The sequence below is a fragment of the Nicotiana sylvestris genome, chromosome 5 (assembly GCF_000393655.2).
Source record: "Nicotiana sylvestris chromosome 5, ASM39365v2, whole genome shotgun sequence".
In the NCBI taxonomy this organism is placed as follows: Eukaryota; Viridiplantae; Streptophyta; class Magnoliopsida; order Solanales; family Solanaceae; genus Nicotiana; species Nicotiana sylvestris.
The window spans coordinates 167,372,234-167,444,322 of record NC_091061.1 but is presented as its reverse complement, the minus strand read 5'-3'; the positions used below and the strand labels follow the sequence as shown (position 1 = coordinate 167,444,322).

Sequence of the window (72,089 nt, the reverse complement as noted above, 5' to 3'; positions counted from 1 at the left end):
GTTCTTTTGTACAAAACTCCTGCACTGAGGAAGAAACCATTTGACAAACGCCGAAGGGCTCTTTTTTGGTCTCCAGTGGCCTGTTCCGGATATATCCCCATTCTGAGGTATTCCTTGATATCATGAAACCAGGGCTCGCCATCTGGTTCCTCTTCTACGGCGTTGCAATAAGCGTGCTGATCACGGACCTGGATGTGCAGAGGATCAACATACATTTTGTCAGGGTGGTGCAGCATTGATGCTAAGGTGGCCAAGGCATTTGCAACCTCGTTATGAACTCTCGGGATATGTTTGAACTTCACCGATCGAAAACGCTTGCTCAGATCATGCAAGCATTGTCGATATAGTATGAGTTTCAGATCCCGCGTTTCCCATTCACCCTGAATCTGATGTACCAAGAGGTCCGAGTCTCCCAAGACCAAGACGTCTTGGACATCCATGTTCGTAGCCAAACGCAGACCCAGAATGCAAGCTTCATACTCGGCCATATTGTTGGTGCAATAGAAGCGTAGTTGAGCCGTAACAGGATAATGGCATCCTGTTTCAGAAATGAGTACTGCTCCTATTCCAACCCCTTTCGCGTTTGCAGCTCCATCGAAGAAAAGCTTCCAACCCGGTTCCTCGGGTAACTCCAGCTCATTTGTATGCATTACCTCTTCGTCGGGAAAATACGTTCTTAAGGGTTCGTATTTTTCATCAACGGGATTCTCTGCCAAATGGTCGGCCAACGCCTGGGCTTTCATGGCTGTCCTCGTCACATAGACGATATCAAACTCTGTGAGTAGAATTTGCCATTTTGCCAACCTCCCTGTGGGCATAGGTTTCTGAAAGATATACTTCAATGGGTCCAAACGGGATATGAGATAAGTAGTATACGAGGACAGGTAGTGCTTCAACTTCTGAGCTACCCAAGTTAGGGCGCAGCATGTTTTCTCGAGTTGAGTGTACTTGACCTCGTATACTGTGAATTTCTTGCTAAGATAGTAGATGGCCTGCTCCTTCCTTCCTGTGTCATCATGTTGCCCCAGCACACAACCAAATGAATTTTCCAGGACCGTCAGATAAAGAATTAAGGGCTTCCCTGGTTTAGGCGGGACCAATACGGGTGGATTAGACAGATACCCTTTGATTTGGTCGAAAGCCTCCTGACACTCTGCCGTCCAACCTACCGCAGCATCCTTTCTCAGCAGCCGAAATATGGGCTCACAAGTTGCTGTGAGTTGAGCGATGAACCTGCTGATGTAATTGAGTCTACCCAGCAAACTCATTACCTCTGTTTTGTTCCTTGGCGGTGGCAAATCTCGGATGGATTCAATTTTGGATGGGTCTAACTCAATCCCCCGTCGACTGACGATGAATCCTAGCAGCTTTCCTGATGGAACCCCGAATGCGCATTTGGCCGGGTTAAGCTTGATATCATACCTTCGGAGTCTTTGGAAAAATCTCCTTAGGTCTGCTACATGGTCTTCCTGACGCCAAGACTTTATGATCACATCATCTACGTACACCTCAATTTCTTTGTGTATCATGTCGTGAAACACAGCAGTCATTGCTCGCATGTACGTTGCCCCGACATTCTTCAGTCCGAACGGCATTACCCGATAGCAGTAAGTTCCCCATGGTGTGATAAATGCTGTCTTTTCCGCATCTTCCTCGTCCATTAGGATCTGATGATATCCCGCATAGCAATCCACAAAGGATTCGATCTCGCGCCCAGCGCAATTATCGATCAGGATATGAATGTTGGGCAACGGAAAATTGTCCTTGGGACTTGCTTTGTTGAGATTGCGGTAGTCGACGCACACCCTGATTTTCCCATCCTTCTTTGGAACTGGCACCACATTGGCCAACCACTCGGGATATCGAGTGACCCGAATGACCTTCGCCTGCAACTGCTTAATCACCTCTTCTTTGATCTTTACACTCATTTCTGTTTTAAATTTCCTTAGCTTTTGCTTGACCGGAGGGTATGCCGGGTCAGTGGGCAATTTGTGAACCACTAAATTGGTGCTTAATCCCGGCATATCATCATATGACCATGCAAAAACATCTTTGAATTCCACGAGGGTTTTGATCAATTCTTCCCTGACATTCGGCTCAATATGGATGCTGATTTTGGTTTCTCGGACATTATCAGCGTCTCCTAGATTCACAGCCTCAGTGTCATTTAGGTTAGGTTTGGGTTTTTCTACAAATTGGCACAGTTCTCGATTTATCTCTTCGAAGGCTTTATCTTCGTCATATTCGGATTCATCGTCACAAACGACCTCTTGTATTATTGAGTCGGATTCAGATTGATTTATTAGACTAGGTCGAAGATCCGATGTGCATGCCATGTCATTAGAACTAGTAAAAGGAGAACTGTTCAGAAAGAAAAAGAACAAAACAAAATTAAAATGGGACCAAAGAAGAGAACTTTATTAAACTTGCGGGATAAAAGGGTTCATACTTTTACAAAACAAAAGTAAAACTTGGATTACACCCTGAATAATCCGAACAAAACAAAACAAACAAAACATAAATCAAAGCCTACTACCAAGACTCCCTCGGACAGGAAGAGGAGTAACCGTCCAATTGTTGGTCTTGGCCTCAGGCCCCACAAACTGTATCTCTGCTCTGCTGGAACCTTCCCCAGCTTCTACCATACTGACATCAGCGAATAGCCTCTCGAAACTCTGATTCAGGTCCCCATCCATACCAATCAATGGTCCTAGAATTTTTGGGACCGGTGGCCCTTTGGCGCTTGCTCTGACAAAAGACCTTGAGAGACGTGGCACCGGTTTGGGCAGAAACCAAACCCTCTTCTTCATTTTTCGCGCTTGCTTCCTATCTGTTGCGGTTGGTTTGAACCCCAATCCGAAAGTTTCCAGATTTTTAGGCAGGGAGACAGGTTGGACAATCCCCTGAAGCTCGACTCCCAGGCCCTTTCCCGGCATAAATCCATTACCCAGCATTTCCGACACCATCATGACCGTCGCAACAGCTACCCTAGGGTGCGGGATGCTTTCTCCCTCAGCAACTTTGTTTGCCGACCCTGTATCGAAAATCTTGTAGACCCAAGGACCTTTGTCATCAGCGGTCTCTATGAAAGGTACAATGGCTCCGCCCATGGTGCACGCCGTGTCCTCGCCGTGTAGCACGACCTCTTGTCTTTCCCACTCGAACTTCACCATCTGATGTAGGGTGGAGGGCACTGCTTTGGCTGTATGAATCCATGGTCGTCCTAACAGAAGGTTATAAGATACTGTGGCATCTAACACCTGGAACTCCATGGTGAACAGGACTGGACCGATGGTCAATTCAAGTACAACATCCCCTACAGTGGTTGTTCCATTTCCGTCAAATCCTCGGACACAGATGCTATTCTTGTGGATTTTTCCGCGGTCGATCTTTAACTGGTCCAGAGTGGATAATGGGCAGATATTGGCACTTGAACCATTATCCACCAATACCCGAGTAACTACCGAGTTTTCACATTTGACAGTTAGGTAGAGAGCTTTATTATGCTCTGTACCTTCCATCGGCAGGTCATCATCTGAGAATGTTACCCTGTTCACCTCGAAAATCTTGTTGGCAATGGTTTCCAAGTGGTTTACAGAAATCTCGTTGGGCACATGAGCTTCGTTCAATATCTTCATCAAGGCCCGACGATGTTCCTCAGAATGGATCAGTAATGACAGCAGCGAGATCTGGGCCGGTGTTTTCCTCAGCTGTTCGACCACAGAGTAGTCCTGCACTTTCATCTTTCTCAGGAACTCCTCAGCCTCTTCTTCGGACACAGGTTTCTTGGTTGCAGCCGGGTTGGTTCTTCTTAGCTCCACCGGAGCAAAACATCGACCTGATCGAGTCAGCCCTTGCACTTCACAATTAACTTCCTCCACCTGTTTTCCTTTGTACATCACCACTGCCTTCTCGTATTTCCAAGGCACAGCCTTGCTATCAATCATCGGTAGCTGGACTACGGGCTTTATAGTGACCAGTTCCCTGCACACCCCTTTCAACATAACTGCAGGCGTGGGTGGAGTCCCTGATATTACCAACTTGTTTGGATCGGGTTTGCTTGTTATGGCGGACGGGCTCTTTCCCAACATCACTACTGGCTTGACGCCTTCCCCCTGCGACTGTATCCTCGTTCCCCCACTGGTTGATCCTTCTTTCGGGGCGGCCTGGATCATCATCACTGTCTGTGAGGGTTTTCTCAACTCTCCTCCCTCATACACCAACTCGAGCATATGAGCCTCATGGTGTGCCGGCAGTGGGTTCTGGTTGATGTTAGGAGCCTCCGGTGTTTGGACCTCGATCTTATTGGTGTCAATGAGATCCTGTATGGCATGCCTCAATTTCCAACACTTTTCGGTATCATGCCCCAGCATCCCTGAGCAGTATTCACAACTTATTGATCGATCCACATTCTGGGGCGGGGGATTTGGTTCTCGAGTCTGGACAGGACTAACCAAACCCAATTGCCTCAATTTGTGGAACAAAGCGGTGTATGTTTCTCCCAACTCAGTGAAAGTTCTCTATTTCCGCAGCCTGTCATTCCTAGCAGCTGGATTTCCCCGAAAGCCTGCCCCTGGAGGGTTTCTATATGCTCCTGGTAGAGGATAGGTGTTTTGTGGGGGTGCATATGTGTTCTGGGGAACCGGCGCACGCCATTGCGGGCGAACCGGAGGCTGAGTGTATGTCTGGGCCTGGTGTACGGAACAATGTGGTTCTCGAGGTGGATAGCAATGTTGTGGTGGGTTGTATGGGTAGTCTGGCCTGTGAGGTCTGGGTTGGTTGTAGTGTGGCTTGCTAGCCCTGGACCAACTGTCTGCCTCGATCGTGGCAATTTCTTCTTCTTTCTTTCTTCTCAGCGCACCTCCCGTGCCGTTCTGAATAGCCTGGGTCGTTGCCTTGAGTGCCGAGTAGTTCAGGATTTTGTCAGACCTCAGACCCTCTTCTATCATGACCCCTATCTTGACCACCTCGTTGAAGGATTTTCCAACCGTTGTCACCAAGTGACCAAAGTAGGTTGGATCCAATGTTTGTAAGAAATAGTCCACCATCTCTCCCTCTCTCATGGGAGGATCGACTCTGGCCGCTTGCTCTCTCCAGCGGAAACCGAACTCGCGAAAACTTTCCCCGGGTTTCTTCCCAGTCCTCAATAATGTGAGACGATCAGGGACTATCTCGAGATTGTACTGGAAATGACCTGCGAAAGCCTGTGCCAGATCATCCCAAGTGTACCACCTACTGGAATCCTGCCTGGTATACCATTCTAGTGCAGATCCGCTCAGACTTTGGCCGAAATAAGCTATTAGCAGCTCATCTTTGCCGCCTGCCCCTCTCATTTTACTACAGAATCCCCGCAAATGTGCCATGGGATCGACGTGCCCTTCATATAAATCAAACTTAGGCATCTTGAATCCAGCCGGGAGTTGGACGTCCGGGAAAGGGCATAGATCTTTGTAAGCCACGCTGACTTGGTTGCCCAATCCGTGCAGGTTCCTGAAGGATTGCTCCAGGCTTTTGAACTTTCTCAATACCTCATCCTGTTCAGGGGCTTTAACCGGCTTTTCAATCTCTGCCGGTACCTCCAAGTGCGGATTGTAGGCCTGTGGTTCAGGGGTATGGAATGTGGGCTCAGGGGGATAGTATTGAGTATCGTGAGCCTGAAACAATGGCTCACTGGTCGTTCTTTGCAAGGTGGCTGATGTGGGTCCCACAAAGGTGGGAATATTTGGTGTTGGGAGAGGTTGATGGGGTGGTGGAGCTTGGGAATCATGAGGGCTTCTTTCTTGATGATAGCGGGGATTTGGGAAGCTTGTGGAAGGGCCGGAATGAGGGTATTCCGGCATGCGCCCCAGTGGCTCAGGGCTCTTTTGTGCTTTGGCTAAAGCTAGTTGCATTGCATTCATCTCTAGTCCCATCCTTTCAATCTTTTCCATCGCTTCTTTCAACAACTGGCTCATCGACCTTTCTTCCTCGTTACTATTCTCTAAAGTAGTCATGCTTACTGCTACCGGTCCTTTAGATCTGGTTTGGTAAGGGTGTGTTACCAGAATTCTTTAACAACTAACTGTCTGGATCAGACAACAACAAACTTTATTAGCGTTAGAGTTTAACAGATTTGATCTCAACACATAGATGATGCAATGCTCCTAGGAAGTTAACCGTTTCTACATGCTTCGCTTCAAACAACATGCGTAATCCCGGTTTGCTCATTTGTCCCCTTTTTCTGTTATTTTATTTTTTGTATTTTCTTTTCTTTCTTTATTAAAAGCGGTCGAATCTTATGGGGATTGCCTACGTATCACGTCCCCGCGCGAATCAGACCAGGCGTAGTTCTGCCACAAAGTAAAGACACAAAAATTCTTCTGGAGTCACTTCATTTCATTATCAAAATTTGCTATTACACATTATTTCAAACAAAAGTAGCAACAGTACAGACCCCACAGTTTTTAACTTGATTTGACTAAAAGAAAAGAAAACAACATATGGGAAAACAAAGCCAAATAAACAGGACTTGAGCAAGGATTAATTTTCCAACTTAAGGGCCCGCGAGGCATCATTCGGCCTTTTCGCGGCTCTAGGTGTGAGGTCTCTCTGTAAGCCTTTCAATTCATTCATGATCCGGTGGACGCAGCCCACGATGGAATCAAGGAGGGTTTTCCGAGGCATTTGCTCGCATGCTAAGCATCTCATGTAGATGTAATGTCCAATCTCGTCGATCCTTCCTCGAATGTTGTCCCTTTCAGCGAATAATTGCTCTATTTGCCGGTTCTTTAATCCCAGTGCTTGAGCATTGTTGGCAAGTCGATCCTGGAACAACTCCATTTGTTTTTCCATGCAGGCCATTGCATCGTAACAATGTCTTCTGTCGGCCTGGGCATCTCGTGCTTGTTTGATGATCCGATCATGTAGAGTGGAGTTCGTTTTCCTTAATATCCCAATGCTCATTTCATAATCCCTTATGACCTGTTGCAGACGCTGCCTCCGGGCCATTGTGCATTTTGCCCATTTGTCCTTCATCCTGGCTACGCGAGCTTCTGATTGCTCTAATTCTTCTTGGCTTTGGACGACCTGATTTTTCAAATCTGCTATCAACCTTTCGTCGGAGCGACGTCTCTGTCGGTCAATGTTACTTTTGCTGGCTTGGCGTAGGCGGGCCTTTAGTGTCTGGTTCTCTTGGGCTAGCTTGTTTCTTTCAGCCTGCTCCGAGGCGACTTGCACGTTGTTCTCAAATACAAGCCTTTCAACTTGTTGCTTTAGCTTCCCGATTTCAACCCGGTAACCTTCTTCCCTTCTTAACCATCCCCATTTCTCCTGTGAATCATCCGTGAATTGTTGGATGTGAGCTCTTTTAGCAGGTCTCTACCGGATCTGGAATCTTCTTTCGAACCAAGCATCGTACTTGGGGTCTACCTCACCTTTAGCTAGTTCTCGCACCATGGTCTTGGGTTCCAAGAATCTACATTCGTGCCACAGCTTCCTAATCTTTCCCTTGGGAAATACGACTCCCGGGCTCAGCTCAATGGCGTGCTTGCTCAGGTCTTCATCAGTAGGGATTACTTGGAACCTGCCCAGCTGGCGCAATACCCGATGAGGAGAATATGGTTGGATGCTGCAAAGTCCCATTAAGAGAACATGACATTCTTCAGCCGACATGTAGATCACCTCAGTATCAGTCAACCAACCGAATGCCCATTCAATTTGGTCAGCTGTTGTTGACCTTAACCGTGTAAACCATGCTTCGACACCTTCAGGAAATCTGGCGCCTGTCATGCGCTTCTCGAAGCCGCTGATACAATTCCTCTCGGTCAACCCGTGGTTCATGTATCCTACTCGGTGATGGAGGTGTTCTTGCATCCATAGCTGAAGTAACAGATTGCAACCTTGGAAGAACTTGCCTCCTTCTCGGCATATAGTCAAAGCTCGGTAGATTTCGGACAAAATCAAAGGAACCACAGTACTGTCGGTTCTTTTGATTGCAACGTCGGCCATCCCTACAAGGCCTATCTCTATCTTTTTATCCTCCCGTGGACAGACCATGACTCCCAGAAATGCTGTGATGAAAGCCAAAGTGCGTCTTGCTTCCCACTTGTTTCTGTTCCCGCCATGAGTTAGTCCAAGGTTTGGTTCCTCGAAGCCTTGCGGAGTTTCGTATCGCTGATACAAGAAATGGAGATCACAACATCCTCTCGATAAATCATCATGTTGTATCTTCCGATTGATGTTCAGTAGATCCAGAAACGCATGCGGAGATACCGGCCTTGGCAAAAGTAGGTATTGCCCTCTTAACCTTCCATTCAATCCCGCATATCCGGCGACTTCCTCTAGTGTCGGTGAAAGTTCAAAGTCAACAAAACGGAATACATTGCGGGTTGGGTCCCAAAATGGTATTAAAGCTTCAAGAATATCTGTCTTTGGCTTAATACTCAGCAAATTGACAAAACCTCCCAATACTCTGCCCACTATCTCTTTGATGTCGGCTTCCAAATCATTCCACCACATGTGGAGTTGTAAAGGGACCTCGCTGAGGACCGAGAATGGTTCATTTTGCTCTGTGCTCATCCTGCACATTTATTAAGGTGATTTTCTAGGCGAAAACAAAAACCTTTATTTCGACTCCAAACAAAAATCTTTGAGAGAAAAAAAAACAATATATGTATTTATATACATGTGTATATATATATATACATATATACTTTATGGTATATCATTATTGGTAAAATGAAAAAAGGGGTTGGACCTGATGAGGGTTGCCTACGTATCCCACATCCGGTGAGAATCAAACCGACGTAGTTCGGGTAATAAACTAACTAGTTTATTTTATTTTTTATTTTTTTTTCGAAAATAAAGCAAATTAAAATAGAAACTCATTCCTCATTCTTAGCTTGCTATTTTTCTCTTCTTTTTTTCTCTTTTCCTTTGTTTTTAGTAAACAAACTATAAAAATAAATATACCCATTTTCTCTTCTATTTGAACTTTGTCATCATTTTTTTTTGTTTTTTTTTCTGTAAAAATTTCCCAACATTCAAAACCGGTCATCATGGATGTTCGAAGCAAATAAATGCACAAGCAGTGAGCAGGATGCATCAGGATGGCCTCTTCTATTTCAGGTTGCTATTCCTAGACGGACCCAACCCCTGTGTTGAGTCCCCTAAGTCAAAAATGCACATGATGCAAATAAGCGTTCCTACTAGGGATCCGGCATGAAGTTGAGTTATTCTAGGTTCAGAACCTGGGTGTTTGTTCTAGACCTGGCTTACCCGAGCGGACAGCTCGAGCCGAGGGGGGGCAGCGTACCGGGAATACAGAAGCTTCACCGGCTTAGCAACTTGTCCGAACCTCGTTCTAAATTGGGATTTGACACTATACAGAAAAGAAGTCGTACGAAGTACACCCTTCTTCATGATTTAGAAGACTCAGAAAGGATATGGGTTTCGGCACAGTTTATATACAGTTCACATAATATCAAAGCGGTAAAAGCAACATTTAGCACATTAGGCTCAAAACATGTAACAAAATCAGATAAAGCTGAATATAACAATTTATTTAAGCTCGAATTGCTAACCCTGAACCAGTGGTTCTGGGTCACGTTTATCCCCAGTGGAGTCGCCAGAGCTATCACACCTCCTTTTTCCGTACCCGATAGGGCACAAGGGAGTTTTTTCCAATTAAAGGACAATCGAAACGGGATTGGTTTATTTATTTTAGAGTTGCCACTTGGGAGATTTAGGGTGTCCCAAGTCACCAATTTTAATCCCGAATCGAGGAAAAGAATGACTCCATATTACAGTCTGCGTACCAGAAATCCGGATAAGGAATTCTGTTAACCCGGGAGAAGGTGTTAGGCATTCCCGAGTTCCGTGGTTCTAGCACGGTCGCTCAACTGTTATATTCGGCTTGATTATCTGATTTTATACAAATATGAACTTATGTGCAAATTTTATCTTTTAACCGCTTTATTATTATTGTTTTTAAAAGAAATATGAACATCGCTTAAAACACGTCTTTGGACTGCGTTACATGAAATGCACCCACAATCCGGAACACGTTTTATTTGATGTTTTGGGATTTGGATTCGGGTCGCATGAAATGCACACCCAGGCTTAAGAAAGTAAAATATTAAACACGCGCCTAAAGAGACTATCGCGTTATTATTTTGGGGAAGACCGTGAAATTCGCTAAACGGTCCTTCCGAATTCTAATTAAACCATACATTTTGTGAGGGCCCCGCAATCTATACGTTTTATTTGGCGAGGCTCGTCTCATTTTTATTTTTAAAGGATAAACCTACAATGACTATATTTTCTATTAAGTTCGTCTCTAAAATAAAAGAAAATCTCTTAATTATTTACATGCTGAAAAACGTAACTTATTAGTTATTAGTTTACGGCTAATGCGAATGGAAAATTGCGATCGAGTTTGTACAAAGAAAAACTGCTTTCATTTTATATTCTGTTATTCAATAATACTAGAACATGAGATTGACCATAATATCAAAACAGATTAATTATTCTCCGATTAATTTAAACTAACATTATTAGATGAAGAAAGTATACATATGCAACCTCATTATTCATTAATCATTCAACTACATCTTTATACGAAGAAAGAAAAATTATATTCAACCACAAATCTAAACAGGAGGAATTCAACAGGAACAAAGCCTGATTAATATTTCATTTTTTGCTTCAAGCCGAGATTGTACAAATGTGTACCTGGAAACAGCAGTACAAGAACAAAAGAAGGAGAAGTCAGCAGCAGTGTATTCATACTCAACTTCAAGTTACATTAACAGTATTAGTCGTGTACCTGGATATTTGAACAATAAGCAGGAGAAGAAGAAAGGTGTCAGCAACAGGCAACCAAACAGCAACAACACAGCAACAACAACCAGCAGCAATAACCAGCCACAATTATGAGGCCCTCAAGTGATAGAGCACCAAGCAGAAAATCCCAGAAACAGAGTAGAAAAACAACAGCAGGAAGCCCAGGATATTGAATGTAACAGCGCCAACAGTTTAACAATTACACACAGTTCAGCAAATAACCAACAGCAATTGGCCAAGACAGCTTGGCCAGCTTAAATTCTTATGTTGTTTTCAGACAGTCTTTGTTACAATGTTCTGAGATTTCTTTTTGTTTCTTTCTTTCAACTTTTTAAGAAAACCTTCTCTCCAAGCTCCAAAATTCTCTTTCTTTCTAACGGAAGGTCCGCCTTTTTATAGCCTACCCTCAGCGCTTTACAGTCTGCTGGACAACTCAGAATTTCCCCCTCCCTGCTGTTTTTCCACTCAGCTATTTTAAATAACCAGACCTCCCATGAGATCCCTGACAGCCCCTCTCTATTTTGTTGTTAAAGTGTCCTAATCTCTTATTTATTTAGCCAAAGCATGGGCAGCATGAATATAATCTGACATCACATGTTGTCCAATTATTTTAATTCCTTAACAGCTGACCATACACATGCTGCCCACAATCTAAACCAAGAGAACATGTTATCCATTTAAAAACCACAGCCTGAACTGCAACTATAACACACCCTCAAATGTTTTTTTGATTCAATTTGAACAAATCTCAGGCAACACACTCAGTTCCTAATGGAATTCAAATACGATCACAGCAGAAACAAACAACATGAATCAAGTTGTTACCATTTAATGGCTGAAACTAATTGACGACATACATCGACTCGACTATATTAATCGTAACAGGTAATAATCAGTCGTTCATATAAACAATACGTACAGGGTCCTAAATGGCTTCAAACAATTTTTGTTCAATTACTGGGAACCTATATGAATTAACTATTGGACGACTAATCTAATTGGCGAGCATGTATATCACCAGATGTATTCACATACACAGAAGAACAAACGACCAAATAAAAGGTCTTTGACAGAGATGGAAAGAATTAAGAAAAATACCAGAAAATACCGAACAAACACAACGACACATGCTGGCAATCCTCAAACAGTATTCAAATAAAACAAAAAAGAAATAGAAAAACTTACTGAAAATTTTAACAGAAGTCAAACCAGGTCCGAATCAGATTTGGCCTTTTGAAGCCGAACAGACTTTAATCGGGGTGTTCTCAACCGAGAACACCCTGATTGAAGTCTATTAGACCCCAAACCCTCTATGAAACAGGTCAGATTCCCCAGGTTCTGGTGTTCTAGGGTTTGGATCTTCAGATTTGAGATTCTAGGAGTTGTGGGTAGATTCGGACCAAACCAAGCTTGGTTTGGTCACGAGGGAGGTCAGGGGAGTGTCTGGTACGAATATGGTGTGGTTTGGTGTAGGTCAGAGTTCGACTCGAATCTTCAAATGAAGATTCGAGAAACTAGGGACTGATTCGAGGCACAAGGATAGCAGATCCATGTTCAGGGCAGTGAGGTGGTCCTAGGGTGTTAAGGAGGTGGTCACCGGCGTCCATGCCGCCGGGTTCAAGTGAAAGGGAAAAGGGGGCGGCGTTAGGGTTTCATAGGGTTCAGGGTTTGGTGAAGAAGACGAGTGAAGGGGGGTTTGGATAGGGGGCGTGGGGTATGATAGAGGGCTTATATACGGAAGGGGAAGATAAATCGGAGCCGTTAGATCAAGTGATCTGAACGGCTTGGATCTATTGGTGATGGACGAGACGGGGTCGTTTGGGTTTAAGTGAGGGGTTGGGTTGAACCGGCTAAACAGGTCGGGTTACGGGTGCGGATGTGGACCATTGGATGAGTGTGATTGAACGGCTCAGATCATACGCCTTATGCGGCGTCGTTTCGGGATGTGCCTGGGCAGGCCTGGCTTGGACTGGGTCTTGCATTGGCTTTGGGCCTCATTTTGGGGCCCAATCCGATTTCTTCATTTTTTTTTTGTGATTTTAAAATACAATTAAATTAAAATGAATTTAAAACACCCATTAATCAACACCTAAACAATTATCACACACCTACTAAAATTTTAAAAATGGTTAAATCACAGCCTAGAATAAAAGCTGCATATTTTTGTGAATTTTCTTTTAAAGACCGAATTACGGCCCGATTACACACGGCATACTTATTTTGCATTTTTGTTTAATAAGATTCAATGAAAAATGGATAGAAACACAAAGGGCTAACAACACATGTTATGTAAAGTCGAAGATTTGTACAGCGCGGTCTTTTGTCACTATTTTTTTTTTATTTTTTTGGAGTGATTGTTCGTGAAGCAAAAATCACGTGCTTACACAAGTAACAAGATATTTCTAATGATTAAATTTATTTCTTTATGTACATTTTTCTCTCTATTGGTTGATATTTGCTAGTTTTGGATAAACTTTTATCAACAAACGTTCTCAGTTTTATTTGTTTGAGTACTTTAATTAAGAATATTAGAGTTTATGGCTCTATGCACTAGTTATTATTCAAACCAAATAAATTGAAGTCACCGAACTAAATTATAAACCAAAATCGAAAGGAGAAAAATCAAACCATATGAATTTAATTAGGTACAATATTAGTATAACATTTTAAGAAATCAAATACGGAAAATACCGAACCGAAATGTCGAAATACCATACCGACCGACGAACACCCCTAGAAACATATTTAATAATAATTTATATAGACGATTGTAACTTCTTTTTGGGATTGTTGCTCATACCAACGGATAGAGCTTGTGGATTGTCGAACGAGTTCAATAGATCCCCTCAAAGATAGGCGTAATCGTTGATACCCCACGAAAGTCCTAATCAATTCTTGATAATAAAATATAGCTCATCATTCTGATTGTAACTATAACCTATGACAAGAACGGCATGACGCCATGGTACTCCATTTGGATAACGAAGTACATCTTCATCCTGCCGAGGGGAATAAACACCTTGAAACAAAAGTAGATTAAATTGAACAGGTTCTTTGAGAAAATATACTAGACTTGAATCAAGCCTTCATTTCAAAAATAAATATCCTAAATACATGTTTTTTAATACATACAAAATTTCTGAACATTACTGACTGGTTAAGCATAGAAAAGTGTACAATGATTTTTCATTTATAATCAATTTTCAGATGATATGAAAGTCATGAACCCTAAAAAATATATGGCATCGCATTAGGGCGAGACAACATACTTTGATCATTTCAAGTCTTCTAAAGAAAAATAATTCTTCCAAGAGTAAAATTTCCATTCCACATGAACAAGAATCATATATAATATTTTGTAAACATAAACTGATTAATACAACAACTATGTTATTGGATTATTAAGTCAACCTATGAATTTGATAACTAAAGTGCGAAGGGAAAATAAATCAAGTACTCACATCACAATCACAATGAATAAAGTACAAGAAAAGTTTACTTTTAATTCCACTAAAAATTTATAGGGAGTACAATATTTGATGAAGCTATGATACACATATATTCCCGTTGTAAGAGGTTGGCGACATAAATGATTTAGGACATCAAACCGCTCGATAAAAGTACTCCTCTCACAAGAGAGCTTGGTCCACCACAAAGCACGTGAATTATAACATACATAAATACATTTTTAAATTATTATTTTGAAAAGAAAATCTGTAACGAACATACTCGTAAATTGAGGCATCGACACAAAAGATTGCAGTCATTTAGATATGGATATTCTTCCTCTGTGTGTGCAGGCCCCTCCCAATAACGTATCCATAACCAAGGGCGAATTTACCTTGTTGGAAGCGGTGTCGCTGGAAATTTTCTTAAAATATATAATGCAAAATAAAACAATGAATAAAGTAAATAAAATGACACAGCTTTTTGCAAATTCCATCTTGGCTCGCTGGTTAGGCTCTTGATATCTGTAACAGAGTTCGACGGTTCGAACCTTTGCATCGTTTTCTCTGAAAGTAATAAACAGTATAAAATCGGTATTCGATTATTACAAACCATAATTTTGACAATTTTATTCATTGCATTTTACTGAAAGACTTGGCTTGTTGCTTAGTTTTATTCGTAAGTTGTTCTGGTCTTTCGAGTTGGATTTTTTTTTAAAACATGCGTTATTATTTTTATGAAATTTGATGGAATTATTTAGAGGTCACCTGATTGATGTTAATTTGTATTTTAGATTAATTTCATAATGAACAGATTTCCTCTAGAGCACTGAATTTTGTTATCCAAGTTATCTTAAATTCATCTAACATGAGGAAAGGGCCAATGATTCGTAATAACGTCCATAAACATGTCGAGAAGAGTTGTAGCATACTCGTAATTTTTTTGATATAATATGACGTCGCTAATGTGTTTACTCTTTGTTTCTTTTTTATACATATCAACACCGCTTACAAAAAATTCTGCGTACGCCCCTGTCCATAACCAAATGAAGAGCAGAGCCCACCAGGATGGATTGGGAAACAATGAACCATTTCTGACTTTGATTGATCAGGTGCAATCGCATTAGGATCCTCCACTACGACGAGAGCACCAACTATGGCGCTAAGAGTGAAGGCAATGGAAGAGTCAGTTACAATAAAAAAAAACACAAGATAAGAATTTGGGAGTTACTTTCAATGATGTGCATGAGATACATTATATTCTTTTTATGAAAATTGATAAAAGAAGACCTCAGAAGAATGTAGTTCAGTAGTTCCAGTACTACCAAGGGATTTACGGAGGTATAACATATGATATGCAACATTAATTAAGTACGAGAATGGAAAGCCAAAGAGTATGAAAAAGTTATTAAAATCAGAAGACTAGATACTTACCTAGGTCTAACCGATGGCCGACAGGGGTCATGATCGTACTATCGGTGAAGTGTAATCTAGCCTACAAGATCAAGTGAACAAAAAATATAAAATTAAACATTTAAACTTAACTTTGCAATTTCAAAAAGTCTTACCCCATTAGAGGTAAGCGCTCCATAGTCCTCTACTCCCAATTTATCATTTGTGTCCGTATGTATATCATCTATCTCCATATAATCCATTTTGTCTTGATTCTGCTGCAAATAATAATAATAATAATAATAATAATAATAATAATAATAATAATAATAATAATAAATATTAAAACTGGAATAAGATGCTCGTTTCATCAGCAACCATCATTCAATCAGAAAGAGACATAACAAATCAAGACTTTCATGCACAAATGATATGATATACATCCATTATTAGATCAAACACACAATCTAGTTTAGTTAAAAGATTGAATCCTATGTTAAATTAGCAGGGTGTTGCTCGTGCAATGCACGGTCCAAAATGAGTAAGAATGAAATTAGGTAATTCACTACACACTAGCCATGCACAATTTCATAATGCGGGAGCTTTATTGTCATATATTTTAGATGATTTGATGAGCTACCAACGTTTTTCATCTGGAATGGCCGAGTTTTTTCTCTAAAAGGAAAACTTTTGAAGTTTTTTTTGGAGCGCGAAGGAGCATGTGTTTTCAATTCACTAATCTTTGTGATTACATTTTATTACAACAATTATGTTTTTGATATATAATTTTTACTTATAGTTCAAAAGTTCAATAATTGTATCAAATATAAAATATTCATTTATATCTTTAAATAGTTCAATTACCTTAAATAATGATTTGTTCTTCAAGTTAATATTTTCTCTAATATTTTAATAATATAATATTTAATTACTTCTTATTTGAATTGTATGTTTATTATGTTTAAATATAGATAAATTATACACGTTCAGACGCTGAAAAATAAAAACTCTTAATCATTCAGTATTCAGATCTAGATACCTCATCTTAATATTTAGATACACATTTAAATATAGACATCTTAATCTAAAATAAACATACGAGGCCTAAGCCTCAAGCCTAAGCCTCACTGTTTCCCCCTTTAAGCATTTCATAATCACGACTTAACTGAACTTGTGCCCCATAAACATCATTGACTCCTCCCAAATTTGAGCGACATCTTTGAAACTCGGAGATACGGGATAAATAATATAATAGCTTAAACATTTCATAAAGTGCATTAATGAAAGCATTAAGTATTTAAATGCAAACATAAGAAGACTCAGTCATGAGGCTCAAAGATAGTAAGCGTAACACTATTTAATACTTACTGAGTTTAATCCGTAATGATATTGTCGCTCTATCGGCATATTGTTATTGGTCGAACATATAGCGAATTCCTCCCGGATGGATTGAAAAACAGTTAGTCATCTCCCGCTTGGAGAGATCAAGTACAATCCTCTAAGGATCCTTCACTATCCCCAAAGCACTAAGTGATGCGCTAAGGGCGAACACAACACACAATTTTATTACATTTACAAAAAATTCACAAGAAATTTGGGATTCACTTTCAAGGAATTGATTAAAAAAACATGGGAATAAGGTAGAGTGCAATAGTTTCAGCAATACAACTACTAAACCCACGAAATTTAATCATTTTTTAAAAGCTTAATTAACTTCATATGATATTATTGTTTATATTGGTAACGGTTAACTAAAGTAATAAAATATTAGCCATGTGTTTGTAATATATTACCTTAGATGTTATTGTAAAATACTTTATTTACTACTATGAAGATTTGAGTAATTTCATTCAAAGTTCTAAAATATTTTTAATGTTAAAATAGGCAATGTTTCTTTCTTTCCCGTTTATTTTTTTTTTTGTACTTTTTTTCCAAATTCAATATTATCTAAGAAAAAATAAAATCATAAAATCCACTGCTAAGACTAAGCAAAGAATTTACTGGCGTTCCTCTCGAGCTGCTCCTGTTTAGTTATGCAATTTAATAAAATATTATATATTCCGTTATGAACTTCTCAAACAACACAATTGTAAATAGGAATGGTGAACTAATCGTTCATTAATGGAAACTAAGTACATGGATGTCACGTCCCAAATTACCCCTAGACGTGACTGACACCCAGCTAACACTACCTGCCGGGCGAACCATACTTTCTTACCTTAGCCATTAATTTGCAGCATTTGATTAATTAAATGGGTACCCAAATAATCTGATAACTATTATGAACAATTAATATCTCAAAATATTAGATTAAAACTCTAGCCCAAATCCCACACTAGACCATGGAGCATCTAAGAGAATTACAAAAGACCTCATATGAATAAATAATAAAAGACTCTTTGGGCAGCCTCCACGAACAATGCGGCGGCTCACCTCAATAACTGAATCAACTCTAGCGAACTCGTCGGCTACTAGCTTCGTCTTCACCAATAGTATCTGCATGGACATGCATGTAAGGAGTGAGTTATACGTAAATATAACCCAGTAAGATCATCGACCTGCCACTCTGAATACCCCTGGAACAAGTGTTAGAAAATACAAACACACAATGAGCACACAAATAATATGCACAAAAATTCTTTTATCATATAATTACTCTATAAGGTCCAAATAATTATTCAACAACAATACTACATATATCTCAACACAATCTACACTATGGACTTGTCATTAACGGCAGTGTAGGAAATTAACCAAGCACCCCAACGAGTCCACGATAGCATACACAATGCCCCAAATCTATCTCGACGGCATACACAATGCCCCAAATATATAGCGGTGGCACACACAATGCCCCAAATATATATATAGCGGCGGCACACACAATGCCCCAAATATATATATAGCGGCATACACAATGCCCCAAATCTATCACGGCGGCATACACAATGCCCCAAATATATAGCCGCGACATACACAATGCTCCAAATATATTACGGCAACGAAGAAATAATTTCTAACGCTCCAACGCCATAGCACAAGGCTACGCCACATCACACCTACACTACAAATCACTTATTAAATTATTTTAGCTTTTTACAAAATAATATATTTTTGCGGCTGGTCAAAGACCACTGATTCTACCAATCACACGCTCGTTCCAACACATGGACCAGACAGGAAAAAAAAACATAATTCCAAAACGAATTTTAGAAAAGCAAGCATCAAAGCTTAAAGTCTCACTTACCTCACTAATGGGAAGTTCCCCAATCTTGCAATGCCTAGAACACCAACCAAACGGCCTCCAATGACTTCAATCTATTCAAAATATTGAATAACACGTCCTAATTAGTCTAGGTGAATAATTTTCATAATCTTAGAACAAGTCAAAATCAAAGTCTAACCCCGATCCAATTACTAAAAATCTGTACAAATTAGCAAACGCAGAACATGAATGTCGTAGCAATGCAACTGTAGAATGCATTACAATGCCTTGATTTACCCAATCTCATTATAAACCATTCTAATCATTGAATCATCATTACTTTATCTATAAATTATGGGCTAATCATTAATTAATCGCTGAAAGTCCAATTTGGTGCCGTAAAAATCTAGACTTTGTAGTAGTAGAAGTCAGTAATTCTTTTCCCCAAAAACTATACAACAAAACATATCCTTAATCCCTTAATTATTACTTAACAAAATTCTATTCAAAATCCTTACCAAAATCACTACACATACCTGAAGCCTACAAGTTTATTCCCTTCCTTGGCTTCGTCAGTAGTGACACCACAATAGCGCTACGCAACAACAATAACAACAACAATAACCCAGTATAATCCCACTTAGTGGGGTCTGGGGAGGGTAGTGTGTACGCAAACCTTACCCCTACCCTGGGGTAGAGAGGCTGTTTCCAAATAGACCTCCGGCATCCTTCCCTCCAAGAACTTCCCACCTTGCTCTTGGGGAGACTCGAACTCACAACCTCTTGGTTGGAAGTGGAGGTTGCTTACCATCAGACCACAATAGCGCTACGCCCACCAGAAAATTTACTTGCACACTATTGTATACAATTATAGGAGTAGTAAATTTCCTCAACTAGCTTAATATTTCACTCAATAACTATAAATAAAAATTAATTCTCTAGTTTCACAATTAATAAATATTTTAAAAAAAATATTTTGGATTATTACAATGGAATTAGAAAATAAGAAGATAGACATTATCATAACAAGGATAGTAAGAAATAAATGAGGGATAGAGAGTTCAAATTGCAGTTGTTGATTGGATTTTTATTAGGTGAATTCGGCAGATTGGACTAATCAATTTTGTAAATAGTCAGCATGTCATAAGTTGAATGGAATGGATAAACATAAAAAGTAGTACTATCTATGTTTGACCATGTGTTTTATTATTCAATCCCTTATATAATTATAGAAATTACACTGCTGTACAAACCACAAAGATTTGTATTTGAACAATTTAGGACTCGTTTGGTCATAAATTTTGTCAAAATAAATTTGAGTTTTATTTGGCAAATACATGTTTGGCTATAAATTTTGCCTGTATTTTGGTAAAATCCCAAAATATTACTATTACATTTTTCAAAAATTGCCTCATACTTTTGTATTTTATAAAAGAGCTCATCATTTATTATTTTGTAATAATGTTGCTTCATTTTCTCAGTAATCTGATAGTGTATCATGTAGTTCATTATAAAAATGATAATTTTGTACCAAATTTATTTATGTTCGGGACTATAGTTTGCGATAATTTAATGAATGTTATTGATAATGGTACTGTTAGGTATTTGTGATCGTTTTTAGAATTTTTGGATATATGTTTTGAAAACTGATGTCCAAACACATTTTCATGTTCAAACCAAACTCCATATAAATCAGATTTTTTAAAATAAATTTGAAAATTTATGATCAAACGCTAGCTTACACTAAAAATTATATAGTATCAGCTCCTTGTACTTGTAGTGGTAACAACTTTAAAAATAGTTTATTTATTTTTACAGAAAAACACTTATTTTTACCGGATACAACAATAACTTATTTTCCGAATACGTAGCTGCTAAAATCACTTCCGACACTTAAAAAGTGTTTTCACATTTTGGTACTTCTTAAAAGGGGAGAAATTCAAAAATAGTTAGATTTACAAGTAGTCATTCAAAAATAGTTATAATTTTAAAAGTAATTAAAATTTAGCCACTTTTCAGGTAAAGATAAATATGAACGAAAATACTATTCAAAATCCGGAAAATACTCCAGCATAATATACTATAGTTTCAGCATAAGTATACTGAACTACATCATATTATAATGGAGTTCCAGCATAACTATATTGGAACTCCAGCATAATACAGAGTTCCAGTATAATATACCAGTCCAGTATAATATGCTGGAAATTCATACACAAGTGCTCCAATCTCCAGTATATTATGCTGAAACTTTCTGCGTGTTGAAGTTCCAGCATAATATGCCGGAAGTTCATGCACAGGTGCACCGATCTCCAGTATATTATGTTGGACTGGTCCCTATTGCAGCAAAATAGTAATTATTTTTCAATAAATTTATAAATGCGGGTTATTTTTAAATGATAAGTCCGAAATCTGGCTAACGGTGCTATTTTAACACTTAAAAGCTACCAAACGGGCTCTATTCGCTTTTCTGCTAAACGGATCGTCGAAAAAGTTCGGTAATTTTTCTTACTTTTCTCTGCTATTTTTTTTTTTGGGTCACTTTTTAGTTGTTTATTTATGTATTTTCAATTTCTCAACATACTCAGTTCAGTAATGGTCAATTTATCAGATTAAATACGTGAAATTCGTTTTATGTGTGATATTTTATATCATGGGTAATTTTGTGTAATTTTTCTTTTTGTGAAGGTGGGGGGAATTCATTAGGGGAAGTTGAATGGTCAAAATACTGGTGAAATGTTAGCTTATAAAATCATCAAGAAAACATTAAGATGGAACTATATTTTGTTAGCAAGTCGATCCTTTTCTGTTGTGACGAGTGAAGCAGACAACATTTTGTCCCTAATTAATATGAGGTAACTTTTATTAATTAAAGCCTCTTCAATTATTATGTGTTTTTTGGGATATTGGAGAAAATTTTCTGATGTTAAGCTTTCCTCTATGTGTTTTAGTAATTTTGTTGCTGTGGTGTTTGATGAATTACTCATAGCCTAAGGTATTAAAGATTTATTTTGTTCCCGCTAATAGCGGAGCCAGGAATTTTATTAAGGGGTGTCAAAATTTAAAAAAACGAATACATAAATAAGTTAAGGGGATTCAAAATATAGTATATATACGAAGAATTTTTTTTTTACCTATCTAAACAGTGTAATTTTCCGGATTGACACCCCTTGGAGCTATGTGGCTCCGCCGCTGGTTCCTGCACCATTTAATTTGTTTCCTCACCATAAATCTAGATAGTCATGGGTTTGGAGTTTATAGTGACAACCAAGAATAAATCGACGGAACATTTAAATGTAATGCATATACTTGGAGTTTCTCTGTGTTGGAATCATAATGACTGTGAAAAAAATCAAAGAAGCAGTCATGTTAAAATCATGACAACTAACTGTAGAACACTGTGGGAGAGAAATTGTTGATGTTTCCTGATAAAATTAGAAAAAGAGCTGATCTACCAGTGAAGCAAATTAATTGATACTGCGGTTCTTCATTTAGCAGTTATTAGCTCACCCTGCTTTTACTAAACTTTTTTCATGGCTAGATTGAAGTCATTTTCCAAAATAAATCTAAGTATTATGTCCAGAAAAAGGTAGCTGTTTAATGTGTCATTGCATTTTGATCAGAAGATGGGAACCCAGAAACTTTTTTTTACAAATCTTGGGAAGTTTCATGCTATTCTTTCAAATTGAGTCACTTCGGTGCAATGGTTTTTCTGCAGTTACTTTAAGTCAAGTGTTTTGGAAAAATTCTGTGTTCTTTAAAGCTACTGTGCATGGTTTTCACTTTTAGCTTTTCTTTTGATTAGTTTACTGGCATCAAGTGAATTTTGACAAGCAACTTTTCTTTTTTCACCTTTTCTTGATAGTAAAGTAACTACTGCCTTGCAGCAATGACATTGAAGGGGGAGCATTCCAATTGCGAAGACAAATGAGAAGGGATTCATTATGTAATTCTTTGTTTAATCAAGATCATAGGGTGATTAGAACGAGTATCGGATCTTTTTCTTTGTCAAATTGTTATTACAGCAGCCATGGATATTTAAAAGACGTCAAAGACAAGGTATTCTATTTTTTGTCTCTGTGGATCTTTGATGTCATTTCATGTAGTGTGCTTTCCTGTTTTGATCTTTAATATTGGTGACCCTAACTTGTGCAAGGGTTAGACATATGCTAACTTCGTGGATCATCAGCTCTAAGTTCTTTGATTTCTCTCTCTATGATGTTGGAGCCATCTAATATATTGTTTAGTCCTTAGGATCTGTCCCTGAAGTTGTCAAGATAGTAGAAGTTGGCCCAAGAGATGGTCTACAAAATGAGAAGACGATAGTACCTACAGAAGTGAAGGTGGAGCTTATTAAATTACTTGTTTCTAGTGGACTGCCAGTTGTTGAGGCTACTAGTTTTGTGTCTCCAAAGTGGGTACCACAGGTATACAAAATTTTGCTTGTCCTAGGGGATCTTATCTTTATGTATCTTGCATTTGTCATCCTTATATATACTTGACTTACATAATGTGCTTTTTGTTGCTAATTTGTCCTCACCAACTGTGTGAAACGACAAGAACTTTCCTCAGTTCAGTCATTTGACTGTTAATTTTTCATCTTAAAGCATGAGAACAGGGGTTTTCTTATGGTCGTTAGTTACTCACTAGCTAGGACCATTACTAAGGCCCTTAAAGGTTGTTTCTTTTGTACTTTGTTTATTTTGCAAAGATCCACATGACCATGACAGGCATTGTTTAATGCTCTTTGAGTGCTTTTGTAATTCATTTTGGATTTTTGAGGAGAAATCATGTGGTTCCTCAAAGATCTGGTTCCCTAAGGTAGAGATATTAGGAAAGGTTTCCCGTTTCAAGGTTCAAGTGCTCGATTAACTTTTTGCTTTCCAATAACAATGTTACAAAATGTCAAATGGTCAAATGAGTAGTGTATGTGTGGAAATGGTTTGGAACAAGGTTGAATGCTTACGCTGATAAATTGTTTGTATGTTGCATTTTAATCAAGTTCATACTTCTATATCATGAACGGTGTTCATTCTGCTTGATATCTGCAAGTCATGTCAATTTCACTAAAAGTTCAAACTCAAAATTGTACTCTCTCTCTCTACTCACATCTTCTCCCGTTTATGATGTCCCCCTTCTCTTGCGTAATGTGTTCTTTTCTATGTGTATAAATTCTTTGAGGTTCATCAACCAAATTTCTGATTTTGGCATGCACTTTACATTGTTTTAGTCATGATTTAGTTTTAGTCGTGTTAGTAGGTTTGTTATGTCTAATGTTCATTAGGAGTCTTTTGCCTTGTCAGAGCCTTATGTTAGCACCCAGAGAGTGCAATGAAAAAGTAGTACGACCCCAACAATATGCATCTCAGTACACTAGCAATATGTGAAAAGAACTAATGAAATTAACCATTCTATCTACTTCTTGTACATTTTCATTTTTACCCCAATAGGTTAAGAGAGCTAAACATCATGCTTTAAGTTACAACCTTTTTCCTTTTTGCCTATGAAGTATCTTTTGTTTCTCTCCTTCCACTTAGTCTACCATATAGCCATTGGTATATTATTCGACAATTTTTTGTCACCTTTTTAGTTCCTCCTCTATTCCAACAAAGTAACACATCTTTATAATTTTCTGGCTTGCACCATTTAACTTCAAGCAAATTCAAAAACTTGTAATCTGATTTGTGATTCTACAGTGGATGAATAAGTGCTTCGCGTCTTCATAATCTTCTTCATTCTTTACGAGCCTACAATCTTCAGCTTCCATCTCCATTTTAGCTATAAGAGTTATAAGCCTTTGTGTTAATTTGTTGAGATTAATGGAAACACTTCCTGATGACTTAATCTTGTGATAGGCTTGTTAATGATTCTTTTAATTTATGTGCATGAATGTGCTTTTGTGTAGCCGTTCATGAACTGTATTTTTGCAGCTTATCCCTCAATCACTATCTGTAGAATCAAGGTTTAAGCTACCAAAATGACGTAGTTATTATTTAGAGAGTTGATGATATTGATTCTTTGAAATATTTACCAAAACCAAATTGCAGCTAGCTGATGCAAAGGATGTAATTGAAGCAGTTAAGAGTCTTACAGGGGTCCGCTTACCTGTTTTGACACCGAATCTTAAAGTAAGCTGATAGAAATGCAAAGAGTGAGACTCTCCTTTATATGTCTTGTTGAATATGTATTCATTTTCATGCTCGCACTGGAACCTGGATAATGGGGATCGCTCATAATTGTCATCGGTCCTATTTCAGGGTTTTGAAGCAGCTGTTGCAGCTGGAGCCAAGGAAGTGGCAATCTTTGCCGCAGCATCCGAGTCCTTTTCTAGGTCTAACATAAATTGCAGCATTGAAGACAGTCTTGCTCGTTATCGTGATGTTGCTCTTGCAGCCAAAAACCATTCCATCCCCATTCGTGGGTATGAGTTCTAGCATATCTACATATTCTAGGAATTAGGTCTAACGTTTCCAATTTTACCGAATCAACATTTGTGGCAAATTTGTGATTTTGTCTTTTCCTGATTATTAAACTCTACCTACATCTATGAGCTCAAATTATTCCTTTCTCAGTGGTTAGATTTCAACGTTCCAAAAAAATTGGTTTCTGGTATTGGATATATCTTCAAATCAAGGTAACTCTTGTATTTCAAGTTCCAAATGAGCACTAGTCATAAATTTGTTAGAATAACTGGTAGTAATGGGTAGGAATATGTTCGTTGGTTGTATGAGAGTTTATCTGGAGAACTAAAGTTGTATCTATTTAACTGAAAAAGTGGCTATCATTATTTTCTATCAGGTATATATCATGTGTTGTTGGCTGTCCCGTAGAAGGAGCAGTGTCTCCATCAAAAGTTGCATATGTGGCTAAAGAACTGGTAGATATGGGTTGCTTTGAAATTTCTCTTGGTGATACAATTGGAGTTGGTACTCCAGGTAATTCTAAATCTTCGCTGCTTTCACATTTTGCCATTTTGTACCTTTGATCTGCCAGAAGAATCTGTATCTTGTGCCTGTGGTAAAATTCTAGTACGTGCCAGCAAATTACATTGCTTGTTAGTAATTCTGATTCTTATTTGAAGAAGAATTTTATTTGCATTTCACTTCTTTGTTTGAGAAGATAGTGCTGGATTACTTTCAGCTACACGCTACTGAGCCAACATAGACAGCTAAAAGATATATTTGCTTTATTTAGAGAGTGCAGTGTTACTATGTTATTAGTTAATTAGTAACACATTTTAGCAGAATTAGATTGCTCTGTAGAATTGCTGGATTTTAGATTCAATTTCCAGTGATAGATAGTGATGACATCTTACGCTTTATGCTGGAATGTATTAAGTTATGTTTCAATGTGGTCTTCTCTGGCTTTAAGAGAATAAAAATATTTTTTTTAAAAAACTTTCAGGATAGTGCCAAGTAGTTTTTAATGCAATGTTACCTTGCTGGAGCCAAAAGCCTGGGATTTAAGTGGAGTGGAGAAAGGTAGAGGGGTGGGCCATTATTCACCGAGTTTCGAACCGTGTGCCACGGGCCCTCAGGGATTTCTTGGTTATGAAAAAAGGTTTTTAACGCGGTGCTTTCTAGGAAACAGAAAGAAGTTAGTGTATAATCCTTAAAATAATTGATATGATATCATCTATCAAGTGTTAACTGTTAAATGCTTGTACTGGTCATGATAACCTTGATAAAGGCATGATAGGAAAGACAATGGTGTTCACCTTCTGTGAAGTCTACGCACGATAGGCACGATGCGATATCTCGATTGCTTAATAAGGAGATGAAATGGCTGTGAAGTCAATGCAGAATCCATATGAAAGTATTGGCTCTATGAATCTGTTTTTCAACTAAATTGTCTATGCCGGAACTACTAACATAAGTGCAATGAATGTTCATCAAATGGTTTTCCTTAAAATTAAAAGAAGACATTTACTATTTGTCAATCTTTTCTTGGGTTTTATGTGAAATTGATTTGATTGTCAAAAACGTCATTCCTTGCTTCAGCAAACCATCTTTTATTTGTTACATCTTCCCATATTTTCTGTCTCCAACTCTCCATTTTTTAGGTACTGTTATTCCAATGCTTGACGCTGTAACCCAAGTTGTCCCAGTAGAGAGGCTTGCTGTTCATTTTCATGACACTTATGGACAAGCTCTTTCCAACATTATTGTGTCGTTGCAAGTAAGATCTCCTTTCTCTATTTCTTGTAGTGAGATAAGTTTTTCAGATGTTTTTTCTGGCCGTTTCAATCACATTGTGAGAACATTTGTTTGCTGTATCGTCAATGGCGGAGCCAGGATTTTTATTAAGGGGAGTCAAAATATAAAGAAACAAACTCACCAAGAAGTCAAGGGATGTCATTATATAGTATATATACATATTTTTTTAAAAGTTACCGAGCTAAACAGTGTAATTTTCCGACGAACCTTGGGTCCATGTGGCTCCGCCACTGTGTATCGTTGGTACTGTATCGATCCAAGTTAAAAGGTCTAGGATGTCTTATTTTTTTTTCTTATGCAAGCTGGCTTGTGAAAACAAATTGCAAAAAGATGAATGTAAAATGAAAAATAGTGAAGGTATCTAGTAATCACAGGAACAACTCGGCTAATTGATCTGGCAAGAATGGCCCAAAGAACTTTCTTCACCTTTTTTGATTTCCCCTCTTTTGGAAGGGAAGCTGTGGGGAATTAATTAATTAATTACAGAATCTTCAAGCGTTTTGTTTCATTCGGGAAATAATTTTCTGTACCACTTCAAACATGAGTTAACATTGTATTTTCTTCTGTCATCCTTTTTGGAACGTAATTTTTGTTAAAGAGGTGTTAGGAATAAAAATCCTGATAATAAAGTATCGCATGAAAAGGATGTTAACAACTGCGCGGTCATTCAGTGTGTGGTTCTGAGAGGATAAGGGCAGATAAAAAAGATTATTATGTTAAGTTTGGTAGAAAATGAGTCTCCTGGCTGGATTATATTTAGGATTTGTTAGCTATAGAAAATCCTGTTAATATATTTCTCCCGGAGGACTAGGGATTACAATCTATAGATGAGCTTGTGTAGTGTCATTGTGGCCCGTCTAATATAAATAGGGGAAAGGGAGTCTTTTCCACCATTTTCCTTGGTTCTTCCTTCTGCATCTCCCCGATTCCAAACCCACCTCTTTCCCCCTCTCCAACTTCTCATGAGCAACTTTCCGGACCCCAGATGCTCTGATGTTCCTTCATTCCCTTTCTCTAATCCTCTCTGATCCCAGCTCCAAGTGATAAGGACTTCCAACTCGCTACGAGCGTGGTCATCCTTCAATTAGTTTAGTCGCAAATCTAACCGTACTTGGGATTTTGTATACTTGGTCCTTTTGAAGTCATCCTTAGAACCTGTTAACACGACTCTTAACGCTTTCACGACTGGCTCTCCGGCTTCCTCTGCATCAGCCTCCTTCCCGACCTCGGTTTCGATGTACAACAGGTGGCAGACACCTTTTACGCTACATCTCAAGTAGCTGTGCCACCGAAATGGCGTCTCGCGCTCGACAATTGTGTGTTCATCATTGGGAAGGACATGAATAGGAATTAAATTCCTACTTTAGACTCTTTACACATGATCTAAAATCAAAGAGAACTTTGTAAATGTCATCGTAGCCTTACAGTTTTGTGTGTTGTGCGACACACCCATAAGTAGGACTCTACTAGATGCAACACTATGATTTCTATGACACACCTAAATATTGTGCTCTGGTTCCAAGTTGCACGACCCCAACCATAGGGCAGTGACCGGCACCCCATGAGCCAGATGTCAGTCGAGCTTGGTTCTTAACCTTGTCGTAAATCCGAGCGACCCTACATCGCCATGCATCAGTAATACTAAACATAATCATCCCATAGAAAGGCTCGAGTGATGACATATCTGACTTAAGCCTCGACGAAGCATAGTCTAAATACGATCCCATGCTCACACATCTACCCGTAGTGGGTCCTGAAGCTTCTAAGCAATTTGTTGTACGAACTGTCAATTGAGTATAGCTTGAGTAAAATGAGAAAAATAAACCAACCCGCCACTGTAGTGGGGCTCACAAACAAAGCTCTGTATATTGGTACTCAAAACTCGTTACCGGAGTATTGACTAAACCCGTACACACGAAGGCAAGGGAGTTAGCATAAAATTGCAGAGTTTTAGGACATAAAGTTGATTTGATTAGGGTCTTTGCATGTGCATCTTGTTACCATATCTGGGTCATTCCGCAAATTACCTAATTGTTGGAAGTGGCATAAACTTATTATGTATTCTTAGACACTTTGAACCTTAATGCATAAATATTGCTTTATTACCGAAGTGTTTTTATCTTGATAGATGGGGATCAGCACAGTGGATTCATCTGTATCAGGCCTTGGGGGTTGTCCATATGCTAAAGGTGCCTCGGGTAATGTGGCTACGGAGGATGTCGTTTACATGCTCAATGGACTAGGAGTGAAGACAAATGTGGATATGAGAAAGCTTCTATCGGCTGGAGATTTCATCTGCAAACATTTGGGTCGCCCTTCTGGTTCTAAGGCTGCTATTGCATTGAGTAGAACATCTACTGCTTCAAAGCTGTAAGGGGGACCTCCGATGCCTTTGAATTTGTACACTGCTCCCGCTCTGAGGTGAAAGTCACTTCACACCAACTCATACTGTACCATAATTTTCTTAAACATATCCATGACGATGTGCGTCCTCGTCAGTGGCTGATGTAGTCGCCGGGTTTATCTAAACCCAGTACTTTTGCCGCGGAGCACAAATTTATATGTAAAAATTCATTAAAATTGCTACAAATGGTAGGTCTGAACACATAATTTTAAAAATACTATAGGTTCAATACTAAAAACCTTAAAAGCTGAACCACAGAATCTAAATCCAGCATCCCTTCTGGTCCTAGTGACTGACTGGATTGCTCTTTTGAGAACTGCACGGAGGGTGGTAGACCTGTATAATGCAAACTCATTACTAGTAACAAGTTCATTTACACTGATACCGAGCCTAATAATCCTTGTATTCATGGAATAATCAATTTCTTATCGCCGAGTCTGGATCTCTGTATGACGAGCATTATATACTATAGGGTTAGAGACATTCCAAACTACTTATACTTAATTTAGAGTAAGACTGCGTACAATAGATTCTTATGGTCCGGCCTTTTTTATGAATTATTTTACAAACTTAAGTTTTCTTAGGAAAAAAAAAACTTATTTAAGCATGTTGAAATTGCAATCTCCTAAATAGTTTTAAAAAATATTTTTCAATTTTAAGATTTTCTTTTGTAATATAACATAGGTGATTATATCCATTCTTAAGTTTGTGAAGCACAACTTAAACCGAATGAACTTCATGGTATGGGAATCAAAAGAACTTCATTATTTATAAGGGAAATTAGCAGCTATGTTCATTTATAAGTAGCTCATTACAAAAATTGGTCAATTGATAAAATATTACTAATATTAGCCAAATTAGCTATTTGGCTATTTGTAGCAAAAAAATATCAAATTGCTTTGTTTTGAGTGAGTGTTATTAGAATAGATTGGGCACAACTTAAGGAGCTTGAATATCAGTTTTGGGATGATTTGGTGAAGTTTTGAGGTGGTTTGAATTGAAAATTTGAAGTAAAAGCTGAACATGAAAAAAATGATGTGTATCACATATGTATCATATTTGTATCAATAGTGTATCACATGTATACCTATGTGTGAGATACATGCGTGATACATGTGTCGCATAAGACTTTTTTGAACTCGATTTGATTACGAATTTTGATACAAAACCAGTCCAAATCACCTCCAATCTTCCTCAAATTTTGTATATTGATTTATCTATATATTTTCAATGACCCATTGAAAAAGTTCCTTTTTTGTTTAGATTTTTGGAATATTGTATAGATTTTTGTATTTCATTACCTTATTTGCTACCCCGTCCATGAAATTTCCTTTCCGTCTTGTATGTAATGTTGCTAATCACGCTTAAAAATATGGAAGGGGATTTTTGCATGTGATTCTTTGATAGAAAGAACCCTATTATTTGGTTTTTTAATTTTTATTGGCTAATTTGGTAAGTCTATGACTAATGGCTAGAGGTTGGTAAGTTGAGATTTATTTGTGTAAGTTTTCCTATTTATAACACCAACTATTAGTAACCGAGACGATCTTATTATTTCATCTTTTTGAAATATTTATTTATTTTTCTATACAGAATTTGTTCCGGAAAGACATTAATACATGAAATGGATGAACATTACAGACATTCCAAATCTACTTCACGACTTTCAAATTATTTGACAAATTTATTGTTTCTTAAAATAGTTTGTTTAAGCATAGTCATATCGCAATCTCAAAAATATTTTATAAAATTGTATCTCGCTTTTAAGATTGCCTTCGTTTAACATATGCAATTATATTCATTCTTAAGCGGTTTTGTGAAACGCACTTAGGCGATTTAACAAGCTCTATTGTTAATTACACAAATATTAAACAATCGAGTAGGTGATTCAGAAATAATTAGGCGATTTCAGATTAATAGTAGGACAATTTCAAATGTATCATAGGCGATTATATTTATTTCTAAAGGCGATCAAATTATTTTATTTTACTAATTTGAATTAAATTTACTTATTTCATATATATAACTTAGTTAAGAAAATTTAAAACAACAAAAAGTTGTTCATAAACATTATATCCTGGGAGACTTCATTACATGAAGTTGATGAACTTCATAAACGTTTCAAAAAAAATTCCATCTATTTTCTATTTTTTTCTTCCTCATAAGTCCTTAACATCGGGTAGAAAAATACCTGAAAAATATAAAATCTCCTCAACGAAAAAAAAAGCATTTCGTAAACCTTGATGCTCAAACTTGATGGCTTAAATTGAATTGCTTGGATTGACCTATGCCTTTTCATTTTTATCATCAACTTTTTATCGTGGATGAACAAAAATTAAAAATTATTATAAGAACGGGAAAAGGGTTAAAATTATTTTAAAATTGTAAAATTCCTCTTTATACTAATTTCCTCTCCATACGTATAAAGTGCACATTTTGGTAATTATTTTTCTAAAATAAAACTCTATCTTCTCCCCCCTCATTCCCTCATCATCTTCAAAAACCTTATCAAATAAAGCCACCGGCGATGGCGACGATTGCAGCCGCCGTAGCGGCGGCTTCCTCCGCCTTCACCTCTCTCCACCTCACTCGCGCAACTCCCTACACGCGCCGCCACATTCACACTCTCATCACATCCTCACTCTCCTCTTCCTCCTCAACTGAATTCAACATATCCTTCGCTCCTCCAAAACCAAAACCCAATAAACCAGAACCCTCACTTCCCATAAACCCTAATTCCAGCTCGGACATAGCCGAACTCGGTGATCAATTCTATATCCCCTGGATTGTTCGTGATGAAAAAGGTAACCTCACTCTCCAATCGACTCCTCCGGCGCGTCTACTCCACGACATGGCTAATGCTAGCACAAGTAAGAAGAATAATAAGAAGAGCAAACAGATTGCTGCTAAAGCCGCGACGGTGGGTCCTACATCCGAGCCTAAGTATTCAAAAGCAGCTCGCCGGTTTTATAATGAAAACTTTAGAGACCCTCCCCAACGCCTCAGTAAAGTCCTTGCTGCTTCCGGAGGTAACTTTAGCATCTCTAGTTGTACCCTTTTCAACATTGTGCAAAATTAGAAACAATGTTGTAAAGTAAGGGAAGAATATTGATATTTATTTATGAGCAGATATCCGTGGAGCTAGCTTGAGTGCTACTTTCATAACATCCCATGCATGAAGATATTTGTCTAATCTTTTGAAATATTGCTAACAACATTGACAACAACTATGCCTCCATTAGGAATCTACTTGGGTTGTGTAGATAAATCCTTTATATTGATTCAGCTATGTTGGGACCCGTTTCATTACAATACTCATCAAACAAACCGTGAAAAAAAAAATACTCCCGCCGTATCATTTTATGTGATATACTTCCACTTTAGTCTATCCCAAAAAGAATACCACATTTCTACACTTAGAAACTTTACTTTGAAGTTTCATTTTAGCCTTAATGAGATGATTTATAACCTGAGATCATTTATAACCACGCAAATGTGTATGATTAGTTTTTGACCTCAAGTTTCAAAAGTTTTTCTTTCTTAAATTTCGTGGCCAATCAACCACTGCCACATAAAATGGGGCACAGGGAGTATATATATTGAGAGACTAACGACATAGATGAGGGAATCCTTCAATATGTTCTGCTCCATTATACTCATTAGATGAGAGGAGACTAAAAGAAATGAGAGAAGAGACGAAAAAGATTTGCGCTTTCTAATTGCTGATGACATAGATTGTGTTATGCGATATCTTAATATCTTAAAGAGAATTGAAGTGACATCATCAATTTCTTAAGTTGTAAGTAATAGATAGTTTCTGCTGCCATAGACTGTGTTAAGAGGGGGGGGGGGCGTTGCGTACTGAGATCACTGACTCGGTTATCAAGAAAAAAAAGTATTTGTTGTGGTGGCAATGATATTTAGAACTCAGTTGGAAGTTAGTGGTGCTAGAAAACAGAATATATTTTGTTTATGGGCTTGCTCTGTTGTTTATGTATGAACTAATAATGAGATGTAAAATGGTGAGTGTCAGCGTATCAAGAGCAATGACAGCAGCTGATAGATTATCTAAAATTGAGGTTTTGTTTTATAGTGGCATCCAGACGGAGCAGTGAAGAGCTGATTTTTCAAGGTCGGGTTACTGTGAATGGTTCTGTTTGCAAAACTCCACAGGTCAAGTTCAGAAATGCTCCCATGTTGCTAAATTTTTTAGGGTTCGACTCCGGTGCATGTTTTTTTTGGGGGGGTTATATTGTTGACATCTATTCTGCTTGTTGGCAGACTAAAGTAGATCCAGCTAGAGATGTAATTTATGTCAACGGAAATCGTCTTCCGAAGAAATTGCCTTCAAAGGTCTATCTTGCACTAAACAAGCCAAAAGGGTGTGTCTATCCTTTTCTTTTTATCATTAACACTGGAGGAGTTTGGGATTTTGATTGTTATGTCTGTGAGTCGAGTTGACTCAAGTTTAACAAAATACAGGTACATATGCTCATCCGGGGAGAAAGAAACTAAGTCAGTCATTTCCCTTTTTGATGATTTTATAAAGAGTTGGGTATGTTTTCTTCTGCTTGTATGGGTCTTTTGGAAATGTTTGTTCTTTTAATAAAACTGTGTCCTGGGATGAGCTATTTTGTATTGCTAATTTATACTAGGATTTATGTTATACACAGTGTCAGTTCTAGAAGTTGTACCCAATAAGAAAAGCTGTTACTTCTGGAGCATTGCCTGTACTAACTCATGACTTTTTATATCTGCTGTATCTTCTTATTAAAGGATAAAAGGCATCCTGGACAACCAAAACCTCGGCTCTTTACAGTAGGTCGACTTGATGTTGCCACGACTGGCTTGATTATTGTGACTAATGATGGTATAGATGACATTTTCTTTTATAATTCCTCAGCGCATGTTATTTGTGACCTCACCAAGTCTTATAAAAAAAGATAAACCTCATAAGGTTCATTTCAAATCCGCCTGCACAGTAATCTGGTTTATGCTGCTCTTGCAGGGGAGTTCGCGCACCAGATTTCACATCCTTCGTCTAATTTGTCAAAGGAGTATGTTTTTTTTTATGTTTTCCCTATTTATATGCCTTGATTTTTTTTGGGTTGGTTGTGGGGGGGGGGGATACACAATTATCCGTACACATGAAATTTTTGCGACTTTTGCTGAACTTATTTTCTGCTATTAGCTGATCTCTTTTCTTCTTCTTTAAAACTCGTGTATTGTTGAATATTTAAGCAATCCAGTTTATCTTTCTGTTGTGATCATCACTTACCAGATGATCTTGTTCTAGATACATTGCAACTATTGATGGTGAAATACATAAGCGACACTTGATAGCCATTAGTGAGGGAACAGTCATCGATGGTGTCCATTGCACCCCAGATGCTGTGGAACTACTACCAAGACAACCTGATGTACCAAGACCTCGTCTGCGTATTGTGGTACTGTTCACTGCTCAGTCACTTATCTTTGTTTGTCTATTAGAAGAGACAGCTAGCTCCATATTGTTTTCTTAAAATCCTAAACTAGTTGGTATAGGCTATTTTGTCAAAAAAATTCTGTACTTCTTTTGCTACACATTTTTTTGTTAAGTAGGATCATAGAGCAAATGAGCAGAAAATAAGAATTGATTTTGTGAAAGGATAGCAAAAGGAATAGCACATTCAATTTCTTCTCGCTATAGTCTACGAATTGATTTTGTCAGCTCTGATTTTAGTTGCTTTTTAAGTGGTTTCTGATGAACTGTTAGATGAACTGACATTCACTTCCTTTCGTAATAAACAATGGTCTACAAGAAAGTAAGTTCCACAAGATAGGCCTGTCTAGCCTGAGCAGATGCAAAGCTAGGCAACCAAGGGCTGAGGTCAGACCAGCCCAGGTTTCTCTTTTGATAATTTTTTTTCCAGATAAGGAGGTTCTCTTACACGGATACACCTGTTAGATAGACCTTGTAAATCCTAGTTCCCCCAATCTTCTGTATACTATTAGCAATGCTGTTTCGATCCACACGAGAAATAGTACTCTGTGGACCTAAATTTCTTCTTTTCCTTACGATGTAGGTTCATGAAGGACGGAATCATGAAGTTCGTGAACTTGTGAAAAATGCTGGACTTCAGGTATTTGGTTATTTCGAGTTTATTCTGTCCAACTTACCGTATAACAGATCAGATCTTAGTGAGAGCTAAAGAAAGTGATGGGTTTATGCGAAATAACACTACATCTGAAATGGCATGAGGCTTTTTCTCTCTCTACTTTCTTGAGCTCTCAGGCACACTCACCGAGGAGTCTGAGAACAAGGAATCTTGAGAATCCATAAACACCATTAGCATGTTTATTCAATTCCGACCACCCCTCTGAAAACAGTTCCGACAAACAACCTCTCACGCGCCGCCACGCGCGGCTCTTTCCGGCGAGCCAAATGCCACGCGCCGGCGCGTGAGCTCAATCCCAGCCACTTTTCAAAATTTTCTTTTTGGACAGCACGCTCGCTGGGAAATTCCGAGCACATCCTTACAATTTTTTCTGAATTCCGACAACTTTTATTTTTTCCAGTGGCGGGGAATCCTTCTCTGTCCAGAATTCTGGTTTCTGTTCTTTTATTCAAGCTTTCTAGCTCACTGTGATAACTTCCAAACAACCCCTAAAATTTCATAACCTGAGCAGCTGGTTTGTACAATATGGGAGACAACAGGATATATTTCAACGCAGGATTCAAATCTTTTGACATCACCAGTTGGAATTCCAACAAAGACACATGGTTTAAATGGGTGGAGAGAAGCCGCAACATGATGAGAAGATCATCCACGGGTAGAAAGGCAATGGAATGGATATACTTTGCACTTAAAGAAGCGTCGACAGATCAAAACAATCTAGTGAAGAGATGGAAATACAAGGAGCAAATGACAAAACATTTCTGTACTAGGAAATTTAACGCCCATGGAAGATATATGAGTATTCTTTCACTGAAGAGAGAAGGGAGGTCAGTGATTATAATCCCAGAGTTAACTTTGAATTCTGGCTGGAAAGACATAGTAGCTAAGATAGAGAGATTCATATATCAGACCACCAAGTTGAATCCCATAGTACCACCCAGAAACACTGTGGACAATTTCCCTTATGCCCAAGCAGTTAAGGAGAGTAAATGGCAATCCAATACTCTTCGAGAGGCAAGGGTCAGCACGAACAATGGCGATATTTTTGTTTTGGAACCTACTGGAGGTGAGGACACAGGTCTACTAAAAAGATGCATTATCGGGTTTTTTGGGAAAGAAATCAATGAGAGACCCACTTTAGCAGACATAAGGTGATGGGCTAGTGCTTCATGGAACAAAGCATATGCAGTAAACATGTATGAAATGACAGGCAACATGTTTCTTTTTGAATTTCCAAACAGATTCATGGCGGAGCAGATTTTGTAAGGAGAATGGAGATGGAAAAAGTTCAAGCTTCATCTGGAATGGTGGAATCATACTGCTGGATGCATTCCAAACTCACAAATTGAGGAAATATGCTGGATTAGAGCCATGGGGATTCCTTTACACCTATGGTCACAAAAGATCTTCAAAGAAATAGGAGATCTCTGTGGGGGATGGTTAGCCACTGAAGAAGAAACTGATCTCAAAAATCATCTTAAGTGGGCAAGAATCAAAATTGTTGGTGATGGCAGAAAGACTCCCAATGAGGTTGGGATTGAAAGAGACGGTATCAAATTTTTCATCCCAATCTGGGCTGAAAGTCAGACAAGATATGAGTTGAAGACGCAAGAAAACAAACAATGTTTTGAAATAGAGAGATATTTGAACAATCAACTGGGGTGCACCTTATGGCAAATCACTGATAAAGGAAAGGCAAGTGGGCAACTTGCACAAGGCTCGAGTTCGATGAATCAGAGCAGTAAAGTGACAAACAACGAGCTGAAATCCTATGACTCCGATTTAGCTGCACAAGTCATTTTTAATGATCTCTCGTGTGAGTTTTCTGATGATATTAGGCTGAAGCCTTATATTGAGGAAATGGGAGGACCTTCTTACTTGGGGGCAAAAGAGTCCTCTCCAGGGGATCCAATCCCCAATGAAAATCTTGAAAGTATGCCAAAGGCAACACTTATCAGTTGCAGTCAGCCAGAAAGTGGAGTACAGATAGCAAGACTAGAACAGAAGGCAGGGGAGCAAAGCATAAACACAAATTTGGGGAATGATCATGTTGGAAGTGCTTTGGAACATCTAAAGCAATTTAGCTCTATCCAAGATTGGGAAATCGAGGAGGTGAATCCTATAGCAGTTCAGCAACACAATCCAGTAATGGATAAAAACATGGATGCAACACTATGGGTCCATCAAAATATGATCAAATTGGGGAAAATGTTTGGAGTAGATTTTCAAGGCCATGAAGAAGAAGCACTGGAGTTGTTAATGCAAATTGACAGCTGCAGACAGGTAAGAAGGGTGGAGACAGAGTTGGAGGTGAAGAAACAAAGATTCAAAGGATCACTGGAATTAAAAGGGTTAACTTCTTTTGATGTCAAATTCAAGAGTGACGGGAAAAGGAGTAGGGGAAGAGATCTATCAATCATTTCAATATGAAGATCAAAGTAATTTCCTGGAATGTAAGGGGATTAAACGATAAGAAGAAAAGGGAGATTATAAAAAGTCAAGTGCAGAATTGGAGGGCAGACATTATATGCATGCAAGAGACAAAAGTGGAGGGGGATATCGAGGAAATAGTCAGGCAAATATGGGGTGGTAGATGGGTGAGGTATGCAAGTGTAGAAGCTAGCGGCACGAGAGGGGGGATTTTGTTATTATGGGATTGCAGAGTATGGAAAAGGGAGGTGTTACAGACTGGTGCATACACTTTGACTTGCAAGTTCGACGCTCTTTTACAGAATTTTCAATGTCACATAACAGGAGTGTACGCCCCAAATTGTAGAATAGAAAGGAAAAAAGTATGGAGAGAAATTGGTGCAGTGAGGGGACTGATGGAAGGCCCTTGGGCGGTTTGTGGCGATTTCAACGTTACAAGGTACCCTTCTGAAAAACGGGAATGTTCAAGGAGGTCCAGAGCGATGGTGGAGTTCTCGGATTTTATAGAAGATATGGAGTTGATAGATCTTCGACTTGAAGGAGGCAACTATACTTGGTTCAAAGGGGACAATCATACATCGGCTTCAAGAATTGATAGATTTCTCATTTCAGAAGAATGGGATGTAAGTTTCAGAAACATCAAGCAAACTATCCAACAAAGGTTGATTTCGGACCATTCACCTGTGGCTCTATACTGTGGTGCGTGGGAACAAGCTAAATCATACTTTAAGTTTGAAAATTGGTGGCTGAATGTGGAAGGTTTTGATGACAGAATTAGAGACTGGTGGATATCTTTCGAATTCTCAGGAAGACCTGATTACATTTTAGCTTGCAAGTTAAAAGCTCTCAAGGGCAAGCTAAAAGAATGGAGCAGAAGTTACGAAGGTAATTTGGGACTGCAAAAATCAAAATTGCTAAGTCAACTAGCAGATTTTGAGACAACACAACAACTAAGAGCGCTGACAGAGGAGGAATCAGTGAGGAAAGCAGCTACTCTAATGGAAATTGAGGAACAACTCAAGAATGAAGAAATTGCATGGAGACAAAAATCAAGAGCTCTGTGGCTCAAAGAAGAGGACAGGAATACAAAATTTTTCCATCGCACTGCAAATGCACACAAGAGAAACAACAACATTGATCAAATAATGATTCGACATGAAGTAGTCGAGGATCCAGAAAGAATAGAGAATGAGATCACTGAATTCTACAAGGAGTTATACACAGAACCTGAACAGTGGAGACCAACGGTCAATTTCGAAAATAGTTCAAGCATTTCTGAATCAGAAAGGGAGTCTTTACAGAGTAACTTTGGGGAACAAGAAGTGCTGAGAAGTCTGAAGATGTGTGCAAGTGACAAGGCTCCATGTCCAGATGGATACACAGTGGGTTTTTTCAGAAAGTGTTGGGACATTCTGAAGGAAGATATCATGGCGGTCTTTAACAACTTCCATTCACAGGAGATGTTTGAGAAAAGTTTCAATGCAACATATATAGCTTTGATTCCAAAGAAGACAGGTGCGAAAGAATTGAGAGATTTCAGACCGATCAGTCTGATAGGGAGCTTCTACAAATTGCTCTCAAAAGTTTTAACTGAAAGACTTAAGAGGGTGGTTGGGAAAATTGTCGATGCTCAACAAATGGCGTTCATCAAAGGAAGACAAATAATTGATGCAGTGTTGATTGCAAACGAAGCTGTAAACTCAAGAATTAAAAAAAAGAACCTGGAATCTTATGCAAATTAGATATCGAGAAGGCCTACGATCATGTGAACTGGAGCTTCCTACTAAGAATGTTAGAACTAATGGGTTTTGGGCAAAAATGGATTAAATGGATGAAATTTTGCATATCTACTGTAAAATTCTCCATTCTCATAAATGGATGTCCTAAAGGTTATTTTCATTCACACAGAGGTCTAAGACAAGGTGATCCTTTATCTCCATTTCTATTCATTATAGCCATGGAAGGATTGAACAACATGATCAAAACGGCTAAAGTCAGTGGATGGGTTAAAGGTTTTGAGGCAAACAGGAGTGGAGCTAACAATCTAGAGATCACACATCTCCAATATGCTGATGATACTCTAGTCTTCTGTGATGCTGAAAAAGATCAACTTAGATTCTTAAGGATCATTTTAGTTTTATTTGAGGGAGTCTCAGGATTACACATTAACTGGAGAAAGAGCAATATTTTTCCCATTAATGAAGTTAACAACATGGCGCAACTGACACAGATACTGGGAGGAGAAGTTGGGTCACTACCAACTGTTTACCTTGGGATGCCTCTTGGTGCAAGATCCAAATCAAAAGAAATCTGGAATTCAGTCATAGAAAAGTGTGAGAAGAAGTTGTCAAGATGGAAATCACAATACCTATCATTGGGGGGTAGGCTAGTTCTAATCAACTCAGTATTAGACTCACTACCCACTTACATGATGTCTTTGTTCCCAATTCCAGCAGGCATTTTACAGAGACTGGACAAACTCCGAAGATCATTCCTTTGACAAGGTAACAAGGAGAAAAAGGTCTTCCATTTAGTTAAATGGAAGACACTCACAATGGATAAAAAACAAGGTGGATTGGGGATAAGGAATTTGAAGAATCAAAGCAAGGCTCTTAGAATTAAATGGTTATGGAAGTACTCTCAAGAACCTCAATCTTTATGGGGCAAAGTGATCAAAGCAAAGTATGGTGAGGAAAATAACTGGGTGTCAAAAAAAGTCAGAACATCATATGGAGTAAGTGTGTGAAAATCCATCAGAGAACTTTGGCCTATAATGAAGAATCACTCCTCCATAAGAGTGAACAACGGAAGGAACACATCATTTTGGAATGATAACTGGTTAGGAATTGGAAGCTTAAAGGAAAGATACCCAGATATGTTTGGTTTAGCACAAAACCAGCATAAGACAGTAGCTGATATGTGGAGTCATCAAGGATGGGAAATCGCTCTAAGAAGACAGTTGAATGACTGGGAGATAACAAGATTAGCTGACCTTTACAAGGAGCTGGAAGCATTTACAGGATTACAGGAAGGTTTGGATTCAATATGGTGGAAGAGGCACAACAGAGGGGTTTACCGAGTGAAGGATGCATATAAGATTTTGAATCATAATAACCAACAGGTAGACACATGGCCTTGGAAACATATATGGAAAACAAAAATTCCATACAAGGTAGCTTGCTTCACTTGGCTACTAGCAAAGGAGGCGGTATTAACCCAGGATAATCTTATAAAAATAGGAATTTCTCTGTGTTCAAGATGTTTCCTGTGTGGGGAAAATGCAGAAACTGTCACCCATTTGTTCTACATTGCAAGATTACAGACCAACTATGGAGAATCTTTATTAGTCTTAGGGGTATTTCATGGTCAATGACATACAGGCTTAAAGATGTCCTTTATAGCTGGGAAGAAGCTGGAGCTGAAGCAACTAGTAGAGACAGATGGAGGACTGTACCGGCTTGTATTTGGTGGACAGTTTGGAGGGAAAGGAACACTAGATGTTTTGAAGATAGAAGCAATCCAGTGCAGAAGATCAAACTCAATTGTATTCTTCTTTTTTGTTTTTGGTGCAAACAGATGTACACAGAAGATACATTGACAATCATAGACATACTAGGATCTTGCTAGGTCTCAAATTAGAACATCTCCAAATCCTTTCCATGTAAATTTGGTTTTCAGTGCAACCTATGTACTGATATTTATAATATATACAATAGTTACCAATTCAAAAAAAAACACTACATCTGAAAACATAGAGTTCATATCAACATAATGCGGTGTAGCTATTAGACATGCTCAACCTTTTATTGTTGGAAGCTTACATGCTCACTTGTTTTACTTTCACTTTCGGAAAGATCCCTGGATGTATTATTAAGGATCAGCTTCATTCGTCATTCTGTCCAGCCTTGTTGCTTTCAATGTTGTGCTAGATCCATTGTTGCTACTTTGCCATGTTATTCATTAATAACTTTTCAGCTTTCCTTTTAATATAAGTTCAATTTTTTGTTCTCAATTTTCTGAAGTTACTTGTATTAACCTCAACTCTGCTGCATTTTTGTATTTCAGTTGCGTGCACTGAAACGTATACGTATAGGTGGTTTCAGGCTTCCATCAGATCTTGCGTAAGTTTGCAGTATTTCTTTCTGAATTTTTTTTGGTGACGCAGTACTATGATTAGGAAGGTCATGTTATAATGTATACTACATCTTCAACCTGTATGAAAGCTGATTTGTGCAGTTCTAGTCAGATAACACATTTAAAGCTCTCAAATTGTCAAATATTCCACGCCCAAAACACGGAGACGGGGTGTAGGTGTGCTCCCCGAAGGATAGGTTTCACTTGTCCTTCAGTTATTAACTTATTCAATATCTTTCATTAGTAAGTATGGGGAAGTCTCACATAGGTAAAAAGTGAATCAGATCTCAATATGTGACTGGGGTCCGACTGAATATTTTGTGTGTTTGGGCTCATCTGGAGCTAAGGCTGGTTGCTACGTTTGAAGCCTGAAATTACCATTTCCTATATGCTTTTCCTTTGAGCTGGTGTTTTCTCTTTATCTATATCTTATATTCACGGAGGCAGTGTCTCAGATGCTTGCAGCAAAGCAGTAAGCTAAAGCGAGACAGGGGGTTGTGGGGTTGTGCTCTCTAAAAGTTGATTGTCTTTTTGTTCTCTGCTGCAAAGAACGCTTTTGCTTCTTGTAATCAGCGTCAGTAGAACACCATTTCATTTCCTCTTTTATGTAGATATTGTTGTTAAATGATTTAGACATTTTTTGCACTATTATAGGCACACACACCCCTCCCCCTCCCCCCCCCCCCCAAAAAAAATATTAAAAAAAAAATCTGTTTTTTTCACCTTGCGATCATTATTTTCTATGTTCTGTGCTAACTGGCATCTTGCACCTTGCCTGTATTAACAGTATTTCCATTTTTCTATCCATGGCAACCTTCTAACTGCATAAAATAAAACTGGAGAAAAAGGAATATATTAAGTAGGCGTTTGGACATGATTCCAAAATTTTTTTTTCAAATTTGGAATTTCACTAAAATTTGAATTGAAGATGAAGTTGTGTTTGGTTATAATTTTTGCAACATATTTGGATGTCTTTTTTTTCAAAACCATGAAACATGATTAATACCCCACAACTTGTAAAAAATATCAAAACCACCCCAATTTGATTATCCTACTTGAAATAAACAATCAAAATGCTATTTTTTTTTTGTTTTTGATGAAGTAAGTGAATATTATTAGCCAAAGGCATCAAGAAGATGCAGATGTTACAAAGAAAAAGAAGTAGCAGCCCAAAAAAATCAACAAAAGATATATCATAAACAATCAAAATGCTATTGTTTAAAAATATGGGGTAAATTTGTAAAACTAAAAACTAGGAAATTCCCATTTTCAATTGAAAAAGTAGTGAGAACCACTTTTTCAAATTTGAAAATAGATTTTCAAGTGAAAAAGGAAAAAATGATAAGAATTGTATGTCCAAACATTGTTTTCAAAAAAAATTTTGAAAAAAAGCAAAAAAATTGTATGTCCAAATGGGCTCCAAGAAGACAGAGGTCCACTACTTCGTATGTGCACAAATAGGATTTAAAAATATTTCAAGTATGTTTCTTGAGTTGAAGGCACCTAGGTTTTAAGCTTACACTTTTCTATAGAAATGTCTTAAATGATTGTACTTGGCCGTCTCGCTATGTAACGATTTGAAAGGGAAGATTAACCATTTCACTAAAAATGGGAAGAAAGTGCAGAAAAAGGAATTAATTCAGGTATGATCAAATGAAAGAAAATTGCATTTGCACTTCTTTTGTTGACAAGTATATATCCGACGCATAAATATGATGAGGCTTTCTAACGTTCAGAGGCTTTTGTGCTTTATTCAATTTACTTGTAGGGAAGTACTTCAGATGCGTTTCCTAGTCTTGATATGTGATGTTACTTTTTTTGAATCTAATATTTGTGATTTTAGAAGCTTGTGAAATTGGAGTACGTTTTGAATGTTTTATTCCGTAGTAATGGTATAAATATGTAAATTTTCAAATTTGTTGCCATTGATCCACGAGGCCTTCAATATTTTGAACATGTGCCTTCGTGTCTCCTATATTTATGCTATTAAGACTAAAAAGCTACCAATTGCTGCATTTTTGACATGGACCTGGTTGTTACAATGGCTACATGTATTACATATAATATAGGTTTAGTGATTGGAAATTTTTGCCGCACACTTGTTTATATTGGTTTTCTGCACCCCTGGGTCGCATTTTTGCTGCCCCTTTCTTGAAATAACAACCAAGTTGCTAATTCTCAACTTTGCAGGCTTGGCAAGCATGTTGAATTAACTCAAGCTAATCTGAGGGCGTTGGGTTGGAAGAGTCAAAAGTTAGATGAGGTCAAAACCTAGTCTCCTAACTAAATGCATCAAATGGGCATAACTATCAAGGATTATGTAGAAAAATTGTCGAGGCGCGCACAAGCTGAACCAGATAAAAGGAAAAGTATTTGGTTGCGACTGGTCGGTAGCATTCACTTCTGCATGTCCCAAACCTTCCAAATCTTGAAGATCTAATGGTGTTTTAGTCATTGCAAGATGAGTTCACCATGTGTCAGCTATCATCAGAAAGTATTCCTGAAATTGGAAGCTTAGTACCTCCAATTGATACATCTCTGCCAATTAACAAGCAACAGGCCTGTAAAATTGTACATAGCACAATTATGTGGTTGATGAATGTACAATGTTTTCGATAGAGACTTGTACTAAATTTTATTTTATGTAATATTGGACTGAGTTGAGTATTTAAAAGCATAAATGACACGATATGGGCAGTGGAAAGTGGAAACTCATAGCTAATCCCAACTTGCTCGGGTTTGAGGCCTAGTTGTTATTTAATGTACATTGATGATAGGAAGTGATCCAGGTGATAGTTCTTGCCACTAGTAATTTATGCTTCTTGTTCTGTGGTTCAATTCTGATTTGGTTTATTTGCTACACAGATAATTCGCTCTTGTTGCAAAAAACTGCTGTTGGCTAAAACATGGCAGATGGAATTTCCCAATCAAGAAAACCACGTGATCTTCTGATGGGCATTCTTTAAGATTGCCGACAAATGTAGAACATAAAGAAGACCCTGTTCTTTATAAAATTTATATAAAATTAAATTTAAAATCAATAAAGCATAACTAGAACCATCTTGGATCTGACTCAATATTCTGTTGTCTTTCTCAGTAAAGTTTTAACATTGAATTCATTATATTTTTAAAGTTATGGGTTCATATTGTTGTATATTACAATATTAATAAATAATTACATATAAATTTATGCTCTGCGCCAAAAGTATTGGGTTCAGTTGAACCCGGTACCGATACCATTCGCCTCTGAAATAGTTAATCACCATTCAGTAACAAGTGTGGACAATCTTTAAAAAAAATCGGTATATCAAGATAATAATATATATTATACGAATCAAACTGCATTAACTAGCCCATAATCACATAAAAGTTTTGTTTTTATTTTAATGAGATTTTTCTTCAATAACTACATCCCCCCACAAAACTTCTCCCAATGTAAATGGCAACAATAGATTTTTTATTTTTATTTTTATTTGGAATTGACAGAGTTGAATATGACAAAAAAAGAAAAGGAGGAGAATAATGAGAATGACGAATATTTCAGAAACTATAAAGGACGTGGTCAATATCAAATATAGTAAGAGGGTTTAAGATAGTGACACACTGATATATTTGTAGAAGTAGGACAAGCTGTCTTAGGCCGGCAACCCATGTTAAAGTTCACATGTTCTCCCCCATTAATTATTATAGTTGTTTAAAAGTCCAAAATATTGGTGAATTATGTAGCTCTTTTAATTTGTTTGAAAGATTACTTCTACTATTACTAAAGTTGGAATAAATTTCTGGTTTCATGCTTCAATCTAAAGTGATTCTTTACTTGATAATTAATGCATGGTAGTTAAAAAGTGGCCATGCAAAGTTTGTAATAATTGTTTTACTTTCAGAAGGCTGTTTAAGTTCACATCAATATATAGTCAATCTTTGGAAAAAGATAATAGTGATTTCACCATTAAAGGCTTTCTTTTTCCTTTTCCAACCATAAAGATAAAAAGGGGATTCTTCTTTTCCCACTAGTAGGTATTCTTTTTTTTTTTTTTTTTTTGGAATTCTATTTGCACTTATTTGTTATCCTTGAGGGCAAAGATGTTCGTTGAACGGTTTTTCCCTAAAAAGAAATCAAACCAAGTAAGTTGATTTTTCAAATATTAGAACTAAATCAAATCAATTAAATCAGTTTTTTTCTCGATTCGGTTTATGTCGGGTTTTGTCGGGTTTTCGATTTGTTTCAGTTGTTTGGCGGTTTTTTCTTGGATATAAGACATACACTAGGCGACTACATTTTCAACGTAACACTATCAAATCAATTGCCCTTTGAGAAATCTATCGTTTACCAAGATATATTGATGATAATTGAATCAAATAGTGACAAATAATTTATGGGCTCAATTAAAAATAGATTATTTTTAACATGAAATGGATTCTTACACTTAACAAAAGAAAACACTAATCAAACTAGAATGCAAAGGTAAAGAACTGTACTAAAAGTACAAACGATTAACATCTACCATAAAATTTTAGAAACTTTGTACAAATATATATATATATATATATATATATATATATATAGGTGTAATAATAAATTTAAAATAGCTACTTTTATTGTCGGTTTGATTCGATTTTTTCCGATTATTTCTTGATTAAAACCAAAACCAAACTAAATTTAATCGGTTTTTAAATTTCAAACCCAAAACCAAATCAAACCAAACCAAAAAATATGAAATTTTTGGGTCGGTTTGATTTGGTTCGATTTTCGAGTTTTATGAACACCCCTACTTGAGGGAAGGTCATGTATTACACGGTGGACCTACGTTACAGATAGAAGGGTTATTGGCACCCAAAAAAAATCGATAACAATTCTACGTATACATTTATATGTCTTTAGAAAATAGTATATTCTAGTGGTACCACATATAACAAAAAATTAGTTGAATGCAAAATTACATCAGATAGCATTCATGAGTCACTAGTTCAATTATCCCTCAAAAACAGGATTGAGAATTACCATGCATGGTTGCTCCCGTCATTTTTTTCTATTCCACTACCTTCAAATTGTGGGTTTGCCTCTAATTACACCCCTATACCTTCTAGGACATAAAAGGAGCTTCACTCACTTGAAAAGTTGAGGGGAAAAAAATATCAAAATTTAAACTAAAGAATTAGGGGTCGTTTGGTTTGAATACGACTTATGTCGGGATAAGTTATACTGGTATAAGTTATGCCGGAATTAGTTATACTAGGATTGTTTTTTATCCATTGTTTGGTATGTTGTATTAAATATGACAATTGCATGATTTGTAAGAAGATTGTATAAGTTATACCGGTGCTAATTACCTCACCCTTATAAGATATAAGTTACGAGTTTGCTAATCAAACGAAGTATTAAGTAGGGGTGTTCAAAATCGAACCGAACCGAAACTGAAGCTTAATGGTTTATTGGTATCGGGTTAACGATTTAACGAACGGGGAACGGATTGAATTTTTTTTATTAACGGCTTATCGGTTTGGTGGCGGATTATTCAATTCTCTTAACGAATAATCCGTTAAACCGTTAAGACTATATATATAATTTATTTTTATCCATATATATATTAAATATCAAAAACCCTTCCACTTCCAGTACTCCATCTCTAACGCCTAATTCCTAAATACTCAAAAACCCTAACGCCTAAATTTCAACCAGTAGGTATGTGTACCCTACTGTATGATCTCTCTCTGCAATTTGAATGTTTTAGTTGAATGGATATTCAATAGCATATGATCTTAAATCAATAAGGAAACAATAGTTTTTCCTCCATTGAAATATTACTAGGCTACTTGTATAATGTTGCTATATGTAATGAATAAGGAAATGTTGTTTTCTCAGTTTGATGATTATGATCGCTCTTCAATGCCTATAAATAATGACTGGTACAGTGATTCCCATTCATATTCTTGCTTTTCTATGTGATGGTTGGCAACCATTGCTTCATCTTTTCACTCTACAACACATGACACACTACATCATTCTTACGTAGGCGTTAATTATTAATCAACACACTATAGATTGAAATAGGCTGATAACCGTCCGATAAGAGCTAAACCGATACTAATCTGCTTGATATCTTATCGAGTGGCTAACGGATTAATACATTTAAAAGCCGATAACCATTAAGCCAAATCGTTAAGAGTAATTAACCGCCCAATCCGCCCGATAAGCAACCCTAATATTAAGGTGATATTAAATTTTTATATCAACATTATATCTTCGTATACCTCATACCAAACGACCCCTTAAGGTACCGTGTACACTAGTCACTTTTTAACTTTTTCCTTTTTGCAGATTCATCTAAAATATCTTTCACTTTATTCTCTTCGAAAGTTGGTAAAGTATGTTTTGATGTTATAAATATCTACAAGTAATATATTTCTACGGGTTCCAAACAAACACTATATATTACTCTTGTTTATCGTGTATATAGGTATTTTTAGGATTTTGAATATTATGAGTTCAAGTTCGAATTTAACATTTTATCACAACTCATTTCATTTATTGCATTCGAAATATATCATTTATGCTTACTTGGTAAATTTTTTAACACTTATATATGCTATGAGCCAAAATTATTAAGCACGGATGAATTTATAACTAGTGTACTACATCTGCATCTGATCGTGAATAATTTCTTTTATCATATCTCCACCTAATTGTCTATTTAAGTATAATTTTAAATTATCATTATAGTGTACCTATCATTCAATGAATGAAAATCATGAAAGGCAAATTTTAATTTCTAGTAAAAGACAAAATATTAGAATATCTTCCTATCTGATAGTCAAGGTATATGGGTAGCTAAATACCTTCTTTTTTTTTTTTTTTTTCAAATTTCAAAATAAAGATATCAACTTTAAAGATTTTCACCTAACTAAATATTAGACTATTACATTAGATCAAAATAGAAAAAATCTTTTGGCAAGATTAAGTCCACTTAATTAATTAAGGTACCCACAAAACCATTTGAAAAAGGCAAAGAGAGACCACCAAAGTATATGATGCACTGGATGAGACTGCTTTTTTCTTAACCAGATGTCTTGGATTCGAATTATTGTTATGAAAAAATCTTTGGTAGAGAACGTGTCCCCCCAAATGATGTTCTAAGCGAGAATCCGGATATAGTCGGGCTCCAATGCAAGTATTGGATGAAAGCCAAAAAAGAGGACAGAGAAACAAGGCGGGAATTCAAGAAAAGGAAAAAAACAAAAGACTCAATTTTTTTATCTAAAGCTTTCAAATCCGACTTCTCAATCAAATATTGTACGTGCCGTCCTCTTCTAATAAAATTATCTATAATTTTCCCTAACGTGAATCCCTCTCTCTATATTCTATATTTCTCTTCATCTCTTCTTATGAACTATTTCTCCTTACTCTGAATTCCTTTTCTCCATTTTTTGGTTTCTGGGTTTTGTTTTTTATTTGAAAAAATGGCGAGTTCTAATGCTACAGGTAGACCATCATCTTCACATAAGTCTGAAAGATTACCTCCTCATAATGCTTCTGGAAGAAATAATGGGGCTGTTAATGGTAACGTTAATAATGCCACTGGACAGCAACAACAGCAGCAGCAACAACAGCGTTCGAAAATAAATTCAAGACGTTCTGTTACACCCACTTCACGAATTCGAGCTCCTCCTCAAGACAATGACCCAGGTACCTTTTTTGTTAGAAAAAGTTTAATGGGTATATTGTGTTAGTGAATTTAGAATTTTCTTGTTATAATTGGTTTTTGTTGGTGGTTATGGAAAAAATGAACATTCTTGTATTTGGGTACTTACTGGTTTGTGTTTTTCCTTTCGAGGGTCTTGTGTTTGTATTTGTGAAAAAAGTCGGGGGTCTTTCAAAAACAGCCTCTCTACCTGCCGGGTAGGGTTAAGGTCTGCATACACACTATCTCCCCAAACTCAACTTATGGAATATTACTGGGTTTGTGGTTGTACTGGTTTATGTTTTGTTTTTTATTTATTGAGGATTGAGTTGTACTCCCTCCGTTCCATTCTAAGTGAGGATGTCTGAATGTACATAGAGTTTAAGAAAGAAAAAATGTGTCCTTTTCTGGGACAGACTAGAAGAAAAGTGTGACACACAAGGGACAAGGAAGTAATACTCTTGAAAAATGTTCAGACATGAAGTTGTTGATGTGGCAGTTACATAACATTTGAGTTGTATAAAAAGGGTCTTTTCCACACATGAAAAAGGAAAATAGAAAAGGAAGAGCTAAGTTGAATTTTGGTACGGAAAGCTGTATATTTTTTGTTTTTATCTGGAAGTGAGATTAAAAGTGTTTGAGGTGAGAGTAGGGTGCATGATGTGTAACTTTGGTTAACAAATGTTGGAAAATTTTTTAATGTGGAGATCCTTTAAATTAGTTGTGATGCGCTAGTCATTTTACCCCCTATCATTCAGCTCATGTTATTGGTGCAAGTAAAGGTGCTGACAAAGTTAGCGATCAATCAATCAACTGCACCTCAATCTCAAACTCTGTATTTATTCCTTTATATCGACGTCCATTAATACTATTGCCCATTTAACATTAGAACCGGATGCTAAAGAAAATTGCAATTCCAGGGAAAAAGTATTTTTTTTTTCCGGTTAAACCCCGATTAGGATATGGCCTCATCTCCCAAATCCACATGAGCATTGAGTGACGGTTGACCAACAGAGCCTTCATGTTTGAGCCAAAAAAAGAAGAGAATAATGTGTAAGACTATTTAACATAGAATTTTGCAAGTGGAAAGTGGATAGGAGAAAGTCTGGTTTTTGGTAAAGTTCTAGGCTTCTATGAGATTATCAAAAGGATTCATTTTTGTTGAGAATATTAGGGCCGCACTTTGCTTCTAAGGTTCCCCCATGCCCCAATTGACGTGTAACAGTCCAGTCCGCTAGTGATACTGTCAGCTATGGGCCTAGGCCCTCATGGGTTTAAAACGCGTCAGGGCCTAGGCCCAGAGTGGACAGTATCACTAGCGGGCTGGGCTGCTACAGATGGTATCAAAGCATCTGTAACAACCCAACCCGCTAGTGGTACTGTCCGCTCTGGGCATAGGCCTCACGGGTTTAAAACGCATCACTAGGGTTTAAGGCTTGTTAACTTATATACCCAGCATCTCTCTTGTGTTTTGCCGACGTGGGACTTTGTCTAAAGTCTGGGGTGTTACATGACGTGACAACAATAAAGGAATTTTCATGAATTGATTGGTGGGGAAACAATGGAATGATCTACAGGCTCAAGTAATGTGCATAAGAAAAATCACCTTTTGCATGAAACAATCAATGAGTAGTGAACACCCACATTACCTAGGATTATCTACTATACAAGCCGCTTTTATACCATACGCCATTTCAGTTAGAGTTGTTATATGCAATGATAATCACATCTTAAGTCCTTGTTAGGGATTGTGGTAAGTATGCAATTGTCAGATATTATGTGCTGTGGACCTGTTTGTACATGTTGTATATTATCTTATGTCATCATTAAATTTGGTCATTTGTCAAAATCATGCAACATACTGAGCAAATACAATGAAATTTCCTAGAACCTGGAAGAGTTAGAGTAGCAGTCAGAGTTCGACCAAGAAATGCCGAGGATCTTCTTTCAGATGCTGATTTTGCGGATTGCGTTGAAGTGCAGCCTGAGGTGATTAATCTCTACTGCGAATTTGCATGTCTATTTGTCTTTTTCCCTGTCTTTGAATTCGTTATAACTTACGAAATTGATCTAACTACTTCCTTAATCATGCAGCTCAAGAAGTTAAAGCTGAGAAAGAACAATTGGAATTCTGAGTTTTACAAGTTTGATGAAGTTTTTGCTGAAAGTGCTTCGCAAAAGCGCGTTTATGAGACAGTTGCAAAGCCTGTAGTTGAGGTAAGTGGTGTGGTGGCAGCTACAGTGGGTTGAACAAGATATAGAAGTGTAGTCTATACTCTGTAGTGTGCTATCATAGAAATTAGCAAGTTTTCATGTATTTGTTTACATTAAATGTCCATGAAACTTCTTGGGAGTAATTCAGTTATGAAAAGCTAGTAGCTTTTGGTTATGGTTTATGATAGGTTTTTATTGGAATGTTTATTTTATTTAGTTTGTTGATGATTACTAGTAAGCAGTGATAGGTTATGAAATGTAGTTATGTATATAATTCATTTGACTCGGGAAGATATAGTTAGCTCTTGTATTCAATGATCAGGGCATTGAGTTTCACCGCAGTTGGATATTATCTGTTGTAATAAATTCCAACTTTTAATCAGAGCTGTGAATTTCCTCTACCAACTGCCCAATTAGCTAAATAGGCGTAGGAGAACTTGAGTTATTGTTGGAACCTGCCAGTCGCAATCCTGTCAGACCTTTTTGTGATTCCTTCTCCCTTCTAACTATGAAAAAGAGTGAGAGGGGTCCAAAAGCCCCCAAAGAGCAGAAAAGAATTTCCAGGAAGCGGTTAGCTTAAGACAAACCGCTTGCTTTCTCAGCCTTTCCATGAAACACCATCCCTTCCCAAAGACCAACATTAGCACACGTTCCTATTCTGTGAGAAATGCTATTGCTACTTTTTTTAATATATATTTAATCACTAGTAATTACTTACTAAGACTGTATTTCAAGTTACTTGAGGTTGATTGATGTGCATTCTTGTTGGCTGTTAAAGTTTATGTCATACTAAATACAAGCTAGACTGATCAATTAAAGGTGTATCTAAGACTAATGTTGTCTTCTAGAGTTGGTGAAAGATATGGATATTTTGTGATCCCAATGTTCAGTGAAACTATTTTGTCCTAACAAACATGAAAGATACTAGTAGGGTTTACGTGGCTCTCTATTTGAGTAAAACCTACAGAACCTTTATTATGCTATACAACTATGGATTTCTTCCTTTTTTTTCTTGATTTATGTTGTAGGAAACAAAACCATGGTTTGATTTTGTGTGTGACTATTTTATTTCTTGTTTAATCTGCGTAAACGTAATTTGATTGATTTTTGCAGAGCGTGTTGAATGGATATAATGGGACAGTTATGGCTTATGGTCAAACAGGTACTGGCAAGACTTATACACTTGGTAGATTGGGTAAAGATGATGTCTCGGAACGTGGCATCATGGTTAGAGCTTTGGAGGATATTATTGTCAATACAACCCCCGCATCTGACAGTGTGGAGATGTCCTATGTGCAGGTATTCATATTGGTTAACATGATGAAATCTGTTTGCATAGGTATCCGAGTTTGTATCTTATGTAGTAGAGCACTGCATTTTAACTTATGAAGCTACAGATATGCAAATTAATGAATCCATGTACACTGATAGCAAAGACTAAGCAAAATCCAAGAATTTGGATTTTAATGCTGTTTGTTGGTTTGTCGCGCAGTTTGCTTTTGCATTTAGAAAATTTAAAACTCGGACAGGAAAATGGTTGTTCATTAGGTATAAAGTTTGTTGAATAGCTTGAAGTTTTAACTATTAATCTCATACATTCAACATTAGGGATAGCCAGCATCAGATGTTTCTATTGGCATCTTGACATCCTCTATTTCCTTGTTAGCAGTAAAATTTTCTTACTACTGCCCAACTCTAGAGAAAGGTGGTTATACTGTAATTAATGTAGTCATTGCATCTGATCCAAAAACTGGAAATATGTAAGAGAAGTGGACAATAGGTGAATGCCCTTTACAACTTAATGCTTGTAGAAAGTGTTCTTATTCTCTTGAATCGGTTAAATTTTAAATGTGATAGCATTACCTTGAAAGTATTCTTCAACGAGAAAAATACTTTTTGAGATATATTAATGAGGCAGTTCAATGCTAAGCTCTTTTGGGAATTAAAGATATAAGACATCATTCTGGTTGTTGGACATGTCGATGCTTCTCAACTGGGTAGCTTGATGAGTGATGACCAATGCTAGATTTTGAGGTTCAACATTTGATTGAATGGTCACTATAACTTCTATGTTCTTGTCGAGATTAAGAACCTTTTGAGACGGTAATTACTGTCACATGGTCAGACTTTTCAATTAGAAAAAGAAGCACATCAAAGCAACTTTTTACTATTGCTGTACCTTATTGCCGCCTAGTATATTTCCATCTACTTATTCTTTTAATTCTTTAACACATCATTAAATTTATCAGGAAAAAGTTTATACCAGTAGTGGTGTAAATTTGTCCATATATTTTCTTCCGAATGGTCTAACATTTATTTGTTAGTTGTTATGGAGTCCGTTGTATCTATGAGTTTCACGGCTAGTAACTGACATTGTAATTGATGCATCAGTTGTACATGGAGTCTATCCAAGATTTGCTTGCTCCTGAAAAGATAAACATCCCAATTGTCGAAGATGCTAAGACTGGAGAAGTATCTGTCCCTGGTGCTACAGTGGTCAAGATTCAGGATCTTGACCACTTCTTGCAACTACTGCAAATTGGAGAAGCCAACCGTCTTGCAGCAAATACTAAGTTAAATACCGAATCATCACGTAGCCATTCAATTCTTATGGTATGTATTAACTCTCCTCGGCTATTCTTTTATTGCAAAAAGTTGAGGAACGAAGATACACAACTTTATTTTGACCATTTCTCCTGTTCCGGCTCATGCATTTAAGATCTTTAAAATTAAGCATACTTCGTATAGAAGGTTTCGCGGAAAGAATTTGTAGGATAATTTCAGTACATCTTTCACCAAGGAGATGCCACCAAATTCCGATAGTGGCATTAGCTATAGATAGGAAAAATTGTTCCATCAATTTCTGAAGCCTGTCTATCCTGGCTTCTTATCAGATATCTAAATTATAATGTTGTCCACGAAGTATTTTCACCTTATTTTCATGACTTATTCTTATCATAACATTTTTGATCGATTTACTTTTCTTTGCAAACTATTGCCACTAGGTCTCATGGTGCTATATATTTCTCTACAATGTGTGTTAGAGTGTCCCACATTAATGAGGGAATAGACTGTTGTCTCCTTATATGGGCCTAGCCAATTCTCACCTCATGAGCTCGCTTTTGGGGTTGAGCTAGCTCAATGTCCATTTTCTGTACATTGGAATCAGAGCGAGATCCATTCCTGTACTTTGTTTATGCAATGTTCGAATCCCATGTTATTTTATTCACACTCCAGACGTCTAGTCCTAGGTCTGTCGGAGAGTGTGAGAGTGTCCTACATTGGTGAATGAAAGCAATTGTTGTCTCCTTATATGTTTTTGGACAATTTTTACCTCATGAGCTAGCTTTTGATTTGAGTTAGGCTCATTGTCATTTTCTTTACACAGTATTATACTCAGACCCATTGTTATTCTTGATTGCATAATGTTGGACTCCCATATTATTTTTTCCACGCTCCGCTCCAGTCCTGGGCTGTGCAGAAAGGTGTTAGATTGTCCCACATTGGTGAGGGAATAAGCTATTGCTTTCTTATATATCGTGTGCAATCCTCTCCTTATGAGCTAGCTTTTGAGGTTGAGTTATGCCAAGGTCCACTTTCTCTACAGTGTTTAACATAGTTTTCTGAACCGTAACATGCTTTTAAAAAAAAAATCTTATTACAAGACAGGTAACATTTCTATTAATTTGTCCTGACTTATCCTTCTTCAGGTTAACATCCGTAAATCTGTAAAAATTGATGAAGAAACCGACTCTTCTTTTGGAGAGAAAGACAGCAAAACTGATAGACATGGCAATCAGATACCTATTGTTCGTAAAAGCAAGCTGCTAATAGTTGATCTTGCAGGATCAGAGCGAATAGACAAATCTGGTTTGTTATTCTTATATTCAAACTTACAAGTTCATTTTGATTTCTTATTTGAAATCTTCACACATAGGCTGTTTCTGGGAGGTGGGGACATTGTGGTAGTGTGGTGATCGAAACTTGAAGAAGTGAAAGCCTGCAATACATGTTCATAAATCTCTTACTTTTATTTGGTTCATTCTCCAGATTAATAAACATAGTCTTTGATTCTTTCACTGTGTTGCAGGGAGTGAAGGTCGCTTGTTGGAAGAGGCTAAGTTTATTAATCTCTCTCTTACTTCTTTGGGAAAATGTATAAACGCCCTGGCTGAGAACAGTCCTCATATACCTACAAGAGATTCTAAACTAACACGGCTTCTTCGTGATTCATTTGGAGGTTATTTGAATTTTTCTCTCACTTACTTTAGCTCTTTTAGATCTCAAAATATTGTCCATTGTCATGTAGAGGTTACTTGCAAGTAAGTGTAATCTTGTGCCCTGTTCTTTCACTGTATGTTTGATTGTTTGTATGTAAGAGCATGTGCTCTTATGCCCTGTTCTTTCACTGTAATGTTTGAATCTTCTTCACTTGAACTACTTGTCCTCTCAGTCCGTGGAGTTAGTTATTCTAGCTCTTCACTACTATAAATATATTTTAAAAATTTATTGTGTATTTTTCTACATGTGGATATATATATTAGTAAGTAGTATCCTGTCCCAAGGAGTTTGGCGTGAACACTCTATTCAAAAATCTATTATTTGGCCTCCCAAATAAATTCCTGCTTTATATGACCTCAAATAATTTTACCCTACATCCACCATGAGTGACAACAACAACAACAACAACAACAACAACAACAACAACAACAACGACGACGACGACGACGACGATGACGACCCAGTAAAATTCCACTAGTGAGGTCGAGGGTAGTGTGTAAGCAGACCTTACCCCTACCCCGAGGGAGTAGAGAGGTTGTTTCCACCATGAGAGACCAAAGTTCAATTCCCATCAAGGGAGAAAATAACGCTAGTTAATTTTTTACTAGCTGCATAAGCTTTACTGGGTAGAGTTACCTAGTATCTGTCTATATTGCACGGACTCTCCAAAAGGCCACCGCATCCATGTCAGATCCTTAAAAAGTGTACTACTTTTGGAGGATCCGACACGCATCCGATGACATTTTCAAAGAATCCGAGCAATGTAGGTATCTGTGTTGATGGGAGATAGACACTACCATTACTAAAAAAAACTACATCTACCACTACCTGTACCTCATTGATCTTCAATTAACATATAAGTTCACAACAAAGAATGTTCCTTCTTTTTTGATTAAGAAATGTATGTTCCTTGTGAAGTGATAAAGAAGATAACAGTTGAATTGATTCAAGCTAATGCTCAGTAAAATGAATATCTATGTGGCTTTTATATGCGTAAGAATGAATTTTCATGTCTAAGTTGATTCCAGATATTAGATTGCATGTTGTATGGGAAAGGTTTTGGTAGCTATTGCAGATAATTGTGACTAACTTCTGTTCTTCCTTTCCTGAAAGCTAAAATATCACTCGATCTATCTATTTCTCTAGACACATGTCTAATTATGACTTGACTATTGAATTTTTCATTACTGGATGGAGTATGGACTGTACACTTCTGTATACACTAATTGCTCATCATGCCTGATTGTGACGGTTTCTATGGTTTGTATCTAATTTGTGTTTGACAGCCTAGGCTGTAAGTTTGTATTACGTGAATGCAATTCTTGGCTTTATTGGTATTTGATTATTTGAAAATAATATAAGCTAATGAAACAGGTTCTGCACGAACTTCACTTATTGTAACTATTGGACCATCTTCCCGACATTATGCAGAGACCACAAGCACAATAATGTTTGGACAACGGGTGAGATTGGTGCTCTTTTATTACGTTCAACAATTTGTTTATAGTCCTTTAGCCTCTCAACTGTCTTCAGTTTTCCTACTGAATTATACTTGCACAATCTGTCATCTTATCTTTAATCTGGTTCCGCAGAGACTCATGTCTTTACTACAAGTATCTCTCATATTGAAGGAGTGTTAACCATTTGGTCTTTCAACCAACTTGATTCTTGTCTCTGTTTTGAATGCCTAAGCTCTCTTTTATCTATAACATTCGGCATATGTCAGAGAACGAAGTAGTTCGTCTGTGCTTTCAGCCAATGCAGCAGCTTAGCCTTATTCTGCTTATCATTGAACTGATCTACAGAGAGCCTTCTTATAAGAAGTTACACACTTGAAAGCAAAATATGAACTGATCTACAGAGAGCCTTTTATTACCTTTTCCTGTCCATCGCTTTTGCTTTGCATCTACTTTCTCATTTTCATGATGTTATTTTTCCTATGTTTTCTATTGGTGGTATTGATATTGTCTCTTTTCGTCTTCTTAAGCCGAGGGTCTTTCGGAAACGGCCTCTCTACTCCCTCGGGGTATGGGTAAGGTCGTCGTACACACTACCCTCCCCAGACCCACTTGTGGGATTTTACTGGGTCGTTGTTGCTAATCATGACATGACAGACTGCATTCTGCCAATTTATGACCCAAAAAGTTTGCGCTACTGCTGATATATTATACCTGTTATGCTGTTTTGAAGTTGACACTTCACATTTTTCTTGCCACATGAGCTAACATTCACCGCTTTATACAGGCTATGAAAATAGTTAACTCAGTAAAGTTGAGAGAAGAATTTGATTACGAGAACTTATGCCGTAAGCTAGAGACTCAAGTGGAGCAACTCACTATGGAGGTTGATAGGCAGCAAAAGTTTAGGGCAAATGACCAAATGGCTATGGAGAAAAAACTCAGAGAGTGTCAAACATCATTTACTGAAGCAGAGAGAAGTATAGTTGCCAGGTCCGAGGTAATTCTTTTGACCTCTTTTGTTTTGCTTTTGAGATTGGATTTCTATACATATGCTTTCTCTGAGGTTGAGCTTGTTAAACAAGGAATCCTTATGCCATCTTCTCCTTTTTATATTTCTTCTCATTCTGAAGGTTAGTGAACTGATATAATTTACTTCCATGATTTCTATTTCCCTGCATGCATTGTATCCTCTGCAGTTTCTAGAGAAAGAAAACAGTCGCTTGATGTCTGATGTTGAAAATCTGTTGGAGGAGTTAAATCGCCAGAAGAAACAGAGCAATTCAATGAAAAATGAGATTGTGAAGCTAGAATCAGATTTTAATAATAGCAAGGTATGTTTGGCCGAATGACTTCTTTTTTCAAATGTTTTACTAACAATGAGCATTTAGTTCCAACCCCTGCAAACTTTGAACTTTCTCAAACCAGTAGCCTAAGGCTCCTAAGCTAGTCTTATCTAATTTCAGCTTCTGGAGAAGGAGAATGGCTGTTTAAAAGTGGAGTTGGAAAACGTACTGAAAGACTTCAACATAGAGAAAAATCATAATAATTTATTGCAGGATGAGGTTGTGCGCCTTGAAACGAGTTTAAAGCAGAGCAAGGTATGTGGTTGACCAATTATGCTCTTTTCACATATTTCTGTTGAAAGTTATACAGAGCTATTTTTTTATCCTTTTATATATTCCCCTTTACCTATTTCCTCTGTTAGACTTAGTAATTAAGTTGCATATGTACCGACATACTAGTGTATGTATTAGTGTTCCACATTGGATAAATGTATTGTTTACATTCCTTATCAAAAGAAACAGTGTATTGCTTTAGAAAGTAACTATCAAATAAGTCAGCTGTAAGGAACTTGTTTTCTCATAAAAAAGAAATTAGTTTTCTTTTGTTTTCCAAGTCTCACTTTCTTTTTATTTTTCCTCACGTCTTGGTTATATGTTTCTTTCATTTATTTATTTTACAACGAATATTAAGCCCTTCAAACCTCTCTGGTTTTCTGTCTAAACTCTTGTTGAATAATCAGTGGAAATTAAAAATTTGTCATGTTATAGATTATATTATTAAGGTCGACTTCAAACCATTTCATGTACTTGCTGAACTCCTACTGAAATGTTCTTGTGGAAATTGAAATTTTTACTATGATATTCTTTAAGTAGTTGGCGATTTGGAGATTTGGAACTTTAATTTGCTTCATGGTCCTGATATTATGCTTTTTTAGTAGCTTTGAGTCCAGTTTTCTGTCATAAACTGGACATCGTCTTCTCATTGATTCGCTTGAGGCACTAACCTTGTTGGTTTTCTGTTAGTAGCAACGACAGCTAGAAAATTCATCATATCAGAAAATACTTGCTGAGAACACTCAATCGTATGAGAAGAAGATAGCTGATCTGATGAAGCAATTAGAAGATGAGCGTGCTCACTCTGAAAATGCTCAACAACAATTAGAACTGATGAAGGAGCAATTAACAGGCCTTGAGGAATTAATGCAGGTTCACCATTTAAACTGGAATGCTCTTTTTGCTTTATAAGACATCCACTTCCAATTTTTTTTCTGAATCCATGGCTCTTACTTTGTTAAAAGTTTTTTCTTAGCAAAAATCAACTTACGCATAATGAAGTTGTAAAAGCCTATAATTAGCCTGTACAATGAAGTTAATCTAATTTTCTTTTGTCATCATGCTGAAACTAATTAGGAGCCCATTTTTGTTTCTATGACCTAGGTTGCTATGTAAAAGAAACTAATTCTGTTTTTTTCTTCTGTCCTTAAAAAGCATCATCTAAAGCAAACATCTATATATCAGAAGGAACTTGCAGACACTACTCTGATGTATGAGGAGAAAATAGCACAATTGGAACAACAGTTAAAAGATGAGCATTCTCATGTTGAAAATGTGAAGGAACAACTACATGCAATTGAAGAACAATTTACTGATCATGAAACCTCAGCGAAGGTGAAGCTCAATAACTGTTTATAGAGAACTTCTAGCACTTTTCATTTTTATTTCAATTTTATATAATGTTTGCTTGAGATTAATTAAAATCGAGAACATGGTAAATGAGGATTCATATTGCTTTTCCTGATTGTAGATTCAGAGGGAAAAAGAGATCGATGCACTTAGATCCAGATTAGAAGACATGCATCAGCTGTATGAACCAACTGTGGAGGAACTTCAGACATTAAAAACAGAATATCAGGTTCTACTATCAGAAAAGGTATGTTAAGCACACTAACATTGTCCCCTCTAGGTTCTGATTAATGTTTAATTCACTTAAATTATATTACAATGCCCACCTTCCCTCTCAACCCTCCTGCAAAAGAAAAAAAAAAGTGAAAAAGGAAACAGCAAGAACAGGAAATGTTTTCGCATTCTATTGCATAAACAAAAACATAAATTCTGTAAGTGGAAAATGTACTTATAGATATCTTTGCTTCCTTAACATGATCCGTTAGAAAGCATTGCATGACGAACTACACGAAGTGAGACAAACACTTCTAATCGAGGAAAAGCAAAGGAAAGCTGCTGAAAATGAGCTGTTTAATATGAAGAAGCTTGTGCCTGAGAGTGAAGATGGCTTTGAGGTAAGTGTTACCATGGGAGTTCCTTGTCAATTATAAACCTTGGTTAGAGTTAACATCTGATATTTACAGGAGAAGAAGTCATATATGAAGCAATATACAACCAGTGGATCATTCAATATGCACAGATCAACTGAATCAAGGGAGAGAATTTTTGCCCATCAGAACACCATGACAAAGATAATTGAAGAGGGTAAATTTTTTAAATTCTAAAGTCAGGTCTCAGTGTTGCTGTATAATAGCATAATCATGTCTCTTTCGATTTATCTTTTGGAGTCCTTAAATTAACTAGGTTTAATGACTTTGCAATTCAGTTGGTGTCCAGAAGATTATCTCTTTGTTGTCATCAGCCGATTTGGATGTCCAAATTCATGCTGTGAAAGTGGTAGCCAATCTTGCAGCTGAAGGTCTGTATAGCTGACTTTTGAGTTGTATTCAAGTGTCAAAACTATGGTGTGTTTGTCGATAGCATCAAACAGAGTAGCTTGATATAAATCTTTGTTGGAATGGTAACTGAAAAGGATGGTTCTTTGGCTGGGCAGATACTCTGAATTACCTCTTGCAACTTCACAAAAAGCCATGACATTATTAGAGTTACGGCATAAATTGCAAAGTTGCAAAATATCTTTCCTAAACCTTTAAACATATCAACAAATATGTGCATTTGAGGTGAATGACATTAGGTTTTTATTTTGGTTATTACATAGATTTTGGTGCTTAATGTTATATAACAAATGTAATTGGCTAATCAATCAGAATTGAGAGGAAGAGAGGTGAAGAAGAGATTTTTAAGCCCACCATTTTATCACCTTGACCAAACATCTCACGACACGAGCTGACGACAGCCATGCAGCATGAAAGTCAACGTGCTCTACCATTCCTACTAGGTCCAGAACCTGATTGAACTCCACAAGACTGGCATGAACAAGTTATTGTCATTTTGATTCATGAAAAAGAAATCAACGCAGAGTCAAAAACTAAGTCCTTTTCTCTTATTTCAGACGGCAATCAGGAAAAGATTGTGCAGGAAGGTGGTTTAGATGCGCTTCTCATGCTGCTGCAATCATCCCAAAATACAACTATACTCAGAGTGGCTTCTGGAGCTATTGCCAATTTGGCAATGAATGGTACTTTAGAATCTTTTCTTCATTATATACTCATCTGTTCTAAGAATTTCCTCGGTGTGGATTTTTTCATTCACTGGAACCTTTATAACCATGTTTCCATCTCTTTTTAAAATGTCGATGAGGTAAGTTAGGATATTCTTCTTTGTGCTAGCCATAAAAGAAGAATATTAGACGCAATTGGGCAGAGATGAGGATGTTGAGGTGGATGTGCTGGCATACTATGATGGATAGGATTAGGAATGAAGTTATTCGGGAGAAGGTGGGCGCGGCTCCTATGGATGACAAGATGCGGGAAGCGAGGTTCAGATGGTTCGGGTACGTGAGGAGGAGGAGCCCTGATGCTCCGGTGAGGAGGTGCGAGAGTTTGGCCCTGGCGGGGACGAGAAGAGGTAGAGGGCGGCCTAAGAAGTATTGGGGAGAGGTGATTAGACAGGACATGGCGTTGCTGCAGATTTTCGAGGACATGGCCCTTGATAAGAACGTGTGGAGGTCGAGCATTAGGGTTGTACGTTAGGACGTAGTCGAGTCTAGGGGCGAGGCTAGTTCGATAGGGGTGGTCTTAGAATGCTAGGGATTTATGTTGTGTTCTCCCTATCCTTACGTTTCTATAGCATCTGGCTTATTTTCTGGTTTTGTTATTGCATTTCACCTATTTTCTAGTTCTTATAATGCTAATTATATTTCTTTGGTTTCTGTTCGATGGTACTAATATATTGTTCTTTCCCTTCTCTTCTCGTCTTTTCCATCTTCTTGAGCCAAGGGTCTTTCGGAAACAGCCTCTCTACTCCTTCCGGGTAGGGGTAAGGTCTGCGTACACACTACCCTACCCAGACCCCACTTACTGGGTCGGTGTTGTTGTTGTTGTTGTTGTTGTTGTTGTTGTATTAGATGCAATCCAGTAGAACCAGTTAACTGGGCCCAGGAGCTTTGACTGATCTATTTAGAGGACAAGGACAGATGAAAATGTGGAATAAGAAAAAACAGAAAGCTAACAATAAAAACAAACAAAAGGAGGAGGCTGCCAGGTGCAGAACTATTCAGGATATAAACACTCCTTTGTTTCCTTTCCCTTCTTCAACTTTCAAAAACCACAGGAATTTCCTTTAAACCATTCATTATAGAACGTTCAAGTGACAGTAATCTTGTGCATCAATCTGTCTATTTTTTCCAGATTAAAGGTGTAAACATCTGAATAGAATTGCATATCTGATCTAAGCTCACTATGATGTTCTGGAGAAAAACACAGTTTGACTATTATCCAGTCAGTTTGATGTTTTAGCCCTCTAAAAGCTCTTTTCTTTTCACATTAATCTGTTGTAAAGAGCTGATGCTTCCAATTTTACTTGCTTTGTGCTGAAAACTTTCAAATTTTAACCTGTTCAGAAATGAATCAAGCATTAATATCAAGTAAAGGAGGTGCTCGACTTTTATCCAATACAGCTGTCAGAACTGATGACCCCCAAACTCTTCGAATGGTCGCAGGAGCAATTGCAAATTTGTGTGGAAACGGTAGGTTATACTGTAGTATGTGTAGTCACTCTGCACAAAAGATGGAGAATTAATTTGCATTATGTTCGCTAAGCTTTCTACTTTCATGTGCATTCGTGGAGTGACTAGTGCTAGTTGTTCGCAATGCATTATCTTCCTCAACATCTTTTGGATTAAAAGAAACATTCTGTTTCCTTGACCCTCTGGCTGGATGATTTGTTCATTTATGGTTTTATGACAGAAAAGTTACATATTACGTTGAGAGAAGATGGAGCTGTTAAAGCTTTGTTAGAAATGGCTAGATCTGGAAACATTGACGTCATTGCTCAGGTTGCCAGAGGATTGGCCAACTTTGCAAAGTGTGAATCACGAGGAACAATTCAAGGTTTGCATGCTTCAGACGTGGATGTAATTACTATTTTCCTGTAGCATGCTCTTGACTTGTATTATTTTTCCAGGACATAGGAAAGGCCGTTCTACTCTTATGGAAGATGGTGTTCTAAGATGGTTGATAACCAACTCTAACAGTGCTTCTTCTTCGACAAAGCGCCACATTGAACTTGCTCTTTGCCATTTGGCACAAAATGGTTAGCTACTTGTCCAAACTTATTTCTTGTTATAGATGATGATTCAGGAAACCTATTAGAGTAATATGCAGATGTATATAGTTTTTATGATAGTTGAAAACAGCTAAACCTTCTGGCCTAGTTTGTTCCTTGGCAAGTGCTTGTCTGGGGATATAATACTCTCTGCCTCAAAATGACCATATATGAAGTTATTTATAGTACTTAAAAAGTAAAGATTACATTTTGCAAGTTTCTAGATACATACATTCAAATTGAAATGAGAAGAAAACATAAAGGTAAAACAGAGTGTTTTTGTAACTCTGTTGAACATATAACTAATATTATTAAGGATTCTGTAGTTATTAATCAATTTCCCGCCTGCATATCCTTGAAAATCATTTTTGTCATCTGTATGAGTTGAGCTTAAAAAGAAAAAGAGTGAGGATTCATATCTCGACTCCAACTTGTTTTGGACTGCGGCGTGGTTGTTGTTGATAGTTAATCTTAACGTGACTATGGCTAATGGTAACTTTAAGTGTTGGGTAACATATGTTTGTGCTTCCTGTATTGTTCCCGAGCTTAACATATGCATTTGTCTAGGTGTGAATCCTCTCAAACAAGAAAAAACTGCATCAGTTTCTTCATGTTCCATTTTTTCTGTCTTGGTCACACAGCTGCAGCCTTATGCAGTTGATGGATTAAACTTGGTCATCATGCATGTCAGGTAGTAATGCAATAATCATCGAGAGCTATTGGCTTCTTTTTCCTCTTTATTTCCTCCTATTATTCCTTTTCTGGAATTAGCATTGATAACACCCAACTATGCCTACAATTACAGACATACAATGAAGTATCCCCGCCCCACACTTAAAACGAAGACATGTCCCCATGGTTTAAAAATTTAAAGAACAGTGAGGTTAAGGAACTTCCCTGAAGGCTCACTCCTGATCGGAGACAGTTTCTGGGTTCACGTTGCACGCACGTCCCAACGCTCTCAACCAGCCTAGAATTTCTTCTCCGACTTCACTTGCCTCTTAGCCACCGCATCAACACGGGCACCCAAATCAGTGCTCCAAAGCTGTCATACGGGTGTTCCGGCGTGGCTGAGATGGGCCTGCCACATCAACTATCGGAGGAGGAGGAACCGCAGCTACCTCATCATCATCATCAGTCATCAACATTCACCACCGGCTCTCGTCCAATTCCAATTTTTTTCGCCCGGAACGGGGCTTTTAGTGGCAATCTCCCATCAACCCGAGGGTCTTCAGGGACTCTAGCAATACGGCACAACCGGGTGATCAGCGAAGGGAAGTAGTGGCCCTTGGTTAGCTCAGGTGATCTAATGAACATCTCTTCATGGATGAGCCGGGCCACATCAAAATCACTGTGGGACATGAAACAGTGGATTGTGGACGCTCGTGGTAGATTAACATCTGTCGTGTTGCTGGATGGCAACAATCGACTGTTGACAATGGTGAGCCAACACTTAGCCTCCCAATTCAGACAGTGGGAGTTGAGAGTAATCCTGTGCTTGATCCATAGGTGTTCTCCGTCCGGCATACAAATAGTATCAAGAAGAGTTCCCCACAAGGCCCGTGTATCGCTAAAAGTACGATAAGGATCAAATTCACCCCGAAACACTGGTAGCCTGTATACCCTGCGGATGGTGTCGAGGGATGCGTTTACCGGGGTATTGCGCACCGTCACAATCCCATTCTCATGTTCTGGCAAGTTCGCATAGAACTCCCTTACTAGTTGAACATTAGCCTCCTCCGGTATCTCGAAGAAGATGTCCAGCTGACACCGCCTCAGCTCATTAAACATATTGGGGCATTCCACCTCCAAAGCCGTGCGATCAATGTGCACCTCATGTTGTAACTTCTTAGCTGCTTTCTGGTTGTACCTATCCTCCGCTGCTCTGGATACAAACCGAGTGCTATCGAACTGAGGTGCACTGGCTTGGCTCCTAGCTCGTGAGGAGCCTCCCGATCCACTAGTGGAGGGCCTGGTGTTTCGTCTCTTTCTAGCTGAACTCATTGCACCTGTCAAATAACGAAACGCCTATTAGTGAGTGCGCAAAATATGTGACTATGGATGGTTACTCAGACTTCACCATAACCATGTCACAATAGTTCCTTATATCTCCATTGGGGCAATTTTCAAAACACCTTATGGGCGGGGCATTATCCAAACACATTTAGCCCTCATGAGTCTATCAAAACTCCTCCCAAATCAAGTATACAACTACACCAACACACTCCACACTTGTGTCATTCAATCACCCACCAACAAACACCGTTCCAAACATTAATTACACAGCCCCTTCACCAAACGTTCTCATAAACGAAATTAAAATAGAAAAAACAAGGAGAAGAAACTACAAAAACATCTACAACAATTACAACACCATATCAACCTCAAACTATCATAAACAACAACAAAATACAAAAAGAAAAGAGAAGGGAGGGTTAGAATCATACCTTAAGGTAGGAAAGAGGAGATGAATGAAGATGGGGGGGGGTAGTGTGAGTGAAGAAGGAGAAGAGAGTATTGGGGGGTTAGGGTTTAGAGAGAGAGAGATTGACAATGGGGGGGGGGTTATTGTAATGGGGGATTTGGGTTTTAAAATTAAAAGAAGAAGAAAAGAGAAAAGAGAAAATGGAAAAAATAAATTGTTTAGCTACTCTAGATAAAAAATAAATTGTTGCCGACGTTGGAAAAATATCCACATGGCTATGAGATTATATGCCCTCGTGAGACGTTGCCGACAGCTACACCATGAATCCTCTACATGAGGCTGTCATCATAAGGCAGTGTGAGGCGCATAGGAGTGATTATATAGCCAAGGCATATGGGTAACAATACCGGTGCTATTGTCCCCCTTATTTGTACTTTTCCTAATTGTTGTATTTTCTTTTCTTTTATTAATAAAAAACTACCCTTAGGCGCTTGCCTAGCGGATTGCCAAAAAAAAAAAATTGTTTAGGAAAAAATATTTGAGGACCAACAATTCCATCAACCTTAGATAAGTGTTTAACTACTTATAACAAAATAAGAGAGAACTACTAAATTGTTCATAATGTAAAATTGCAAGAATTAAAAGGAGATAGAAAAACTCTAATGTTTGTTTGATCTTCTCACACTTGTTCTTGCCTCCAAAAGTAGTTTTAGAAAAACTTAGAACAATCTTGGGCGAGTTTCTAAAGCTTATAAGGGTTTACAAAAGTTTCCCCGAAATTACACTTTGGTCCTCAAACTTCCAGCAGCGTGAACAGTGCACCGCGGTCGCGGTCGACCGCGGTGAGAGCTGACCTTTCTGCCTCACGAGTTTAATCTATCGCGGTGGACTTCTTGCCCAGGCCATTTTCTGCTTCTTAGTGCTCGGGTACTTCTCGAGTGGGCGTTTTCTTCACATTATTGCCTCCAAAACACTCCATGTTGCTTCCTCTCATATAATATTCCCTGCGAAACAAAAGAACACTATTCAGAGCATTTTTGTTGGCAATTTTTCTATAAAACAACCACGAAGTATGGTCATATTAAGGTGTAAATATCAACTATATAGCCTACTATCAAGCATCAAATTATCGAGTAGCAAAAACTTCTTACTTACTTGCGGTTTATCCACCTCATACAAGAGTTAAGCGGCATAATATACTTTAAAGTTCTAATGTACCAATTCTCATACTTCTTTCTTCCCCGGAAGCTGTATTAGAAACTACTAAAAAAAATTGGGCTGCCTGGTGCACAAAGTATCCTGCGTTCATGCAGGGTCTGGGGAAGGGCCGCACCCCAAGGGGGTGTGATGTAGGCAGCTTACCCTAGTGCAAGCATCATTGGTTGATTCCACGGCTCGAACTCGTGACCTATATAGAGATAACTTGATCGTTGCTACTAGGCTCCCTTCCTGTATTAGAAACTACTATGGTCAAGTAATAGTTTTGTTTTGTATATTTGAATTTCAGCAAACACTTCTACTGTTAACTATTTCACATATGCTACTCATTCACTCGTTGATAATTTCTTTATTTCCCTTTGAAGTCATTTTTAGTAACCTACAGGTTCTTATCTGAGCTGAATAATGACTTTTTCCTAATGGCTATGGCAGAGGGTAATGCTAGAGATTTCGTGTTGAGTGGAGCATTGGATGAACTTGTACGAATATCTACTGAATCTTCACGAGAAGATATTCGCAATTTGGCTAAGAAGATACTGAAGTTGAGTCCTACATTTCAGCTCAGATAAGTGCATAGTAAAAGCAACACTTAACCAACATAATGAACTTCCAGTTTTTTTGAGTCTACAGAAGTAGAACATTATGAAGTAGCCTCTTTTACTAACATGTATTTACAACAGTCTTGTAAGTAGCCCAACAAAATGTAACTGAGATGCTTTATGATATGTTTTTGTAAATGATATACCATTCTTACTCATATGCATTATCATTTATCAACATTCCAATTTGACTAGTGTATCAATGGAAAAAAAATAAAGGGAAATAAGAAATGTTCGCTTTATTAGTTCGTACAGAGGTGGATTTGACCATTCTGGTTCAAGTTTCGGATTCTACTACATTCCATTTGATTTATAGGGTTCGACATCCATTATTTGTATTTATTTAGTGAATTTTTTAAACACATATACATGGTCCGAGCCAAAGCTATAGGTTCAGATGAACCCATAAGTTATGATCTACATCTGCCCCGAGTTCATACTACACTGTAATTATTGTGATTTGTTGACTAGATTTTCACTGAATAGGATGGTAGTATTTGTGTACTATGCATCTTCCATACTCTGGCATTGGGAAAAATGTATCATCAAGTCTTCTAATTTTAAAATATAACGGTATGTTTTTTGCGTTGGATTTCCTATTATTCGACTTGCAAAAACTATATATATGAATCTTCTGTATTCTGTATTCATTCGACTCTATTCCCCACTTTCTACATGGTGGTTGCTGGATTAATATGCATGCCAGGATATAATCAATCAATTAAATTATCGTATCAGATAGTGTACAATCAATCGTAGTTTTTTAAGTGTTGGTTTAGCAATAGAAATTGGTCATAAAGAACTGCAAGTGGTGTTGAATTGCCTACTTGTTGTCCAGCTTATCAAAGAAAAGAACATAAACTATCCACCCCCTTAAAGCTATTATTGAAGATAGTAAACATTTGCTGGAAGCTATCTTTTTCTTGCATAATTTACGGACAAAAAAGAACCTGCGTGACAGGAAAAAAGCACCAGGAACAAATCCATACCTTTAAAATAAAGATCCGAGATTGGTAATAAGTGTCGCAAACGAGCGGGAGTTGGTAAAATATCTCACTCCACAAAATTGGAACAAATCTCTCTACTTAAGATATGAGATAAGAAGGCATATCCCTTGTGTGTACTTTTTGTTAGCGACATTTTTTTTTAATCCCTCTCAAAATAGGAGGATCTATAGTGTTTCCACACTCCTTAAGCGTGACTCGAACCCAGGACTTAACGGTCGTGGGTGGAGGTGCTTTACCAACTGAGCATGCCTCACTTGTCCACTTACATTCAAAGTTTGAAGCAAAGATCTTTTATTACTCAATACAGTATTTTACAGACATGATCCATTTCATCCAAACTAAAGAAAAGCCCTTTACAAGTTACGCCAAGGCTCCCTTTCGATCTTGTGCATCAACTGAAATTTTCCCTTTAGAAGATCAGACACTACTAGAAATCCGGTAAATACCGACCAAAAAAACCGACCAACTTTGGTCGGTTAGGCCAATTACCGACCAAAACGCGACCAAATACGCTTGGACGGTATTTTGATGGTCGTTTTAATATACTGACCAAAGTTGGTCGGAAACTACCGACCAACATTAGTCGGTCAATTAAATTCAAAGAAAAATATTGCAGAAGAAAACAACCAAAGTTGGTCGGTATTTTAATTATGTAATCAAAAGATTCACCATCTGGGAATCGAACCGGGATGTGTAGTGTGACAGGATACTATTCTACCACTAGACAATTGGTGCATTTTATTTTAAGATTGTCTTAATACTCTTTAATTGTATTTTCGCACGAAAATAACCGACCAAAGTTGATCGGTTTTTTAAAATGACTGGCCGAATTTACCGATCAAAGTTGGTCGATTTTTTGGAAAATAAATTTCGCAGGACTCAAAAATAGTTTCCCGCATTTTTGCGCCAAAACTTTGGTCGGTTTTGTAAAAAAAAAAAAAAAAAAAAAAAAAACATTTTTTGACCGACCAAAGTTGATCGATTTTTCTTGGTCGGTTTTTGCTGAATTTCTAGCAGTGAGAGTACCTGAAGAGAAGATGAAAGAGAAGAAAAAGAATAAGATAGGAGGTGGTAAGAATTTCAGCTGAATATCATAATTTAATCAACAGAACAGCTCTATGCATACCTTGATTGATGCAACACTATCTTCTACGTGATTTTCTTATATTTCTTTAGAATTAATAATATCACCGATGGAGTTTGAAACCCTGTAATGAAGTCGGGATACAAATAAAATACAAGAAACATGATTTCATCATGCTACCCTTCCAAGAGAAAGTCAGCATACAAGTTTAGCTCATGGACTTTAACATATCATAACAGTTTTCATGTACTAGTAAAATTGTACAACACTTGAATTTACAAAAACATCAGGACTAAAAAAACAGAGCAAACCGACATACTGCATTCCAAATCGAAATCCCTTATTGTTATACACAGTCAGTGGCGGATCCAGGATGTTAAAGTCGTGGGTGCTCACTGATAAAAAATTTGAAAGAAGAGGAAAAAAGAGTTTAGTTGCTCAATCAATATTTACCTAAATATTTTTATAATTACCTATACAAATTTACTAAATCTTGTCAAAGATAATGGGTGCTTGAGCACCCAAAATTAGCATGTAGATCTGCCCCTGTACACAGCGGATACATTACTTGGTTTTTGTTTTCCTTTTTGTCTCCATATACACTCAAACACCCATATCGTTTCGAATTTTATTTGGAGGACAACGTCCGTTCATTGTGATTTACAGAAGTATCGATCACTAGGTGCTTTGCAATTGTGTTATTTATTTGACTATAATTTGAATCTTCATTGACTAAAATTTCCGTTAAAAGCAAAATTTATGTATCTCTGCAAGCTATCCCACCGACCATTGGGCTGAAGCATTATCACCAATTTTGATATTACATCCACAAATTTAATTCAATTCCAGAGAAAATAATTTTTGGCAATCCTATAGAAACTTTAGAAATCAGCTATATGTTCAAAGCCGATTATCAATACTTTACATTAATCTCCAATTGTTTTCTTGAGAAAGTTTTTTTTTTTTTTTTTTTTTTTGAATTTCTTGAAAACTAGAGGAAATCTTCTGATGCCTCATCTATTTGCACTTAATGAGGGTCTGAATCTGAGTGAATCACATCTTAGCCCATTAAGTATATTTGCTTTTTTATTTTTAAAAAGTGTGGATATGTCTGGTTGGTTCTGA

At 37.5% G+C, this 72,089-nt stretch overlaps 3 protein-coding genes and 1 long non-coding RNA gene across 7 annotated transcripts; 3 read left to right on the top strand and 1 right to left on the bottom strand.

Moving 5' to 3' along the window:
• Positions 1-17,925: 17,925 nt before the first annotated feature.
• On the bottom strand, positions 17,926-19,747 carry LOC138891141 (uncharacterized). The gene is made up of 3 exons (XR_011407464.1): positions 19,401-19,747; positions 18,907-18,977; positions 17,926-18,155 (listed from the first exon to the last, which is right to left on the bottom strand). It is a non-coding gene; the product is annotated as an uncharacterized lncRNA (long non-coding RNA).
• A 1,528-nt stretch (positions 19,748-21,275) lies between these two features.
• On the top strand, positions 21,276-29,736 carry LOC104215748 (hydroxymethylglutaryl-CoA lyase, mitochondrial-like). Of its 3 annotated transcripts, XM_009765631.2 has the most exons (9): positions 21,276-21,362; positions 21,553-21,719; positions 22,752-22,923; positions 23,112-23,291; positions 24,912-24,992; positions 25,122-25,285; positions 25,663-25,799; positions 26,927-27,042; positions 29,209-29,736. In XM_009765631.2, exons 2-9 carry the CDS (start codon positions 21,601-21,603, stop codon positions 29,452-29,454), a joined length of 1,215 nt encoding a protein of 404 aa, XP_009763933.1. In that variant the 5' UTR covers positions 21,276-21,362; positions 21,553-21,600; the 3' UTR covers positions 29,455-29,736. The 3 variants fall into 3 exon arrangements, with proteins under 3 accessions (XP_009763933.1, XP_070001736.1, XP_070001737.1); XM_070145635.1 differs by lacking the exon at positions 21,276-21,362 and having other exon boundaries at positions 21,405-21,719; XM_070145636.1 differs by lacking the exon at positions 21,276-21,362 and having other exon boundaries at positions 21,513-21,719; positions 22,730-22,923.
• A 2,198-nt stretch (positions 29,737-31,934) lies between these two features.
• LOC104215747 (putative ribosomal large subunit pseudouridine synthase SVR1, chloroplastic) lies at positions 31,935-44,895 on the top strand. The gene is made up of 10 exons (XM_070145634.1): positions 31,935-32,513; positions 33,578-33,657; positions 33,766-33,866; positions 33,967-34,039; positions 34,261-34,354; positions 34,493-34,541; positions 34,781-34,931; positions 35,550-35,606; positions 42,138-42,193; positions 44,397-44,895. Exons 1-10 carry the CDS (start codon positions 32,012-32,014, stop codon positions 44,479-44,481), a joined length of 1,248 nt encoding a protein of 415 aa, XP_070001735.1. The 5' UTR covers positions 31,935-32,011; the 3' UTR covers positions 44,482-44,895.
• Positions 44,896-49,502: 4,607 nt separating this feature from the next.
• LOC104229147 (kinesin-like protein KIN-UC) lies at positions 49,503-69,031 on the top strand. Of its 2 annotated transcripts, none has more exons than XM_070145633.1 (22): positions 49,503-49,890; positions 51,774-51,874; positions 51,980-52,102; positions 53,213-53,398; positions 54,491-54,712; positions 55,810-55,969; positions 56,190-56,339; positions 57,755-57,843; positions 58,625-58,837; positions 59,037-59,171; positions 59,304-59,438; positions 60,150-60,329; positions 60,642-60,791; positions 60,928-61,053; positions 61,292-61,420; positions 61,490-61,610; positions 61,732-61,824; positions 62,419-62,544; positions 63,928-64,053; positions 64,274-64,417; positions 64,491-64,619; positions 68,707-69,031. In XM_070145633.1, the coding sequence occupies exons 1-22, from the start codon at positions 49,665-49,667 to the stop codon at positions 68,841-68,843; spliced, it is 3,201 nt and encodes a 1,066-aa protein (XP_070001734.1). In that variant the 5' UTR covers positions 49,503-49,664; the 3' UTR covers positions 68,844-69,031. The 2 variants fall into 2 exon arrangements, with proteins under 2 accessions (XP_070001734.1, XP_070001732.1); XM_070145631.1 differs by having other exon boundaries at positions 49,504-49,890; positions 60,612-60,791.
• The last annotated feature ends 3,058 nt before the right edge of the window (positions 69,032-72,089 follow it).

Bases quoted from the DNA above. Each gene is read 5' to 3' on its own strand.
- LOC104215747 (XM_070145634.1), top strand. From the start codon at position 32,012: ATGGCGACGATTGCAGCCGCCGTAGCGGCGGCTTCCTCCGCCTTCACC. The intron at 34,040-34,260 runs GTATGTTTTCTT...TTCTTATTAAAG, and splicing joins ATGATTTTATAAAGAGTTGG to GATAAAAGGCATCCTGGACA. The intron at 35,607-42,137 runs GTATTTGGTTAT...TTTGTATTTCAG, and splicing joins TGAAAAATGCTGGACTTCAG to TTGCGTGCACTGAAACGTAT.
- LOC104215748 (XM_009765631.2), top strand. From the start codon at position 21,601: ATGTTAGCTTATAAAATCATCAAGAAAACATTAAGATGGAACTATATT. The intron at 22,924-23,111 runs GTATTCTATTTT...TATATTGTTTAG, and splicing joins TAAAAGACGTCAAAGACAAG to TCCTTAGGATCTGTCCCTGA. The intron at 25,800-26,926 runs GTAATTCTAAAT...TCCATTTTTTAG, and splicing joins AATTGGAGTTGGTACTCCAG to GTACTGTTATTCCAATGCTT.
- LOC104229147 (XM_070145631.1), top strand. From the start codon at position 49,665: ATGGCGAGTTCTAATGCTACAGGTAGACCATCATCTTCACATAAGTCT. The intron at 52,103-53,212 runs GTAAGTGGTGTG...TGATTTTTGCAG, and splicing joins TTGCAAAGCCTGTAGTTGAG to AGCGTGTTGAATGGATATAA. The intron at 61,825-62,418 runs GTCTGTATAGCT...CTCTTATTTCAG, and splicing joins AGCCAATCTTGCAGCTGAAG to ACGGCAATCAGGAAAAGATT.